We start from the raw sequence: 65556 nt of genomic DNA, 5'->3' as shown, positions 1-65556 counted from the left end.
GTAGTACCTTTATATATTTTTATTCAATATCTTTATTATAAGAGGTTTCACATGTAATATTACATATATTTTCTTACCTACTAGTAAGGTTATAATTCCCTAAAAATAAATTAGAACATAATATATAATTGATTTAATTACTTGTTATATTCACAATAACCGAATAATATATAGGAACATCATTTTAAATAATTATAGTTACAGTGAATGTGTAATAAGCCAATAATATGAGGTTATGTCATATATAAAATAACATAAAATAGACAAATAAAATGGTATAACATAATAAGTGATAAATATGTCCTCCTCCCTTATTGAAATGATAATAAAAAATAAAATTTGAAAATTTTAGAAAAAATTAATATCAACTCAATTTTTTTCAACTGCCTCACTGTTCTCACCATTTCTTTCTCCAAATTTTCTTTGTTGCGTTTAGGGTCATGATTTCTTTTGGTTAAATTCTAATTGATTCGTAACCTATATTTTTTCCCTTTATAATTGATTTTGAATGCTTCATCGAAAATTTATAAAATTTGGGGTATTTGATAAGGTTTGAGAGAGATAGGTTCTGCACAGTACATGAACTGCACCCTTATCTCTTCTATATCACTCTAATAGTTATTGGATATTGTTTCATTTATATGATATATTAGAAAGTTCAAAATAATAAAATATTTACATTACCTAATAATAATAATGTAATTAAAACATTGGAGGAAAAAATATTGTACCGTGAGGAATGTAACAAATCTTCATTTGTTACAGAAATTTTGCCCTAATTTTTTTTGAGATTTTTTTTTTCTTATATCACTATATTCATTTGATGTTGTTTCACCTATATGATGACATGAAAAAGTTCAAAATAATAAACTATGAGAAAATATTATACCCTAAGTTTGGGATGTTACACCCAAGGTTTTGAATTTTGAGGAGTTTTGATAAGCTTGTTTGTGATTTGGGTACGTATAGGGGTGTGGGAATTGGTATACATAAATGTGCTCTTCATTTATAAAGAGTAGATTGGTAGGGATGAGTTGTTTGATATAAATTTATTTAGCAGCCACAGAAAATACTTAGTGTATTAGTCAAAAAAATATTTTGTGTATTAGAAAAAAAAATACTTTGTCTTAGTTAATAATGACTTAATTTCAAACAATACTCAATTGATTCATTATGAATAACTGATGTCTAAACAATATTTAGGTTTTTAGTTATGAATGAATGTGTTTCAAGTAATATTTGAAGTTTTTAATTAGCAGTAGCTACATGCACAAATAATAGTTTAAGTTTTAGGTACGAGTGACTTAATTTTTGGTTTGTAACTTTGTTGTGGTAGTCTGCCAGGAAAACTCAATTGATTGAGAATAGGACGCAATATGTATTATTAGACAAACCAATGTAAAAATAACACCGTAAATCTTACTCTCCTTTGTATTTGTTCATTACATATTATCACATTGCACTAACTAAAAGAAGACCTATCGACAAATTGTCAAGTAAAATCATTGTTTGATTGTGTATCATTAGACAATACTTTACAAAAGTTTCAAAAAGTCTTAAAACACAATTCAACATTACATTATTGTATTTTGCCATATTTTTCACAAAGTGCAATCCATTTTCTAACACATCAACACCTTCATAATACCATAACCCTTATATTGAAAGGTATCTCATATCTCTCAAATTCCTAATATTTCAAAATATCTCTATATTTGGGTCACAAACGAAGTGGATGTGTAATGAGAAAAGGGAAGAAGAACTGTTTTGATATTTAATTCAAGTAAGAATATTGATTTCACACTAGAAATAGATGAAAATATGAGTGATAAGTCATGAAATTGATTGTCATAATTTACCTTGGTAAAACCAAAATTGGACTCTAATTCAACTTTATAAAACTATCACATAAAAAACTCACTTTTCTTTCAAAATTTATATAGTTCTCCCTTGCATTACAAGTAAATAATTTTATATGATAAATTATATATCACTTTAGAGAATCATAAGACCCACTAAATTAATTCTCATAAAAAAAATTCAAAATCACAATTAGATAATATCACTATATCACCATCATATTCTAATTTATAACTATTAATAAACTTCACCGTCATATTCTAATTTATCATTATTAAGAAACTTCACCATAATGACCACAATATAAAAAAACTCATACATAATCTATAATAACTGGAAACCTGATACAAACCAAGTAGCTATGAAGATGACTAAGGAAGCAAAAAACAAAGCAAAGGGCGAGCAATATCTCAGCAAACAATTCAAGACCCCACCAAGGATCTCATGGACCTGATCAGAGGAGATCGACATAAACCAGAGAACCAACTGTTCTTTCTTATGGTCTTCTTAAGAGATAAAATATGTTGTAAATAATTTAGGGTTGCCTTTAGCATAATAGGGGGTGTAAGTATCATTTTAGCTTGTTCCTAGCCCTTTAGGAAGACAATTTGACCTAGTTTCTAGAAGAATAAACCTAGGGTGCGGGGTTGACTTAGTCAACCCCTAAGGTTGTGTTTGGATTGAGGAGAGGATTTGAGAGTGTGGATTTGGAGTGATTTGAGAAGAAAGTGTAAAGAAACTGAGGTTGTTTGGATTAGGGTATATTAGAGTGGATTTGTGAGAAAAGTTTATTGAAATTTGTGAGTGATATGATGGTTGTAAGAAGATTTTTATTTATTTTTAAATGTATAAAATGTAAGTTTACAAATTTACCCTTTCTTTAAAAAATATTTAAATAATAAAATATCAGACTTTTTGTATAAATTTTAGTTAATTAAAATATCAAATAAAAATAAAAATTAATTTTTATTATTGTTAATATTATTATTTAATAAATTTATTTTAATTATTATTAAGTATGTAATTTATATTTATTTTTTATAATTTATTATCATTATAATATATATATATATATATATATTTATATATATATATATATATTTATTTTGTTATTTTATATGTATAAAAGGTCAAGGGTAATTTTGACTTTCTCGTAATATTATGTAAAACTTTTTTGGTTTCTTTGCTTTTCTTCACTGCAGATAGAAGATTGCTTTTACTACTTTCTCGCAAGTCATTGCTTTTCTTTCCTCACAAATGAACAGATACAAATGCACATTTTGGTCGCTTTTCAATCCGAGTGAATAGTATTCACTCGGATGCAAACAAAGCATAAGGCTGCCCATTTTTTTCCTTTTCCCATCCTACCCCTCTTGCTTGTTTTTCAGTCTCCTTCACCTATAAATAGGAGGCCTACCCATTGTATTTTAGAAGTTGAATTTGAATGAAGTAAAGAAACTATGCACAAATTGTGTGAGCTCTTAGTGAGACTTATGTCTTCTTAGGTTTGGAAGTTCTCAAGTAGCGCCCAACACACTCATCTTGGAGCACATCACCCTCCAATTGGGGTGACATTTCTCACCCACCATAAGTTTTCTCATTCCATTTTCCCTTCCATTTCTCCATTCCATTTATGTTTTTGTCTCTTTGTTTCTCTTCTTTGTTGCTCTTGGGTTTCACTCATAATCATGAGTATGGTGCATCATTTGGGAGGCCATGACCACCATTGATGTTACCTTGTGCCTTTTTTTTTTCAATTCCGCAATTGCATCTCATTCTCAACATATTTTGTTTTTCATCTTTGTCTCTGTGAAGTGCGCACCTTCACACTTAACCACTCGGTTAAGTTCGTGTCCAGTGGGAATCTTCCTTATATCCTCACCATTAATTGTTAAAAAATCTCAATCTTAAGTAAAGGTGTCACCATAAATGAAAATATCTACAAATCAACTCACATAAAAACCCTATCCAAATATATAAATACACAAATAATTTCAAGCAATATAAAACATAAAATATGCTATATTGGAGGTAATGAGGTCTATTAACCATAGACACAAAGAGAAATGCAAGTGGTAGGCCACAAAAACCTAATAGAAACGCATAAGTGAAAAGTTCAAGCAATAAATTCATACCAAAACAATTCTTTAATCACAACACCAACAAAATGAAAGCATTAAAGTCCAACACTAACAAGCTTTTCTATTCATCACAACGTTTACATTGACCTTATAATGAAATTAGAGAACCCAAAAGAATACTCTGACTCATGTCACCACGAAGTCACGCACAATTCAAACACCAAAAACATGGACCATCCAAATTGTCTACAATGTAGTATTCTTACAATCCCAAAATCAACTATTCACGTTTTTTTTAGCATTCCAAAATGAGAATGATTTTCAAAAAGAATTTATCAAGAATTGAATTTTAAATTTAATTCAACTTTATAAATCGATTTAAATTAGATTTTAAGTTTAATTCAACTTTATAAATTTGCTCATAAATCGATGTGGGATGTCCAATACACTCTCCTTAAATTAAGACATGAAACTTGACAACTTGTGTGAGACTATATATTTATGGGTGATTTGATGGCGGATGATTTGATAAGATCAACAAACGCTCGTTAAAATAAATTCTAGATGACTCTAATACTATCTTAAGGAATGAAATTTTAAGTTTAATTTAACTTTACAAAATTGAATATGAGATTTGTACTCAGTTATATAATATGAGATGTCTTATTTCTATTCGAAGAGATTGAATTTCCAATATTTAAAAAAATAATAAAATATGAATATCTATCTTCATAATTATATCACTTTTGCGTCATCCATTTATTTTCTGTAATTAATTTCGTTATGATTATAATTTGATGGAAGATGCCACATTAGAACATTTAACAAAAAAGTCTCCATTGAAATTTTTGAAAATAGTGAAATAAAATTGAAATCAGTCCTACAATAGCTGATTACTACAATAAATTAGTATATCAAACTTTGTTTTATAACTAATTAATATGTAGTGTACTGGTAAGCTAAAACCGAGAGGTTTAGGCCGAGAACAACATTGAGTAAACAAGGGAAAAAGGTTGAAACCGAGAGGTTTAAACCGAGAATGAAAAAGATATATGTTAAAGAATAAAATAAAATATAAATGTTACTATAAAAATGAAACCCAATTAAGTTTAAAACCCACAGGAGGAGTGTGTAAATAATAAAAAGGTGTAAAGAGAAAGTCCAACAGAAAAGGAGAAAAGCCCATTAAGGAAATCCTATAAATAGAAGTTCAGAGTAAGAAAAAAGGTAAGAGTGATTTTATCTGATGAACGTTAAACCTTTTCTGACTTTGGCATCGGAGCGACTTGCAGGTACCCCCCACCTGTTGTGAGGAGAAGCCGAGAGCACCAGCCGTGAGGAGAAGCCGAGAGCACCAACCGAGAGGAGAAGCCGAGAGCACCAGCCGAGAGGAGAAGCCGAGAGCACCAGCCGAGAGGAGAAGCCAAGAGTTTCCATCAAGGAGAGAAGTACCCGGCCCAAGATAGTATTCAGCCCAAGATTGAAGGATTAGTCTTGATTAACCCATTTCAAGTGTTCTTGGTCCTTGTTGTAAGAACATTTTGGCGCCCACCGTGGGGCCGAGGGTCAATTGAGAAGGGTTAAAGACAAGATGAGTCAAGGAGGAGAACAAGGTGGAGATCGGGAAGACAATGTTAACATGCCAATGGCAATGTTGGTCCAATTACAAAAAGAATTCGAGATGTTAAAAAAGAATAATGAAGAAGAATTGAGTATGTTAAGAGCCGAAAACGCACACATGAGGAGAAAGTTACAAGAGGAAACAGTTTTGAATTCATCTTTCGAAACTGTCCAACCGGGGATACAAGTGAACGAGAGGATATATAATGAAAATTCTCAAACCAGAAGAAGATGGCTTGAAAACTCTGGGGTTCGTGCAGGAACGTCTTCCAGAAAACATCCGTTTTATGATGTTATAGTCGATACTCTGTTGCCTGACAATTGGAAGAACTTAACCATTGACAAATATGATGGAAGTACGGATCCTGATGAGCATATTGCAATATATACTACTCAAATCAGCTTGTATACATGGAATGATGCTGTTATGTGCAGAGTATTTCCTACAACTCTGAAAGGGGCAGCATTGAGCTGGTTTACACGCCTCCCACCTTTGAGTATAGATTGTTTTGATACGTTGATAGAAAAGTTCGGTGCTCAATTTGCAACTAGTCGTCCCCATCATTTAACGTCAATCGCCTTAGTGAACATAAGACAAGAGAAAGGAGAGTCTTTAAGAATGTTCATGGAACGTTTTGGAAAGGTTGCTTTGGGAATCCGAAATCTTAGTCCAGAGGTCACCATGCATCATATGATAACGACATTAAAACCGGGACCATTTGCCGATAGTCTTTGCAAGAAACCTGCGATAAATCTGGATGAACTAAGGCAACGGGCATCAAAATTTATGCAAATGGAAGAATTAAGGGAGTTTCGAAACCAAGTAAGGGCTGATGGAGGCGAGAAGAGGGTGACAGAAAGAGAACACCCGCCTGTTGCAAGAAGAGCCCGAGAAGAATTCAGAGCTCGAAAGTTCCAGCAATACACACCTCTAAATACGAACAGAGCAAGAATTTTACAGGAAGCCATGGCAGCCGAAATAATACCATCACCAAGAAAAGCAAGAACACCAGAAAGGGCAGACCGCACCAAACATTGTGAATATCATAAAAATCATGGTCATCATACAGAAGAATGTATTGGGTTGAAAGATAAAATAGAAGAGTTGATTCATGCCGGACAGTTAAAACGTTTTGTTCAAAGGGGAAATCCAAGAGTATGGTTGAGTCCAGAGAGAGATACGAGGGGGCGAGAGCTGGGTGAAAGAAGGGTTGAAAGGTTGGAAAGGAGAGAAAAACAAGTGGAAAAAAGAGACGAAAGAAGGGTTGGAAGGCCAGACGAAAGAAGAGATAGAATCTATCAAAACACTCAATCAGTAAGACGAAGCAGAGAGCGAAGTTTGGGAAGACCGGTTAGGGGGTTTATAAATACGATCTCAGGAGGTTTTTCTGGGAAGGAATCCTCATCCGCACGAAAGCAACATTGGAGAAATATCAGGTCTGTTAATCATGTTTTCAAAAGAAGAACTTTACCACCAATGCTTTTCACAGACGAAGACTTCCAAGAAATTGATCCAGATCATGATGATCCTATGGTAATCACGGTTGAAATAGCCGAATATGCTGTCATGAAGACCCTGGTTGATCAAGGGAGTTCGGTCGATATCTTGTTCTGGGATACGTTCAAAAGGTTACATTTGAGAGAAGAAGACATAGTGCCTTTTCGAGAACAAATCATTGGCTTTTCAGGCGAAAGAGTTAACACAAAGGGATATGTTGATTTGGTGACAACATTTGGAAGAGGTAGCAAAGTTAGAAAAATTAAAATCCGATATCTGGTGGTGGATGCATCCACCTCATACAATGTGTTGCTAGGACGATCTTCCTTAAATAAGTTAGGAGCAATCGTGTCAACACCACATTTGGCCATGAAATTCCCAACAGAAAAAGGAGAGATAGCTACAGTTTATGTCAATCAAAGAGATGCTCGAGAATGTTATGCAGCAGGTTTAAAAATGAATTTGAAGGTGGATAAAGAGGTTGAAAAAATAGTAGCCATGGTGGACTTGGATCCCAGATTGAATGAGGAAAGGCTGGAACCGAAAGAAGAAACGACAGCAGTACTGTTAGGCCAAGACGACAGACAATGCACTTATGTAAGTGGAAGTATGCCTGATGAATTGCTTAGCAAACTTATCACACTGTTGCGTAGCAATAAGGATTTATTTGCCTGGCGGCCGTCTGATATCCCTGGAATTGATCCAGAGGTAATGTGTCACAAATTATCTGTTTGCCGGGAAGCAAAGCCAGTATCTCAAAAACGAAGAAAGTTAGGAGAAGAACGACGACAGGCAGCAATTGAAGAAACTCAAAAGTTAATACAAGCTGGTTTTATCCAAGAAGCTAAGTATACCACGTGGTTGTCTAATGTGGTACTCGTCAAAAAACCAAGTGGACAATGGAGAATGTGTACAGATTACACCGATTTGAACAAAGCTTGTCCGAAAGACACATATCCATTTCCTAACATAGACCGGCTAGTTGATGGGGCATCTGGCCAAGAGATGATGAGTTTCCTTGATGCTTATTCGGGGTATAATCAAATACAGATGTATGCACCTGATATCCCGAAAACAGCTTTCACCACTGATGTTGCAAATTATTGTTATAAAGTCATGCCTTTCGGCTTGAAGAATGCTGGGGCAACATACCAAAGGTTGATGGACAAAGTGTTTAAAGAACAAATTGGAAAGAACCTAGAAGTGTATGTTGATGACATGGTTGTTAAATCAAATGAGATACAGAAACACCTGGAAGACCTTGAAGAAGTGTTTGCTCAAATAAGGAAATACAATATTCGACTTAATCCAGAAAAATGCGTTTTCGGCGTCAGAGGAGGAAAATTTTTAGGATTTATGTTGACAAACAGAGGAATTGAAGCTAATCCTGACAAATGTGAGGCAATCATGCAGATGGGAAGACCAAAAAACTTAAAAGAAGTGCAAAAGCTAGTAGGGAAGTTGAATTCACTATCAAGATTTCTGCCAATATTGGCTGAGAAAACTAAACCGATTATAAATTTGTTGAAAAAATCTGAAAATTTTGTGTGGAGTGAACAATGTGAGCAAGCTTTATCTCAAATAAAGAGCATGGTGGCTGAACCTCCAATTTTAGTAAAACCTGTACCCAATCAACCCATCATAGTCTACTTAGCTACTTCAAATGAAGCAATAGGAGCCGCTTTAATCCAAGAAAACCCAGAGCAGAAACCGATATATTTTGTGAGTAGAACCCTACAAAATGCCGAAACCAGATATCCCAAAGTTGAGAGAGTTGCCCTAACATTAGTGTATGCTGCAAGACGCCTTCGACCATACTTTCAGAATCATCAGGTAATAGTGAGAATAGATTTTCCAATATCTAAAATTTTAAAAAAACCAGAGCTTGCAGGTCGAATGGTGACATGGTCAATGGAGCTTTCGGAATATGGAATCAAATACGAACCAAGAGGACCAATCAAAGCCCAATCTCTTGCAGATTTTATCATTCAGATGCCAACATCAGCACAACAGGACCAGTGGACTTTGTATGTAGATGGCGCGTCAAGCAAAAGAGGAAGCGGAGCAGGAATAGTACTTGAAGGACCCGATAACTTCCAAGTCGAAATGGCGCTCAAATTCGAGTTCAAAACATCCAACAATCAGGCCGAATATGAAGCTCTTGTTGCAGGATTGTTATTAGCCAGAGACATGGGAGTGGAAAATGTCCTTTGCAAAACGGATTCACAGTTGTCGGTGGGACAAGTGCACGGGGAGTATCAGGTAAAAGACCCTTTGTTAATGAAATATTATCATAAAGTCTTAAATATTATGCAATGTTTTAACAAGGCCGAGATGAAATACATTCCACGAGAATTAAATATGAAAGCAGATTCATTGTCTAAGTTAGCAAGCCAACAAAGACAAGTGCAACACAATTCCATCATACAACAAACCCTCAGTCATCCGACAGTTAGTCTCGACGAATGCTTCAATATTGTAACAACCAAAGATGACTGGATAAACACATACATCGAAATCATAAAGACCCAGGAGCAAGGTGTTCAGCCGGATGTCAAAATAGCAAAGAAAGTCGCTAATTTCATTCTAATCGGTGATGAGCTATATAAAAGGGGATACTCTATGCCCTTGTTAAAATGTTTGACCAAAGAACAAGCAGAATATGTGGTCAAAGAACTTCATGAAGGAATTTGTGGACTGCATTGTGGAGCTCGAACAATGGCAACAAAGGTTTGTAGAGCTGATTATTATTGGCCAACAATCCGAGAGGACTGTGAAGTTTATGTCAAAACATGTAGAAAATGCCAAGAGTTTGGGAGCTTAAATCATATCCCAGCGCAGGAGTTGCAAGAAATCATATCTCCATGGCCATTTGCAAAATGGGGAATTGATATACTTGGCCCATTCCCACTTGGACGAGGCCAAACAAAATTCATGATAGTAGCTGTAGACTACTTTACAAAATGGATAGAAGCAGAAGCATTGACAAAGATAACGGCACAACAAGTCCAAACGTTTATATGGAAAAATATAATATGTCGATTCGGAATCCCACATACTATTGTAAGTGACAATGGCCGACAATTCATTGACAAAAAACTTATGGAATTTTATGCAGATTTGGGAATCAAGCCCACAACCACTTCGGTCGAACATCCACAAACGAATGGACAAGCTGAAGCCGCAAACAAGGTTATTCTTGGACAATTAAAAAAGAGGTTGGGGACTGCTAAAGGATTATGGGCAGAGAAATTACCGGAGATTTTATGGGCATATCGTTGCACACCGCAAACATCAACTGGAGAAACGCCGTTCAATCTCACTTATGGAACAGACGCAATGTTACCGGTAGAAGTTAATGAACCCACATTAAGAAGACAAATGGAAGACTGGAATATCAACAATGAGTGTTTGAGAACCGATCTTGATCTTATTGAAGAACTTAGAGAAAAAGCAAAAATAAAAGAGACTGCAGTCAAACGAAGAGCAATGAAGAGATTTAATGCAAAAGTCAGATTTAGGGCTTTTAAAGAAGGGGATCTGGTGTGGAGAATGCGAACTGATGCTCGAAAGGATCCACGACATGGAAAATTGGCATCCAATTGGGAAGGACCTTTTAGAGTGCTAGAAAACTTACAAAATGGAGCTTATAGGTTAGAAACTTTGGAAGAGAAAATGATACCGAGAACCTGGAATGCAAGTCATCTAAAATTTTATTTCAGTTAGAATAGATGTAAATTACTTATCATATAATGAAGAGGAATTCTCAAGAAACAATCCGTTTTGTTATCTTCCATTATGTACATATACATTCTTCGTCTCTCGGCCTTGGATGCTTTCACTTCAGGTGAAATCCCACCCGAGAATAGATTTACATAAACTCTCGGCTTTGGATGCTTTCACTTCAGGTGAAATCCCACCCGAGAATAGATTTACATAGTTTTTTTTGGGTTTGGATGCTTTCATTCCAGGTGAAATCCCACCCGAGAATCGATTTACATAACTTTTTCGGGCTTGGATGCTTTCATTTCAGGTGAAATCCCTCCCGAACAAACAAATATAATTCTCATTCTTGAAAATCTTCAAAACACACGAAAACCGAAAGATCAGAATTAGCTTTCGTTTTTTGAAAATCCCTGCTATCAGAATCTTCCTTTAAAATTTGTCAATCTTAAACATTTTATCTCAAACGAAAACCGAAAGATCAGAGCTAAAACATAATTCCAAAAACCGAAAGTCACTCGTACAACTTACATTACTAAACCGACAGTTGCATATTCCAGTCAATAATATATCAATTACGAATCAACCTTAATAAATTAAAGGTTTTTGATTAATAATTTTATACTTCACAATTTTTTGACAAATATAAAAAAAAAACACCGAAAGGTCCAAGTCATAACAGTTAATATCTTCATGCTCCAACAAAATGTCGTCTTTAAACTAATAATAGAAACCGAGAGGTCAACTCAAATAATTCTAACATTTCTAACGCCTTTCAACAAAAGAACCGAAAACTAGCAAGCCTCAACGATTATAACAGAATTATCAGAACATAACAGGATAAAATTACGATGATAACCACAAAAGCTTAAACATTTATATTAACAAAAGTTCCCAAAAAAAGGAATTACATCACGAATGCAAATATCCAACAAGCTTAACATTCCAAAACAATTATACTTCTCCACAAGTAACCGAGAAGTATCCGACAAACTAAACCTTAAAACCCTATACCTAATTTTCAATATTAATATCTTCAGCATCATTATCTGGAATCTCATTAGCAGGAACTAGCTCACCATTATAAAAGTTCTTCTTAACTTCAAAATTACCTTCATCAATAAGAATTTTATAAAAGTATTTTGCTTGTTGAAGAGCCTTCTCAAAGCCAAGTTTGTGTTGTTCAAATATAAAACTTTCGGCTTCAAAAACATTGGTCTTTAGCTGATTAATCTCCTCATCCATAAGTTTGATGGTGTTCTTGTCAGATTCATTAGCAGAAGATAGCGCCGATACCTTCTCGGTCAAAAGTTGATTCTCCTTGCACAATTGAGCATTCTCCGTAATACATTTCAGGTTTTCATTCTTCAAATCAGAAATTTCTTTTCCAAGACCTTCATTTTCGATTTCTTGTTGTTCTTTCTGTTCTGCCACTTTCTCTAACTCTAATGATAAAGAGTTCATTCTATCCTTATACTCAGCAAGATCATTCTTTAGCTTCTCAAATTCGGACAACGACACGCAGTTTCCATTATTCTCTTTCATCATTTTTCCAATCAAAAGATTTCTACTTGATAATTCAATAACAGAATCCGCTAATGAAGCAGCATCCATATTCTTCAGCATATTGTAAGTTGATTCACTAAAAGATGTTTGAACGAATTTTGCATATTTATTCGTAGCACTAAAAATCGTTTCGGGAAGAGGTTCACATGAAACATTTCCACTATGGTGATGGCGCCGAGAAGATGAATGTGACTTCTTGCTGCTCCTATCCCGTTTCTTTGATTTCTTCGAAGGACCAGCAACATCAACATTACTTGTCGGTTCCACCACGTCAACATTAGCAACTGGCTCCACGTTTTCTACTTCCACAACAGGATTCACCACATTCTCGCGTCGGGGAGTAACATCACCCACTTTGTTAAGCAGTTTCGAAAAGTAAGATCGAGCTTTCGGATTAGTACTTGCCATCAGAGCTGAAAATCAATAAAAAATTTAGCAAAGTTAAAAAACTTATCCTAAAAAGCAAGAAAATGCGGAATAACCACGTACCAGTAAGATCTTCTCGAGGATGTGATGAAGTATACAACTGAAGCAAAGCACGAGTGGGAACTTGATACGAGAAACGACTAAAAACTTCAATAACATGACGATCGGCCACACCCATCGAATGAAAGGATATTGAGTTAAACTTCACAGGATCTTTCGTCCAATACAGAGGAAATTTTGGAGAATTTCCATTAAAGAAATATTCTCTTCCTATTGGCTCTATTAGAATTTTGAAAAAACTTCCTTTAAAATCCTTATACGACGACGTAAAAGGCTTAAGAAAACACACATTGGACTTGCTAATAAGGGATAGCCACCCTGGCCGTTTACCAGGCCGAGAACTATAATAGTATAGAAACGCAGAAGGACTAGGAGAAAGTGACAATAATTTACACAAAATACTGAATGCTTGCATCGCAGCCCAACCATTAGGATGAAGCTGAGTAGGAGCAACATTAAGAAAATTAAGAACGCCCATTTGAAAATTGTTCAAAGGCAATCGAATATGAAGATCTCTGAAAAAGCAAGCATAAAAATAAAAAAATTCATAGCTATCACCTTCTCGGCCATGACACACATTATCAACATCACCAACACGCCGAAATGAAATGATATCATTTTCAATATCAGAATAATAAATTTGAGAACGGGAAAGAAAACTCCGAAGTTCGTTAGCAGAACGATACTTCGAGAAATACTCTCGGACTTTAGGATTGACCCATTGATAACCAGGACGAAGGTTTTTCTGGGGTACGATAAATTCAAATTCTTGAGGAACATCAACAGCAGGAGCTCCACTTGAATCATTCATACAAGATGGAGTAGCAGAAGAAGATTTTGACTCAGGAGGAACTTCTTCTCAAACCACTCGGCCAGTTGATTCACCACCCGCGCTTGAAAATTCATCAGTAGCAGAAGAACTTGAAAGAGACATTACCTTCGCAAGAATTGAACGAAGATTGACAATATGCTTCCTTCTAAACAGCAGCAAAGCTCACACAATCATAAAAAACCCAATGGCAAACCTATTTATAGCCCAGACAAAACCCTAGAATTTCAAACGATATAAACAATGTGGCACCATTCAAAAATATGTCATCTAACGGTCAAAATAGCAAGTTCCTGTCAAGTCATGAAAACTGAGCAAAATAAAGCGCAGAAATCAAAGCGTTCCATATCAAATCAAATCAAACGTCAAACATTATTATATTATATTAAGACACAAATATTTCTTTAAACTTGAAATAAAAATATTTTTGTCTCGGGGGCTAGTGTACTGGTAGGCTAAAACCGAGAGGTTTAGGCCGAGAACAACATTGAGTAAACAAGGGAAAAAGGTTGAAACCGAGAGGATTAAACCGAGAATGAAAAAGATATATGTTAAAGAATAAAATAAAATATAAATGTTACTATAAAAATGAAACCCAATTAAGTTTAAAACCCACAGGAGGAGTGTGTAAATAATAAAAAGGTGTAAAGAGAAAGTCCAACAGAAAAGGAGAAAAGCCCATTAAGGAAATCCTATAAATAGAAGTTCAGAGTAAGAAAAAAGGTAAGAGTGATTTTATCTGATGAACGTTAAACCTTTTCTGACTTTGGCATCGGAGTGACTTGCAGGTACCCCCCACCTGTTGTGAGGAGAAGCCGAGAGCACCACCCGTGGGGAGAAGCCGAGAGCACCAACCGAGAGGAGAAGCCGAGAGCACCAGCCGAGAGGAGAAGCCGAGAGCACCAGCCGAGAGGAGAAGCCGAGAGCACCAGCCGAGAGGAGAAGCCAAGAGTTTCCATCAAGGAGAGAAGTACCCGGCCCAAGATAGTATTCAGCCCAAGATTGAAGGATTAGTCTTGATTAACCCATTTCAAGTGTTCTTGGTCCTTGTTGTAAGAACATGTAGAATATAAATTCAAATGGTTAAAATACTACTTAATTTCGATTTTTTGGTGAAAATAAATTTTCTCATGTTTTACTTATATCCTTGCTAAACCATATTAGTCCGAATAATTTTTTGGAATTGTGCATAGAAAAATTCACTGCCTTTTACACGTATTATTACAATTACTATTACTTTATTTTTTTTAAATTATTCGTATAAAATAAATAAAGCCGAAGACAGAGAAACGAGAAGGAAGAACAAAAATGGATTTAGGAACTTCCGAAATTGATGCCACCAAAACAAAAGCTGACTTCTTCTTTCTTTCGCTACTTCTCTCTCTTCCCTCTTCTCTCTTCGCCATTGCATCATTTTTCACACGTGCCACAATAACTATCTTCCTCAACTTCCATTGAAAAAACTTTCTTTTCCCTTTTCATTTTCCTTAATCACAACACACCAATACACAGGGAAAAATTGCAAGAGAATTTATATACACATTCATATATATATCGTTAAGAAAAAAGAAGAAGAAAAAGTTGGCGAAGTCTGAAGAAGAATGTCATGGGTAAGATCGGCGGTGAACAAGGCGGTGGAAGGTGGCAATATCCGACGTGCCGTTCGCACTTACACCGACACCGTCGTGCTCCATGCAAGCAACGCTGTCGCCGGCGGCGCCAGAATCATTCAGGACCGCATTGTAACTACCCCTTTTCCTGAAACTTTCAAACTTCATTTGCCCTTTTGGTTTTTAATTCTGGGTTCGGGAGAAGGTTTCACCTTGCTAAATGGTACCTTGCAGTGTAAGAAATCTCTGGGCTGGGCCTTAAAAGGGTCATGTTTTGCGGTTTTTATTTAGTTGTTTTTGGGGTCTTTTTCTCTTGAATAAATAATACATGCACAGCCATCTCAATCACAAATGGTATTAACTTTTACAATAATAATTATCATAAAATTCAAAATCAAATTAAGGATGATTTTTGTTGATTGAAAGTTTTTTCACTCATAGTGCATGCCTGTTACGCTCTTTCCCAGGACAAAATTGAGATAAATCACCAAGTGTTGTTTGTGTGCTCTTTTTCTATCGGAGTTGAAGTACAATAGAAGTTTACCTTAAAGGATTATGCAAATTATATAAATAAAACTTCAATTCTGATAGAAGAATAGTAAAAACATCACCAAAATCAGTGTATTTAGGTTTTCTCCTTTTCCTTAAATGTGTGTCTGAAATATGAATGGTTATAATGAAAAGGTGACTCGGAACATGCAAAGCTTCAGGCACACTGTAAAACGGTTAGAGGAAGTTTCTATTTCGTGTAGAGGGATAGAGAGAGTTCAGTTGCTACGAAGGTGGCTGGTTGCGCTAAAAGAAGTTGAGAGACTTACTGCTACCTATGAAAAAGATGTAGACACCAATGAAAAAGATGCAGACTCCCAGTTTCTTCATGATGAATTCAAGGATTCACCTACACAGCAACCTACTTTGGTTTGTGAAACTCTTGCTGTTTTTATTATTTCTGTTTATTTTGCTTTTACAATTTTGGCTTCACTATGTTAAGCTAGGTCACTTCTTTGCATTTGCCTCAGCATTTCACAAAAACAAAGTTTTTGTTACTTTTGTTGTTATTTATTCTTTACCTTTTAGTAATTCATGCTCATAGTATATAACTATGGACAGATTTACTATGTAGACCCTGATGATGTGGATGAACTGAAAAATTTCCGGGATGTCTTTCTTTCCAGTCTTGCTCTTGAGGGCATAACATTGTCAATGGTGAGTTGAGAAATGCAATCTATAATTACTACAATGCAAGTTTTGGATTAGTATTACTAGAGGATTTCTATGTTCCATGGGTTAGGTTTGACAGTGTATACTTGTATGAAATTGCAATCAAATTGAGAGCTTGCTTGTACTTCCCAAATGAAAATAAAAATGTATATTACTTAGTTTTAATTGAAGGCTATTGAATGGGAGATTCCTAATATATCTTAATCTTCAAACTACTATTTTTTTCTTGTGAAAAAGTTATGGTGTTGTGAGTTATGATACAGTTCTTTATAAATTGTCTGTTTTCAGTGATATTATATAAGAGGCTGAGCTTTATATTTGCTGATTTATGGAACTTAACCGCAGGTTACCTCTTTTGTGTAACTCAGATTCTTGATGCACCGAATGAGGAAGAAGTTTCACTAATTTCAGAGCTATATGGGTAATTTTGACTCTGTCTCTACAATTTATTTTCTTAAACTGATATATCTGAAGCTAAATATTGGTAGAACACAGTTGCTTGTTGACATAATAGAAATAGCCTGCTTAAAAAACTGCTTCTGTTTTGGCATGGCTATACTTGTACAGACTCTGTATTAAAGGAGGAAAGGAAGAACATACTGCCTTGTTATCCAGTGTACAGGATTTGGCAAAAGCATTTTCTAGATATGAAGATGAAGTTCTGGTAATGATTTTAGAATTGGTTTTGTCTTGTATATTTATTTGTTTATGGTTTATATATACTGTTGGACATCCATATCTCTTAGACCACAGGATACAAATAGGACATTAAAAGTGTATTATAGCAAAAGGGATAAAAATAGGAGTTAAACCTTCTTTTATCCTTTGACCTATTAGTTAGATTTTTGTAATAGTTAGTTAGTTGGCCTAGTTGTTTGCATTTGCCTTCCATAAATAAGGCCTCTCTTAGGAAGGCATGCAGATTTTGGTTAGATACAAACTGGACAATTTCCAGTGTGAAAGGAGTAGACTCCTTTGTATACTCGTTTTCTTTTGAAATTCAATGAACTCAGGGATGAATAAAGCCTTTTTCTTTCTGTCATTACAGAAAACCTAACAATATCAACTATGACCAAGTTATAATATGTAAGTGGGTGTAACTTTACCTTGCAACCTGATTTTGTGAGGTTGAATTAGGTTTAAAATCCATTTTCTAATATAGTATCAAAGCCTATTTGTTGGACTTATCGTACCATCTGTCATCAGGTTGCTATCAAACCACTCTTAAATATGCAGTCCCATGTTTGAGATGCCCAGTTCTTGGTGCGAGGGGATGTGTAGGAGTTCTCCCATCGATTAGAAATATGAGCAAATTATAATATATAAGTAGGTGTAAATTTACATCGCAAGTCAATTTGTTTTGTTAAATTTGACACTCATTATCATTGATACATCATATCAAATGTGACTAGAAAAACTTTTCTTGGTTCTATCTTGATCATATTATCTATTAATCGGTGTGAAGCTCAAAATTATTGAGATGTATTGAAATTATGGAGTTTTAAGTATATGAAGGAAGAGTGAGAAAAGGAATGAAACACTAATTGGTATTAATGAAGATGTATTACAATTTATTGATGTGTTGTTGTATGATGTCTCTTCCTTATTTAAGAATAACGACAAAGATCTTGTTAATTTTGTTGCCTGAAGTTGTCTTCTGACTTATCTTGATTTATTGCATGCAATATGTGCTCTAGTCACAACCTTTGAATTTGCAAAAGTATTGAACTTCTACACATTTTTGAAGAATTCTACTGGATTTATATGCTGTTATTTTGTACCATATACCTTTTCCCTATCTGCCTTACATTTTAACAGGCCAAGCGAGAAGAGTTGCTTCAATATGTACAAAGTGCAATTTCAGGGCTGAAAGTAAATGCTGATCTTATGAGGTTGTTGCTAAGCATATATAACTTTAGTGGTGCTTGTTTGAACTTGCGTTTTGTTTTATATAATAGTGGATGTACTGTTAAATATATGATTTAAAAAGATGAAACATACTGAAGATTAATTGTAACTTTGACATGGAGAAAGTCATGTTCGGGAAATATCTAATAGCTTTGTAATTATTTACTCTATAAGTTCTAGTAACAAATTGACTCATGCTAAGAGATCTTGAGTTGGTGACATTTTTAACAACAAACTTGTCTCATATGATACATATGCTCCAACTTGAGCGAGAGTGTTAAATATATAATTTGATTATGTTGGTTGGACATATGATTTGATTCCATCAAATAGAGATATGATATGATTTGATAGAAAAAATCTTAGAAAATAATTCTCACTCTTGATTGTTAATCTTGTTTTTTTTATTATTGTATATTTTATTCATTAATCAAAGTTAGATAATTTTTGTACATGGGCTTGGGCCCATCCATATGTAATGCTTTGTATGTATATAGGCTCCTTAGTTGTGCTAATTGAAATAAAAGAGAACTATATGTATACCATTTTGTGCTTGTCATCGTCGTCTATTGTTGTCCGCTACTGCAGGCGTTACCATTTCCAATTGACGACCCCAAAAATATTTTATGCCCATGAAACATATTAGGGTTTGGGAACATGTTTGATTGTTGCACACCAATGATACTCAACGCCTTTATGGCATTTTGTTAAAATCTCTTGAGTATCATCACTCCTAAACGTATTGATGGCTCCGTGGCTGAGTACATAGGCAAAGTTCATGGTTTCCTACATGAGTTCAACGAACTGTTGCCTCTTATTGCCGCTCATGCCAAGGGCATCACTATTAATCTTAGCATTCCAACTAGGTTGACATCCCCAAGGTTTAATAATCATATGCCATTACATGGAAAGATGTATAAAAGAGGAAAAAAATGGATACACAAAACATGGGGGAACTAAACCAAACCCATGTAAAGAAACAATAACAACCCTCCCAAAGAAAAAAGCTATAAAATCTAAAGTCTAGGAGTTGATACTTATTACGAAAAAGCATATAAACTAAGGATAGAAGGTAAAATATCAAATCAATTAAAGTCTAATCTATTTTAGTTCCAATGTTGGCAAGATTATCAACATGACGATTGCCTTCACAGTATTTTTGAGAGGCCATAAAGGCTATATCATCACAACTTTTAAGACATTTTAGTCATTTATCTCTAAAAACTCAATAGACAGTTTGAACAACTCCAAACCTTCTTTATCTTCCTAACGAGTTTTCATCAATTCGTGATCAAATTTGAGTTCTTCTACTGTACGCATATTAAATTCTGCTTGGTCCACTCTATTGCATGTGTTGGGCTTGTTACCTACTAACATACCTTCAGTGATCCCTCATAGTGATTCCTAGGATTTTGTATCTCAACATGATGATCGTAATCACTCTCGCAAGCCTAGCAAAGGTAATCTCAAGTGTGACCACTGCCACAAGCTCAATTGCACAATTAACCGATCTTATGCATTGCATGTTGTTCCCTGAACAACTCCATTTGTTCCCCCTTCTTTTGGTGACACCTCATCTAATGCTTTTGGATATCTGACTCTTTTCCACAACTTCCTCAAATGTATGAGGAAGGTCAAATCTCTAGTTCCACTACCTTTTTTGTATGCACACAACCAATTCATTTGTTGGTCTCACTCACTCCTCCTCCCTTGAGCCTTAGGTCCTTGACTCCAGTGCCACTGATTATATGTTTGGTAACAAGTCTCTTCTCTTTTCTCTTTCCTCATCTTTTATTTATCTTTTGTCACTATGGTGTTGGTACTGTTCACCTTCTCCCTTCTTTATTATTGGGACTCCATTTAACTTATTATCCCTTAGTCGTCTTACTCGTTCCTTTGATTGTATTATCTCTTTTACTAAAAACTCTGCTCTCTTGTAGGATCGAAGTTTAGGTTGGATGATTGACATCTAATGTGAGTCTCATGGTCTCTATCATCTTCCAGACTTCTTCTCATGTTGACTTGATGGTTGATTCTCATTCTCTCATCTATGCTTAATTAGGTTATCCTAGCCTTGCCAAGCTACAACATTTTGTAGTGTGTCTGTCTAAGTTTTCTACCTTGTCATATGACTCATGTCAATTAGACAAACATAGTTGTAGCTCTTTTTCCTAGGAGTGTCCCAAATAGAGCTTTTTCTTCTTTTGCTTTAGATCACTTGGGTATTTCGGGCATAAGTCATGTTACATCCACTTTAGGATTCAATATTTTGTAACATTCATTGATAATTATTCTCAATGTACTTGATTATTCTTAATGAAACATTGTTTGAATTGTTTTTCATATTTTATTCTTTTTATAATTGTTTCGGGTAAAGAGTGGAATAAGAATTCTCTTCCCAGATCAATGAAAGTTTTTTCCATAATTTCTCTGTTTAAATAAAAAATTTGTTCATTTTTCTTAACTATGTCCTTTTTTATAGTCGATTCACACCTTGCCAAGAGAATTTCATAACAACAAGCCAAATCCGCGCAACAGAAAACGAATACCTATCAGTTGAGGGTTTTAGGGGTCAGTTGAGGGTTTTTGCGAAAATCTCAGTAATAAGATATTACACTGCGAATATAGTCGAGATTGATGGGCATTCGCCCATAGGGCGATCTCTAGCAAAACGGTCATCAAGAGCCGATCCATCAATTAACACTGATCGTCTAGGGCCAAGTCACCGTCTATTGGGGACATCGCCAAAAGGGTGGCTAGAAGGGCATGATCGTCTAATGCTTGATCATAGAATCTCTAACGACACAATAATGAAGTTAAAAATCAGTTTGGTATTTTTATTTGTACTTTTTGTAGTGATAACACTCGTGAATACCTCTCCCATTCTTTTCAGGAATTCACGGTTTTGATATTCTTCATCAAACCTTATGTGCATATACCCCTCAACAAAATGGGTTGACAAAGTGCAAGAATAGACACCTCATTGAAACAAATTAACCCTTTTACTTCACGGTTGTGTTCGTCAACAATTTTGGGGTGATGTTGTTTTAACGGCGTGCTATCTTATCAATCACATGCCATGTTCCGTTCTCAACAATCAAATACCTCACTGTATTTGGTTTCCTCATTAATATCTCCACCGTTTAACTCCTCGTGTCTTCGGATCGACTTATTTTGTTCACAATCTTAGTCTTGGTTTTGATAAACTGTTGTCCATATCTCATAAGTGTCTCTTCTTAGGCTACCCTTGGTCTAGAAAATGATATAAGTGTTTCTCACCCTCCCTTCGTTGTTATTTGATTTCAAATGATGTTACCTTCTTCGAGTCTTCTCCCTACTCTGTGTCAATTTCCTTCCCTTTTAAGACTTCCCAAACCACCATTTTTCCCCTCTTATCTTTAATCCCACAAACATATCGGTGTAGCTCCAGATAGTCAAAAAATGTGCTCGCGTGGACATACCAGGATCTGAAAAGAGACCCTTTTCAATTCAACCCATGATAACTGATCCACCATCTCAGCCTCATTACCAGGTTTATCATTATAGGAAACATTCACGCCTTCTTATTAGGACAACTACCGACTATACTCTGATGCCACCTCCTCTGATCTTTCCTCCTGAGCATGATCTTTCTATTGCCCTTCGTAAAGGTACACACTCTATTCAAAATCCTTCTCCTCGTTGTGTCACTTTGAGTTATCGTTGGTTGTATTCCTCCCATTACACTTGTCTCTTCCATTTCCTCTATGTCTATTTCTAAAACTATAGGTGATGCCTTAGCTCACTTTGGTGGAAACAAGTCATGCTTGATGAATTGTATTCTCTTTAGAACATTGTACTTGGAATCTTGTTCTTTTACCTCTTGGGAAGTCAGTTGTTAATGCGTCAAAGTTAGCCCTAATGGCATTGTTGATCGACTCAAAGTTTTCTTGGTAGAAAAAGGTTATAATTAGATATTCGGGTTAGACTTTGTTAGATTATTCTTAACCATGGATGCTTTTCAACGTTGACCCATCTACCAGTTGGATGTGAAAAATGCCTTCCTACGTGGTGATTTGTAGGAGGAAATATATATGGAGCAACCACTTAGGTTTGTTGCTCAAAGGGAGTCTTCTTGTTTAGTATGTCTTCTCCGCAAATCTTTGTATGGTCTTAAGCAGTCTCCCAAGACATGGTTTAGTAGATTCAGTGCAACAGTTTGGTATGACTCGAAGCGAAGCTGAACATTTTGTGTTTTATCTTCATTCAATTGGTGGGTGTATCTACCTAATAACGTATGTTGATGACGTTGTTTTTACAGGTAGTGATTACCATGTCATCTCACCAAATAAAACAACAACTTTGTCATCATTTTCAGACAAAAGATCTCAACAGACTGAGGTACTTCTTGGGGATTGAAGTAATTATTTCCCATGGGAAATATGCATTGGATATTTAGATGAGATTGGGCTAATGAATTCCAAACCCATTGACACACCTATGGATCCCAATGCTAAAGTTTTACTGGGTTGGGTGAGTCACTTTCAAATCGTAAGAGATACATAAGACTGGTTGAAAAATTGAACTACCTCACAATCACTTGTCCTGACATCTCATTTGTGATCACTATGGTGAGTTAGTTTCTTAATTCTCCATGTGTAGGACATTGGAATAAATTCATTTGTATTTTAAAGTACATTAAAGGGGTCCCAAAAAAACTTTTTGCTTTATGGACTTAATAATCTTACTCAAGTTGTGGGATACTCAGGAGAAGCATTTCTGAATATTGTTTTTATATGAGTAATAATGATCTCTTGAGAAAACAAGAAGCATAGTGTGGTGGCAAGATCTAGTGTAGCAGCAGAGTATAAAGCGATGCTTCTAATCTTTTGAGCTTATTTGACTCAAACCATTGCTTAAAGAACTGAGATCTGAAAGTTATACGGATGTCTCATTTGTGATAACCATGTTGCTATTCAAATTGCCTCAAATCCAGTATTTCACGAGAGGACCGCACATATTAAAATAGATTGCCACTTCATTCAAGAAAAAGATTTTATCCTGGAGACATTATCACTCAGTTTGTTAATTCCAATGATCAGTGAACATATATCTTCACTAAAAGCCCTAAGATTGATTGTATATGTAAGAAACTTGGTGCATATCATACTCTTTTGTACATGGGTTTGGGGTCATCCCTGTAATGCTTTGTATGTATATACATTCCTTAGGTGTAATTGAAATAAGGATTATATCACATAAATGTATACCATTCTTTCTTCAATAAGAATACTCATGTGTATATGCGAACTTTTCTGATGTATGAGTTATTGCATACCGATACTTACAGCCATTGTTAACCTTGCAGGTAGGGTCATCAACAGCATTTCCTTATAAATATTTGTTCTGTTCATGTTTGATCAATTGGAGCATCCCTTGTTGTTTTAATACACGAATAATAGTTTTTACTGTGATGTATACACTGGTCAATGTGTCTGAAATACAACACTGTTTAAATAACAAATTCAAGGCTTCTTTTATTTACCTAATTAGTATTTGTTTGCCTTTATGTGCTTACCGAGCCATAGAAATTAACCAATGCTCCTTGAATATACTTTGCTATTTAATATTTAATCAAACATTTAAAGGAATTCTAAATCTAGAATAAATTACGGGATTCTGAAACTTTCAACCAATGCCATGTTTTTTTAAAAGATTTTACCCAGCTCCATAGACGCTGTGTAATCTTCCTCATCTAGAATGTTTCACACCATTTTTATGACTCAAGTATAATTAGTCTTTTCTCCTACTGTATGTGATACATTCTCCTTTCTCAGAATAGAAGTTGAAGCGTGTAAGTTGAAGGAAAACATTGAGAATATGAAGGCAGGGAACCAAGGTGGAAATTTTGAAAATGCACCTGAAGAGACAACTGCTGCAAAAATAGAGGTGAGCTTCCTTTTCTTGTACCCTTCGATGCAATGGCAGAACTGCATTCTCATCCACTTGCTCATGGGCACTCTTATTGTTGTCATGTATATCTTATGATTTGTGATGGTGGTGCATGGGGATATTTTATATCAGAGTGTTTCTAGGTTGATTTATCATAAACTTCAAAGCTTTCCTAATTTAATGAATGCTTTTTTTACACTTAATTTCTCTTTCGGTCCCTTTAGATTGAACTATGCATGAGCTTCATATATGGTTTATGAGGATATTTTAGGCAACTTTTAAAAGATTTAAGATTGTGCATTTATTTGTATATTTATACATTAGTGACAATTAAGCATTTTGGTTTAATTTCAGGTTGTTGATGAGGATATGGTAAAAGTTATTCAAATGTGTTCTAAGTTGGAGGAACTCTTACTGGAAAAGAAATACTTTAGCTATGGTGATTCTCCACAGCTTCATACTGAAAAGGTCCTTCACAAGTGATTTTCTGTAGTTTTTGTTTAGTTAATCTCTTTTACTGTTGCAGCATCATATCCTTGCTAGTAATTGTTTCTCCAAGCTTCATTGAAAAGAATGTATAAACCATTCAAATTTGATATTGTATTATGCAAAATTGTTCATTCTATTCATTGTTCAAGGGGCTTTGAAATCTAATAGTGGTTGCTTGAGATAATATTGAACTTTGACCCTAGGAAAACTTCACATACAATGTTAGGGATCTGAATCTTGTAATCACGATTCAATGTAACCACTTGGCATTAATCTCACACCTAAGCCTGCGAGATACCTAGTCAAAGACTGAAAAAAGAGGGCTTGTCTAAGATCTATTACTTTAATTCAAGAATGCTCAGAATATGTATGCTTAATTTTTATCAACTCTTTACTATAAGCTGGGAATTTTAAGATCAGAATATGATAGGTATCAGGAAATCAGTGCCAAGCAACACTTATTTTTGTATTATAGTAAGTCTGAGTGGCTCGTATCAACAACCAGAGATTGTATTAATATTTAGTTTATACAATATGGCAATAAAAGAGGAACAATACCCGCTAAGTACTTCGAGAATTCTTATTAGGTAGTGAAATTTAAGCTTAACTTAACTTCATTAAACCGGTTCAATAAGGTGAAGTTTGGATCCACTTATATATTGTAAATTAGTCTTATCTCTAGCTGATATAAGATCCTCAACACACCTCCTCACACCGAGGACATCGTGCATTTGCGCCAAGAGCATCGAGTGTGGGAATCAAGGGGGCCCGATAGCGGGTGACACAATAGGTTCAAATCTGGACTGGGATAGACTCTGATACCATATTATGAATGAATCTGATACCAATTAAGATAGTGAGTTTAAACCTAACTCATCATCATAGGATGGACTCAATAATGAAGTTTGCCCCCACTTATAAATGACTATCTTAATATGGTATCAAAGTCATTCATGATATGGTATCTGGGCCATTAAGAATTTATCTTGGTCTAGATTTGGGCCTATCATACCACTCGTTATTGGGTCCCCCTCGATTCACACGCTTGATGTTCTCGGCATGAACACATGAAGTCCTCAACATGAGGAGGTCCCACATTAACTAAACATAAGATGAAATTATAGTATATAAGTGTGGGGAAATCTTATGTCACTGAGCTTGTTTAGCAAGGTTGAGTTAGGCATAAATTCAACATTCTCTATAGTTCCAGAATGATGTGAACAAACTCACATGAGTCACACCCTATCTTTTTCTAGAATGATGTGATTATTTCTTAGTTCTAATTGGGTGCATTGGCATTGTACTACCTCATCTTCCTCCTCTTATAGATAAGTTTTATCATCAAATTTGTAATATGGACCGTATCAGAATACATTAATGTTTTCTTCATGATGTATTGTATTTTTCATCATTAATACTCACAGCTTATGCAATTAAAAAGAGTCTTTTTTATTTCCAGTGCAGTGATGCGTAGTTTCCTGCATTTGGTGTGACATTTTTTTGCTGTTGTCGATGTATGATTGAATCACTTGCAGGTTGAAAAATTGAAAGTTTTATCTGAGTCTCTTGCAAATTCTACCACAAAAGCAGAGACCCGCATCTCAGAAAACAGGTCAAAGAAACAGTTATTATGAAAAAAAAGTTTCTTTCTTATATGTTTTGTGCTTGCACATACACTTGCACCGTTGTTGAGTATCATATAAAGGTATTGGCATACTTTCAGCTCATTTTCATGGATATGCCTTTTGTAACTCTATAACACGTTGATACTCATGTATGCTGTTAGGCTAGTTCAGAGTTAATACCAAACAGATATTAATTGATTTCTTCTCTTAAATTTTGTTTCATACTTTGTTCTCAACCAGATCTCAAAAAGAAGAAGCACTTCACTTTCGGGTAACTAAATCTGACGAGGTTAGCCTAGTTGAGAAGGTACATTCTCGTCAATAGCAAGCGATAGTTTTATCTTATTGTAGATATAGTACATGTTTGGTTAAGTTTTTTCATAAACACTTTTAGAATAGGAAAGTATAAAGAAAAAATGAAATACACTCTCCATATTCTAAAATTAGTTTATGCATTCTTTAAAATAAACTCTTCTTAAAACTAATGAGAGAAATTCTACAATTAGTTTATGGATAAACTAATTTTAACTTAAAGGAAAACTTGTTTAATTTCTCCTTTTTTCTCTCTTAAAAGTGTGCTTATGGAGAAGTATACCTACACAAACCTCTTGACACTAGGCAAGAACAGGATTAAATCTCTATTTGATCCTTTGAAATATTTCTCTTAATAATTTGATTGTGTAGTTGATTTGTTTTCCTATATAGCTAGTAATTATACCATTTTATGTATGATTACTCTTACTATTTTAGTTTAGCTTATTTTAGGTAATTCATTTTTTTCATTTTCCTTCCTTTTTAGGATTTAGTTTCCTTCTTTCACCCGATGTAATTCTCCACTATAAAAAAGGAGGAAACCCTACATGATTAGTCATCAATAATATTCATATTTTCAACTTGGTATCAGAGCACAATCTTTGTGCCTCTGATTTGTAGCCATGCCCATGGCTGATAGTTCCTCATCCATAAGCAGTGATCAAATTCCAGAGCTCCAAAACTAGAGTAGAGGGTCCTTTTCGGTGATTCTCATTTTGTGCAAATGAGGCAAAAAACGTCTGTGTAAGGAAAAACTTGAGGAACTCATGAGGTTGTTAAACTCTATTTCATTGTTTAGTATTCCTAGTGGTTCTCTGGCACAAATAGGTAAGTTTAGTGCCTCCAACTCTCTTAACTGCACCAATATGTGTGTACCATGGATCTTTAATTCAACTGCTTTTGATCTCATGAGTGACCTTTCCTCTTTAGTTAAAACTTATTATCCTTATTCTAGAAATAAAAAGATTAAGATTGCAAATGGTAGTTTCTCTGGAATTGCAGGAGAAAGGAGTATTAAATTATCTAAACACATTGACTTATCTTAAACCCTATCCCTAAAGTTGGATACATACAGAAGAAATAATAAGAAAATAACATTACATTTCAACAAAAATAAAACATGATATTCAATCTCAAAATCTTTGGTCAGCTTTCAATCAACATCTCTGGTAAAAAGCCTATCTTTTTGTCGTCGTGGTTTACCAAATTGCTCAGATAAAGCTCACTATGTAGAACACTGATTCTGATGTTGTGAGGGTTGGGTGCATTGTGGTGAGATATTGATTCCATGTTGGTCTTCAAAATTGAAACAACGGAGAAGGTTGCATACTAGCAAGAGGTTGGAGCTGCTAATGTCGATGATAGCATGTAAAGTTTATATGATCAATTTTAAAGAAAACTTGAGATTGAACTTTGTTACGGCCTCACGACCACATCATCAACCACGAAAATCATTATAATTATTTCAACTAGAATTCTGTTCAAAAGCAGAAAATGTTTATTCAACATCATTCTGCATAGGTTGAGAAACAAAATAAGCAAACACTGAATTTGAAGACACCTTTTTTCAGTACCTTTTGCAAATGCAACTCCGAAGCAAGAATGAGACCTTTATCTTCCTCAATAGTGATATCCTCTTCATGAATATCAATGAGAGCAATAACAAAATTAAAAATAAAGTAATAGAAGCCTTTGAAGAGAAAGATTCTACAAAAGCTACTGCAAATTTGCTTCTAGATAGGAACTATACATAATACATTCCATGCTAGCAAACAAAGGTCTTCAAAACTAAATTGGTCCAAAAAATCGAACATCCATCAAAACCATTACTTCCAAGTTGCTTGCTTCTTCCTGCACCTCCATACATTCTTGCGGCACCCCATACTAAATGTGAAAATACCTTTTTGTCCTTTAGCAAAAAAATAAATTAACCTTTAAAATCTCACACACCTTTTTCACCTTCTTTCTTCTTCCATTTTATCTTACCCCGACACCCTCAAGGACCTCCACTCTTTTCTTGCATTGGTTTGAGTGTCCTTCGTTTTTTTCACTTTTTAAAAACATTTAGGATTATATAATCTGGAAGATATTTTCGGATTCAGAAGTGTTCTCCAGATTTATAGAATCCAGAAGCAATTTAAAAATAAATAAATTTCAGATTACATAATCTGGAAGCTAATCTCGATTTGGAAATAGATTTTGGATTATGTTATCCAGAATATATTAAAAAAAATGGTATTTCAGATTACATAATCTGGAACGAAAGTTAATCTCATATCCAGAAAAGAATTCTAGATCATGTAATTCGGAAGCTAATCCCAAATCTGAAAAAAGCTTATAGATTACATAATTCGGAAGCTAATCCAGAATATAAACTACACCACACCATAAACTTCATATATTTTAACTTTTTTTTTACAGAAGGACCATTTTGGAATACAACTTATGAGGGTGGCACAAGAATGTATGGAGGTGCAGGCAGAAGCGGCCTTACTTCCATCACCTTATCAAATTTGAATTGACACCCAATTTTAATGTGAAATGATAAAAATACCCATAAAATAAAAGGGAGATATAAAAATACATTTCTGACTTCCTTTTCCAGAATATTTTTCTGCAATTTTTTTTTGCATTCCAGAATTGCTTTTCCAGAATGAGATTTTGATTTTTGAATTCTTTTTTGGATTTTTATTTTCAGAACACAATAATCTATACCAGATTTACTTTTCCAAAATGTATTTTTTTCAATTTTGAATTTTCATTTGCAAAATGAAGGATATTTTTAGAAATTTAAAAGTATGTAGGGTGGAGGTTCAAAAAGGTTGGGTGTAAGAAGAATTTGTCCTCTTTTTTACTTTTAGATACATTTTTCTCAACGAGACAGTTTGGTTCAGATTTTGAATGGAAAATCAAGAACCAAACTAAACTACTTATTGTATTTAGAAGTATAATATTATATATTTAGAGTTAATTAACAACTAAGAATATAAATGAAAATAAAGAACCAAACTAAACTACTTATTGCATTTAGATACAATGTTATATATTTAGAGTTAATTAACAACTAACAATATAAATGAGCATGTCTATTGAAGGTTTTTTTACTGTTTAATTATATTTTACATGCAATGCAATATATTTATAGAAAAACATAATAATAAATTTATATTGAACTTTAAAAAACAAAATTATGTAATTTATTTCTAAATTTGAGAAAGTTAAAATTATAAATATATTGCATTGGTTCGAGTAATTGGTTCGAGTGACTATTTAATAAAAAAACCAAACTAATCCGATTAGCCAATATCTCTATTAATTAGCAAATTACAATTATATGAATTGTTGTATGCGTTAAACTTGCTCAGCACAATTTTTTTATTTGTGAAATAAATTTAATTCATAATGATCGAAGTACAAATTAATAAAGTCATACTCAAATGTATTTTATTCTCTCATGAGTCATGTTAATGTACAATTTTTTAATTTTTGGACAATTTTTTTAGTTGTAGGAGTTTGAATGATGATGTCTCCAAAGAAATTTGGAGGAATCCACATACTTCTGAAACATACTTATTTTTGAAATAGATATACAATGGCCATTTTGCAGGAATTATCCATAGAGATTGAAGAACTTGAGAGGCAGAAAAACGAGCTTGAAGACAAACTGAAAAAGGTTTTAGTCTTCATTATGATCTGTTGGTGTCATCCTTTGCTTGCCTTATATTAGCTTGGAATATTTGTGCAGGTCAACACCTTGTTGACATCTGCACGTATACGCCTGCATAATGCAAAAGAAGAAAAAGAGCAATTTGATGAAGCAAGCAATGAAATTATTGCACTTCTAAAAACAAAGGTACAAGTTTATTTCATGCCCTAGGCTCACATCTTCATGAAAACAAATAAATATTCACGTTTAGAGGGCTATATTAAAATTAAGGCTCAATTGTGTATTTAATCCTTGATTCTTTTATGATAAATTTATTAGCAGTTAAAAACCGACACAAAGCAATATATATATATATATATATATATTTATATATATATTTATATTTGTGTGTAATTAACACAGTGATGGTTTTGAACCACCACTACATGAAAATCCCTCCTCTTTGTCTAGAGTCACCTCTTCCCTTTCTTTTCTTATCGTGAGACAGTTTCGAAAGGCACAAGTTTGTAATTATAGATACAGTGGACCACCTTGTTACTTTTATTTTATAAAACCCATGTTAAGCATCATAATAAAACCTGACATTTCAGTTAGATGACAGTCCATGTTTCAACTATCATATGCTATCACATGAAAAATAACATAAAAAAAAATACAAACAAATATTGAAGGACTAGGCCAAAACCTATGGTGAAAAACAAGAAACTCCCAAAAACTATATAAAGCGAAACATGGAGAGTTTGAACCTGCCATGAAAGAACTTGTTACTTATTGTTAGAAAAACTTATCTATTTTATTTTAACTCAATTTACGAATTAAAACAAAATAGATAAGTTTTTTTTAACAATCCCTCCCATGGAAGATCCCACATTAACTAGGGAAATGGCCAAATCATAATATATATATATATATATATATATATCTTATAAGTTGGTTTTGTGAAGCTGAGTTATGTATAAACTCACTTACTAAGCTGATATCATAGTTATTTAGAGCCTATCTTAGTTAAGTTCATTGGAGTTGTTGTGCCACTCACTATTGGATGAACTAACACCATGCTCGAAATGTTCATTCATCAACTTTGAAAGCCTTGGTGAGTATATCAATATTTGATAAAGTAATACTGACTATGAAATAGTGTCTGTTCCTATTAAGAATATTTGCTTGATATCTTTTATTTAAATTAGTTTTTAGGAAATTTTTCAATTTAAATATTGTTTAGATAAAGATAAAAATAATTATTATTTAAATTTAGAAATTTAGGATTGAGATATTGTTAGTTTTTGATATTCTATTACATTTTTTGCTTTGTATACATAGAGTACATGAATAAATATCTCTTATATTTTCCAAAAACACAAAAAGTTAGTAAGTGGTATCTAGAGTCATTGTTCTTATTAGACCTATAGAATGGAAGGAGAAGGAAATTTCTCAAGGTCACTATTCACTCTTCGATGGTGAAAATTACGATCTATGAGTTGTAAGAATGAACACCTATCTAGAGGGGTTTGATTTATGGGAAGTTGTGGAAGAGGATTATATTGTTGATCTGCTACTTAAAAATCCCACCATGGCCTATCAAAAGTCAAAATGAAAGAAAAACAAAGAAGGCAAAGGTGAAGTCATGTTTGTTTGTTGGTGTTTCAGAAATGATCCTCACTAGAATCATGACCCTAAAGTCCTCCAAAGAAATTTGGGACTGTTTGAAAGAAGAATATGAAGGAAATGAGACATGAAAGTGCTAAATTTAATAAGAGTCCGAGACCGTTAAAGAATACTCAAAATAATTGTTGGGTGTTTAAAATTATTGGATAAGGAGTTTCCGGATTCTAAACTAATTTAGAAAATTTTGGTAACTATGTTAGAGAGATACGAAACATCTATTACTTCGTTGAAAAATACAAAAGATCTGTCAAAAATTACTTTGGCAGAAGTGATACATGCCTTTCAAGCACAATAAGAACAAGATTAATGAGAGAAGATCATGTTGTTGAAGGTACTTTACTTAATATTATCAAAGGTGTTTTACTTGTCAAGAACTACAAAAGAAGCAAATAGATCCAAAACAACAAAAATAATCATATTTTTCTGTCTTGTCCCTATTGTAAGAAAAATAGTGGAAAGAAATAGATGAAATATATTTCTGAGATATCTTACAAATGTGATTACAGTCTCTATTTATAGACTGTTTTACAACCTAATTAAGGAAAGAAATAATAGGCAATGAAAGCCAGAAATAATGAGTGTTTAAAGCTGTACAAATCAAATAAAATCAAATCACTAACAAATCTATCCTAATAAATATAAAATGGAATCTGCACTTAATTATAACATAATTCTCCTGATTATGCAACACTTCCGCTCAAGTTGGTGAATGTATATCTATCATTCCCAACTTGCAAGTAAGATCTTCAAATTGTTTTGTGGGAAGTCCCTTAGTAAACATATTTGCCAATTGGAGTCTTGAAGGGATGTACTCAGTGGCTATAAGACCATCATCCAACTTCTCTTTAATAAAGTGTCGATCTATCTCTACGTGCTTTGTTCGATCATGTTGAACCGGATTGTGTGCAATACTGATAGCGGACTTATTATCACACGCCAAGCCCATAGGAGCTTCATATTTTATTTTTAGGTCATCAAGTATGATCTTCATCCATAAGAGTTCACACACCCCTTGAGCCATGGCTCTAAATTTTGCTTCTGTACTTGATCTTGCAACTACATTTTGCTTCTTGCTCCTCCATGTTACAGATTTCCACCCAAGAACATGCAGTAGCCTGTGGTGGATCTCCTATCAACAATCGATCCTGCATAGTCAGTATCAGTATATACTTTCATGGATAAGTTTTCCCCCTTTTTGAATAGCAATCCTTTTCCTGGAGAGGCTTTTAAGTACTGAATAATAATTTTATTTACAGCCTGCAAGTGTCTTTCTCTTAGATCATGCATAAATTGGCTAACCACACTAACTGCATAGGCTATGTCTGGCCTAGTGTGTGATAGATAAATGAGTTTTCCCACAAGTCTTTGATATTGTGTCTTCTCCACTTTTGGGTTTTCCTCATCATTCCCAATCCTATGATTTTGCTCTATTGGCACTCCAGTGGGCTTACAACCCAACTTACCAGTCTCTTTGAGAAGATCAAGGATGTATTTCCTTTGAGAAATAAAGATGCCCTGTCTCGAGTAAGCAACCTCTATCCCAAGGAAGTACTTCAGCTTCCCAAGATCCTTCATTTCAAATTGAGCAGCTAGTCTCTCCCTCAAATTTGTTTTTCAATCTCATCATCACCTGTAATAATCATATCATCTACATAGACCAAAAGTAGAGTGAGTTTACCATTATGAGAATGTTTTATAAATAGAGTATGGTCACCTTGGCTTTGTCGGTACCCCAAAGATACCATAGCTTGAGTAAACCTTCCAAACCAAGCACGGGATGATTGTTTAAGACCATATAGGGCCTTCTTAAGTCTGCACGCCTTATTCCCTTCATTAACAACACCATAACCAGGTGGAATCTCCATGTATACTTCTTCCTCCAAGCTTCCATGCAAGAAGGCATTTTTAACATCAAATTGATGCATTGCCCAACCAAAGTGTGCTGCCAGGGAGAGAATAATCCTGACTGTATTCATTTTTGCCACTGGAGCTAAAGTCTCCTCATAATCGATCCCATAGGTTTGAGTGTACCCTTTTGCAACCAACCTTGCTTTATACCGATCCAGTGTGCCATCAGACTTATACTTAACTGTGTATATCCACCTACAACCCACTGCTTTCTTATCTTTTGGTCTCTCTACAATCTCCCAAGTCTCATTCCTTTCTAATGCGCTCATTTCTTCATTCATGGCTCGAATCCAGTTCTCATCCTTTAAGGCTTCTTGTACCGATGTAGGGATTCTGATAGAATCAATAGCTGAAAGAAAACTCTGGTGCTGCATAGAAAGTTTTTCTGTAGACACAAATTGGGATATAGGATATTTGGCACAAGATCTTTTTTCTATTCTCAAGGCAATAGGTAAATCGTCTAGGTTAGTTTCATTTAAGGTGTCCTCAAAAGTCTCATAGGTATGAGTTCTTACCTCCGGTTCGGACAATTGAAGTTGCTGTTCGACCAGGACGGGTTCTTGTTGCCTTCGTTGATATTGTTTCCCAAAGTATTTGTCCTCATTATTCTTCTCTGGCAATGATGTTGGCATAGGGTCTTTGTCATTCTCCCTAAGAACAAAATCCTGCAACAAAGGAAAAGGTGGCAACTCAAGGTCCTCAGCTTCTTGAATACTCTCCCCCTGAAGCTGAGAATTGGGAAACAAAGACTCTGTTTCATGGAAGGTGACATCTTTGGAAATATAAACTTTACGACTTTGAGGATGATAACATTTGTACCCCTTTTTGTTGGGGGCATAACCGATGAAGACACATTTGATGGCGCGAGGATTTAACTTACCCCGATAAGGACTATGAACATGGACAAAAGCAGGACAACCAAAGACACGATTCTGAAGACTATTCAACATGGGAATAGAAAGATAGAATGTGGTCATAACCTGAATAGGAGTAACACCCTCTAGAACCCGAGAGGGTAATCTATTAATCAAATAAGTGGCAGTTAGGACTGCTTCCCCCCAGTAAGATCTAGGAACAGATGTTTGGAAAAGTAAAGCTCGAGTAACTTCAAGGAGATGACGATTTTTCCTTTCAGCAACCCCATTTTGTTGAGGAGTGTCCACACAGGTTAATTCATGAACAAATCCATTTTCTTGAAGGAACTTGGAAAGGTTTTGGTTCACATATTCTCTTCCATTATCAGAACGCAATCTCTTAATTGGACTTTCAAATTGTGTTTGAATCATTCTGTAAAACTTTACAAATAAGTGAAAAACTTCAAACTTATCTTTCATGAGGAATATCCAAGTAACCCGAGTACAATCATCAATAAATGAAACAAACCATTTTGCACCCGAGATATTAGGAATAGGTGAAGGTCCCCATACATCTGAATGAATAAGATCAAAAGGTTTAGAACTTTTATTACCATTGGGAGGAAAAGTTGTCCGATGGTGTTTAGCAAACTAACAAACATCACAATGAAATGACTCAGCAGACACTTTTGTAAATACAACAGGAAATAAGGACTTTAGGGTACTAAATGGAGGATGACCAAGACGTCTGGGTTGAAGCCATATCTGAGAGGATGACCAAGATTCACGACCTTGCTGAAGATTAGAAGTGTGTGCCTGTAGTCTAGCACACTTTTTACTTTCTTCATGCTGTAAATAATATAACCCGCCCTGCTCTTTAGCAATTCCAATAGTCTTCCCCGTGGCAAGATCCTAAAAAACACAATGGGAGGGGAAAAATACCACTGCACAATTTAAATCTTGGGTAATCTTTTGAATAGACAAGAGGTTATTGGATAGTTTGGGAACATGAAGCACATTTTTTAAAGGAAATGAAGGTTGAAGGTGAATGTTACCACGACCATTAATGGGGGTAGTGAAACCATTAGCAACAGTAATATATGGGTTACCAGATAAAGCAGTGTAGGATGAAAAAGAAGAGGAATGAGGTGTCATATGATCAGTAGCACCAGAGTCTATAATCCAGATATTTTCAGTACTAGAAGCATTAAAGGATAAAAAACTAGAAGTCTTACCACTCATAGTAAAGGAACAATAGCTAGATGGCTTACTAAGGGAGTCCATGAGAGCTCAAAACCAATTGAGTTTTTCAGATTGGCAAAATTTTATCTTGTTCACAAAAAAAAAATCTGCCGGAAAAATTTTCCGATGGCGGTTTCCGGCGAACAGTTGCAGTTCCGGCGAGCGGTGCAGTTTCCGGCGAGCGACGGCGGTGGTGGTGGTCAGCGGCGGTCAATGGTGGTGGCAGTAACGGTCAATGGTGCAAGGTGATGGTGGTGGTCAATGGAGAAAAGATAAGGAAAATAGAAAGTTGCAGCAATGAAGGCTGTCCAAAAATAAATAAAATTGCAGCAATGAAAGCTGCCAAGGAAAATGATTACAGCAATGAAGGCTGTCAAGGAAAATGATTACAGCAATGAAGGCGGCTAAAAATAAAATAAAATTGCAGAAGCAGAGTCTCCCAGATCAGGAGCTCTGATACCAAGTGGAAAGAAATAGATGAAATATATTTCTGAGATATCTTACAAATGTGATTACAGTCTCTATTTATAGACTATTTTGCAACCTAATTAAGGAAAGAAATAATAGGCAATGAAAGTCAGAAATAATGAGTGTTTAAAGCTGTACAAATCAAATAAAATCAAATCACTAACAAATCTGTCCTAATAAATATAAAATGGAATCTGCACTTAATTATAACATAATTCTCCTGATTATGCAACAAAAATAATCATCAACACAACAAGTGTTGGTGAAGGCCAAATGTAAAATGTCAGAAATATGGTCAAATGGGACATATAGAAAAGATATGCAAATCCCAACATCTCCAAGAAGTTGTCAAGATTGTTGATGACGAATCAGAAAAGGAACTACTTCTTGCAACATCATGTTTTACAACCAACAAATCTACAATGGTTGCTTATTGATTGTGGTTGTACAAACCGCGAGTTATGATCAAGAACTTTTTAAAGATTTCAACAAATATGATATTTCTAAAGTAAGAGTAGGGAATGGTGAACAAATTGTTGTGAAAAGTAGAGGAACAATTGCAATTAAAATTCATTCAGGTGTTAAATTAATTTTTGATGTCTTGTATGTTTTTGAGATTAATCAAAATTTGTAAAGTATTGCTCAACTATTAAAGAAATGTTATAAGGTGGTGTCTTTTGAAAACAAACTTTGTGTGATTAAATATGCAAACAACCTAGAAATATTCAAATTTATATGCAAGACAAAAGTTTTACTTCAGATTTGACGAAAGAGGAGTTGACTAAATGAAAAAAATATAAAAGAAGGATTAAAACAAAAGAATATGTATATCTGTTGAAGAAGTTTAATGTCTAAGAGAAGAAAGTAGATGAAGAACACATTCTAAGATTATTGAAGTTCAATTTGTGTCTTCTCCTATGATATCTCATTGCAAACTTTCAAAAGGTTGCTAAAATTTTTTCAACAATCTTACTCTTTATAGATTAGTTGCTGGTGCTCCAATATGTTACCATTACACGACCAAAGTAGAGTTATGCTGTGAATAAAGTTTGTCAATTTATGACAAATACTATGAATTCTCATTGGATGGTTGTTAAGCATATTTTGACACACTTAAAAGGGTTTTGTGCATCATTCTTACATTTCAAGTTGCTCCTTCTTCACAACCATTTTCCACTAAAACTCTTTCTAATGCTGTTTGGGCCTCTGTTTGATGATTGCCTCTGCACCAGGTGTAATGATTTATTTTTGTGCAAACCTAGTAACCTCTTGGTGGTTCAAGAAACAAACCGTCGTAGTTAGATCGTCCACGGAAGCTGAATATCGTTGTCTTGCTCACGCTACTGCTGAAGTTACCTACCTAGATTCAAACACTTTTAATTGAATTATCAATTTCCTCTCTCATTCCAGCACTGTGCAGTTATAATCAAAGTGTTGTAGTAGCTACTCATAATCTAGTTCTTCAAAACTAAACATATGGAAATTGATATATTCTTTGTTAAAGAGAAAGTTTTAGCTAAGAAGCTTTAAGTTTATCATATCCCTATTGTAGATAAGAACCTGTTTCTAATTTTCAGCCAATTGAGTTGAAGGGGGTTATTAGTGTATAGGACATTTGTTAAATTGTGGACAGCTATAAGTTTTAGTCAACTGTCACTTTTTCATATCAATAACCTTTATGTGAAAAACTACTTGTACTTCTTGTGAAGTAAGTTTCTCATAATTGAAAACTGTTTCTTTCATCTCTCATTTAGCCTAGAATCAATAATATGATATAATGCATTTTGTTATTTGTCTTATTGTCATAAAGTTTTCTGATATCAGGAAGATGAGATGGTGCGAGCCATTGGTTCTTATACAGTAGAAGCGACGGTTGTTGATAGATGGATCAAGTTTCTAGAGAGCACATGGGTCTTCCAAGTTTCAGAAATAAAGAGAAAGGATGAGGAGGTCAAGTATGTTTTGTAGTTTAATCGCATTGGCAAACAAATAGTATCAAATAAATGTGGAGATATAACAAATTTCAAAGTTATTATGCAAATTGCTTTGCAAAGTGCATGTTTTCATTTATTAATATTCGTATTGTCTATTTTCTTATTGCACATAAAAGTGCTGAACTGGAGAGATATGGTTATCATTTTGTGGATTTGGTGGTTCCTCTTCTGCATTCTTACAAGGTAACAAATCACCCTAGATTGATCATTATCTTTATCATACTGCATTTTCCGAATCTTCTGATCACCGGCTTGCTTATATGTCAGGAAAAATTGGCTTCGTCTGTTACTCAAATAAGAATACTTGTGGAGAATTTAAGATTCAGACCAGGGTATGGTGTCATGCCTCTCTGAATTGTCTATTGGGTAAAAACCATGCTTCCAACCATTGATTTTTATATCAGGTTACCGGTGTCATCAATAGTAGACAATGAAGGTTTGAAATTAGCAAATCCAAGGAAAAAGCTTGAAGACGAATACTTGGATATTGAATCCAAGGTATCTTTCTTTTCAATGTTGATTTATATCACTATATGTGAAGTGAACATGTATCAGGCCTCTCTTAGAAGATAATTTTATTTGTGAGATGACATGATAGGGCTAAATTCAGTCAAACTGTTGTGCCAGATTTTGTGGTCTTATACAAATGCTTATTTCTTATTCTACTTGTTAGTTTTTAGCCACTCTGAATATAGTGGACACCATTAACAAGCAATATCACATTCAAAAGGAAGGCATTTTCAGGTATGTTGTGTCTTTCTCTCTTTCTTCCCTGGCCTCTTGTCTTTTTCTTTTTCCATATTAACATACATATATAAATGTTTCTTCCCTTTAACATTTACAATTTTGATATAGAAAAGACAGCGACAAGGTGACACAACTGTTTGATGCCATTGAGAAAATAAAAGACGAATTTGAATCTATTGAGAGGCCAAAAATGGAACTTGAGATTCCAACTGAAAGGTCAGAAACACCATCAAGTCAAATAGTCTCCAGAACTCCTTCTCCTCCCTCGGCTAAAAAACACAAGCAAGATGTAGTGAGAAAAAACTCTTTCTCAATAATGCCTGGAAGATCAGAAATAGAAATAGAACTTGATAAATTAAGTGAAGATGACTCAGCAGAAGAGATAAGTGAATGGGAGTTTGATGATCTTGACAAAGATCGTCACACCAGGAGTTGAATAAAAAAAATATTAACCACTGATATTGTAAAAAGAATGAAATTGAAAAGGCAACACTGTGCTGTGTCTTGGGAAGGCTGTGATTTTGGCTTACTCCAATACTCAGATAACTGACTACTTCGCTCAACAGATGTACATGAAACAGCTTTGGTACACCCATAGTCGTATTTTGTATCATATTCATCATTGATGAAATGTAGATAGATATATTCAACCATGTAACTTGCTTAGATAAGCCTTGTTTGTGTAACATTTTTGTCACTGAGAAAAATCGTTTTTATAACATAACTGACTAGAGTAACAAGCTGTTTTGTACCTAGTCCTTGATGGTTTTGATGATTTTGGGTCATGTACAATACAAATACGGCTCGAATTACCTATTCAATTCAAGTAAGATTTCTTGTAATAAAACCTGAGATAATTTCTTTTGGGTAGAAATAGCTCGTTATACATAGGATTCAAATCAAAACCATTAGTAAGCTGGAATAACCTCACACAGTTAATCCAATTAGTGAGTTAATTTACATATTCAGTGATAAAAAAAAAGTGATAAAACCAAATGGAATAAAATATATATTGAAGTTTATGTAATATACTAAACATTGGACTAATGTACTAGTAAAGTAATATGCATTAATGCGACCACATATTAAGCTAGGTAGACATAATTTTTGTATTGGTTTTCATAGGGCTTAAATTGATTTGACTGGTTTCCATGACCCTATTTCTATTACTGATAAGTTTGGGTTTTGACTTGAATGATTGTTGATTCAAAGTGTAGGGGACATTTGTTGTGGTAGAATTGTACTAAAATTTCTTTCCCTCCTTCCAAGGGGACGGACATCAGTGGTAGTAGTACTATTGTTTACTTACCCTCCAAACGAATAACTTGCATGCATTTCTGGGCATCATGAGAGCCAATTATGAAAAGTAAAATAACCTTTTGATGGATTAAAAGTAAAAGGAAAAAGATAAGGTTGATACCATTTGGGCTCACCTGGAAGGGTGGAAGATAGAAGGAAAGACCCTTTATCTCTGCGATGACACTCTCCACTCAATCCGGCTGCTGCCACTCTTGTTATGGATGGCCCATTATTTCTCTCACAATTAGCCAATGAGCTTTAAAATAAAAGGGCCATTCTGGAAAAGTGATCATGTGAACGTAGTCTCATAAGAAGCACGTGATGTGTGGCACTGACATTTTTCTAGTCCTTTAGTGATGACTAAAGAAAAAAGTCTGAAACCAGCAGGCTTTTCTTTTTCCTTCCCTTAAATTTGCTATAAATTGCACTTGGTATTTACCTTCATGGTATAAATTGTGTTTTGCTTTTGTAAAGGCCTTAACTTTCATTATTAATTGATAAATTCTTACATGGGGTGGAAGAAACTTTCCATTACAACATCACTAACAATCATATGATGTCATGAGCTTTTAACTTCTATTGTTTTTGTGGGCCTTGTTGAACAACTCATCATATCAGACTAGTAAAAAATAGGTCTTGAAAACAGAATGAAAGCAACATTCTTTCTTTGTGAGTTTTACTTAAACTCAACTTGGGTTGGGGAATCTGCTTGAGACTGAGAACTCGACAAAGGGAGACAGAAACAACTGCCCTCGAGCATTGTTAGTGGCTTTTTCCCCTCTCAATCTCGAAACCAACGCTAGTCCTTTTGGCTTTGGAGAGAGGGTTATGATTATCAACTTATGCTTCACCATTTCGTTAGTACTATGCTATAGGCTATAGGATCCTACTTGTCACTTCCCAATGCATTCATTTTTGTATTTGTTTGAGGTCAAATCTCAAAGTTTGAATCCCTATATCAGTAATATAACACATGCAAAGAGCCAAAGTTGAAAGATTAAAAATATCTTACCTTTTGACCTGGTCAAATGAGCACATATCACTTACCATGAAGGTGAATTATTGGCCATAAGCCAATTGAGAAAGAAAGATGGATGGGGCCTTCCGGAAGGATGAATAATGTAGAATTGGTCAGTTTATAGATTATGCATGAAAAGGTAAATTAGAAAAACAAATTCCCTTCATAATTTTTTTTTATCCTTATCGAATGTGCAAACTGAAGAACACTTCTAGAAAAAAAATTGACAAACCATGTTTCATTTACCTTTCAAGTCACCATTTAACTTAACCATTACAAAGTTCAATCATTTTTTAGTGTCTTACTGAACAATTATGCATTAAGGCCTCTCTCATACACGTATTGTGCTGGCCAAGTACCCTTAATCATGTATAAGAAGATAAGGATCAGTGGGCTAGACAGGGATGTAGATACTAGATTCATTTCATTGAGACCTCCCTATGTACCTGCTTCCTCACTAGATATCAATCTAGTATATAAATCATCCCATTCATACTTTCTTTGTCATGGAACGAATTGGAAGGTTTAGTGTGTTACATTGAAACTTTCAATAAAAACAAGGTCAGTGTCAACATCTTCCTTTGAGTTGCAGATTCTCTTCTTGTACTTTGACGTATCAAACTCATATGGAACAGGACAATAGAAGAATGAAAGTGTTCATCTAACACATGGCATGGCCCAATTATGTTAACCACTAATTACGAATTATTCATAGGGACTGGACTTCAATGCTCATGTGCAGCTTAAGTAGAACTTGCCTTAGCTATCCATTGTAAAAGTTACTGTTGGTACTCAATAAACCAAATCTATCATGGGAAGGGTAAGAATTAGATCATAGATTGAACTTGTGCACAAAGGAGAAATGGCAGAAAAGGGGAAAGAAAAAGAATAATGAAAGCAACCAGGGTACTTTCAAGGTTCATCATTGCTCTCTTTTATTACTACTTTGACAGATATTGGTGCAGATAGCAGCATCTCTTTCTACAGTGCATTCCCAGTGCCTTGAGTTATATACATAACGGGAGAAAAAAGAGATTAAAAAAAATAATGAGGAAATAGTTTATGCACTGATCAAAGACATCTAATACAAAATGGTTATGCATGGAAAATTAATTGGTTTTTATAGAATTTACTTTCAAGTCATATTTATTAATGATTTATAGAATTTATTGGAAAAACACAACTATTAAACTTGAAGAAAAAAAAAATATAAAAATGAAACCCCTCACCCATGACTACTCACTCACTGACTAACAATATCTCTGCATAACATAGGACCACAAATTTTGAATCCCCTTTAAGCTTTTTCGAATATTCTGGATGATTCACAGTTATGCATGTTCTGGGAGCCAATATTTTTTTATACACTTGGATAAACAAAAAGGGTGGAATAATAAATAAATAATAGTAAGGCAAGATAAAATAATGGGTTTATTTCATGCTTGAAAAGTAGCGTGCATACATAAGTTAAAGCACAGAGTTTTTTGTATTAACGTAGATGTATTTATTTGACACGGTAGAAGAGTAAAGTGAAGACAAAGGTGATAAGATTAAAATCTTAATAAACGCAATAAATAAATGAATAAAATATGTTTTGTATTTTAGCAACATCAGCACTTTTTATAGAATACCCTGCCCTCTTTCCTTGAGGAAGCTCAATTTCCCATAGGCATCTATCTCCATACTCTGACAGACACCAATAGAGAAAACCATCATCACAAGAGAGTCACATGAAATGGCCACAAAACAAGTTACTTTGGTTCATGTAGATGATGACTACATTGACATGGAACTGTGTTCCTCCCCCAACTTCTTCTCATACTCCCTTAGTTCTCCACCATCCAATAGAGAGTTTGAATTCCAGATGAGTGAGAAAGAGTCGTCAACTTCTCCTGCAGATGACCTCTTCTACAAGGGAAAACTCCTTCCTCTTCACCTTCCCCCTCGTTTGCAAATGGTTCAAAAGCTCATAGAAAACTCCAATGCCAACTTTGAGTATGTGAAAACAGCCTCATCGTTGGAACACAGAACTTTTCCCTTCACTGAATCCAATATCTCACCTTCGGAATCACACTTAGTTGGCAGTGATGTGATCCCAACTGAATATCCACTTGGGTTGTTTTCTGACATGAACAACCTCATTGATGATCTTCCCAAGAAGTCTTGGCCCAAGAAACTGATGCAGATGAAGCAGTTCTTGCTTGGTAAGAGACTCAAGGCCTCAAGAGCTTATCTCAAAACTTTGTTCAACAAATCTGGTTGCTCAGACAAGTTCTGTGCCAGTGCTGCAAGCAACATGGGAGCAGAGAAAACACCGTTCAAGTGCAAAGAGTGTCAGAACAAGTACATGAAGGTTGCTAGGAGAAGCCCATTTGAGAGTTTTTATGATAACAAGCAGCACCAAGTAACTTGTGCTGTGATGAAGACCCTTAAAAGAGAGATGCTTGAAGTTGAAGATGATTTCTGTGACCACAGGAGATCTTTCTCTGGGGTTGGTCATCGACATTGTGCCACCAAGGCTTCATCTTTGTCCACATCTTCATCCGGGTCCTCTTCTTCATCTTCATCTTTTTCTCTCAGCTCAGCTGGGTACTATGATTTGCAACTTTTCAAGAGAAGCATCAGCGCAAATTATGAGTTGGAAGGTTCAATTGAGGGAGCCATTGCTCATTGCAAACAGTCTCAGCAGCACTGTAGTTCAAAGAATGGTTCAGATGATAGCCGGATTTGTTCTCAATTCGCTACAAAAATGCACTTGGTGGGAGTTAAAGAATAGCTATAATAGCCACCCCAAGAGTGTTGAGAAAACCTTGTAAGAGAAGAAATAGGCATTTTCATTTTGAAATGCTGTTGCATTTTGGTGGAGTTTACTGTTTGAATTAATAGAGTGGGTTTTCCAGCATTAAATTGTTAAAAAATAAAATAATATTCTACACCTCTCTCTCTTATTCTTGTACTTGTTGCATATACTTTACCCAGGTGTAGTAGAAGTGAACACTTAGCAGCTTCACTATTATTATAATTATTATTAATACTATACTATTATTGTTTATCTCAGAGGAGTAATTCCTTTGGCCAAAAGTAACTTTCAATTTTTCTCAAAAGAACTATGCTTATCACTAACGAGCAAGAATCCACCATGACAAAATTTCTCCAATAGGCATTTGCAAGAGTCTTCTCATTTTTACAAAAGAAAATACTGATGGTACAGAATTTACTGGATCGCATTTCAGGTTCTTTTTAAGATAATGTTCTGTAATTATAATGTTAAAAGTGATAAACTATACGTGAATTACCTGCATACTCTCATACCTGTAACACGTATTTGGTATCCATGAATCATCTACCTCATCCTCATCTTTGTTGTGAGATGGATTTGGATGGTAGAAAAAGAGAGATAGAAATGTAATAGGCAATATAATAAAAAAGAAAGTAAGGGATTTGAAGAAAACAAGGTATAAATGAGGTGGAGGTGGAGGTGGAAGTGTATATATTTTTATAATCCTATTTTAGAAGTTGGTCCAAACTTATGATTGACATGTGTGCTCTATGGTGAATTTTGTGGATTTGGGACTTCAACATACAAAAAGAAAACCTTTACTTATAAAACTCAATTATTTGCTGTTAATTGACCATATTTTTTGTTTGTTCTATAATTCACTGTAAAAAGTAAGTCCTCTTGTTCTGAAACTGACCCTTTTTCCCAAGATAGATTCCCAATGACTGCTTAAGATTATGTGCCATTATTCTTTCAGTGTTCAACAGATAACAAACAGATAGACTATAGTACTGTATAATTAAAAGTGATGAACGACATATTTTATTCTCCCACCCTTCCTTTGTAATATATTTTGCAGTCTTCTCTATGAAGTTGAAAAAGTAAAAGTGTCCATCTTAAAATGTCAATGAAAACTGACCTTGTAACCAACCAAAAGAGCAAAGATTACAATCAGAAACAACCCTTTGATGGGGAGATAAGCTTAAACACAAATGGAATAGCCTTATTTTAAAAATGTGGAAATCATGTCACATATGGTACCTGAAAGTTGTTGTTTGGCCACTATATATATACTTTATTGAGAACAGTCATGATTAGTAATAGTGAATTCCCAGCAAAGCAGCATGGTTGACTGAAGATCAAAGCACAACTAGCTAGTGCAATTATGTATCCTTGTTGCAATTACCAAAGTACAACAGTAACAGAAAATGATTATGATCATATCCATAATTTTAAAAGGAGCACTAATAATAATAATTATTCTGATTTTCATTCTGCAATGTAATGGTCCCACCCTAAGCTAGGCTTGCATATATATATATATATATATATATATATATATATATGTATTCTTAAAGCTCATGATCGTATGTATATATAGGTGATTTGGGTAGTTCAAAATCTGTATTCTATAAGTGATATAAAAAACAAAACCCAGTGTACAGCTTTACAGACAGACATTAATCCTCACTAGGCGTGCATTTCTTCCTTTCACTTGATTTTGACTAAACATTAAAATACGCGTACATAGTTCAGAGGGCGAATCACATGCCCAAAATTTTGAAGTTGCAAGTATAAGTGGATGCTGTTGTGCACCAATTATACAAACACATAGAACAAGCACAAAGAACAACCAATTCTTTTCCCCACCACCAATTTGTCCTAATCAAGCCATAAAGCAACTGTACTTTTCTCTCTTCTGTCCATATCTCTAACTTGTCAAAGTTTACCTCATGTAATTTATCAACCAACAAGTTTAAAACCTTATCAGAATTCCTAGTCTGGTTTGTACATGCATGAAGTGAAGTGGTAAAGTGGTAACATAGAAATCTGATGAAGGTTATAAGTTGAGGAAGAAATGTGATAAACCAGTTAGTTTGATTAGTACATGCATCCTGAAATATTGAAATGCAAGCATGAAGTTGCTCCTACATGTGCATGAGGGATGGTTTGATCGTTTTGTGAAAGGCATTGTGAGTTATTTATGAGAATCCAACGAATGAAGACGGGGTGTTTGGGGCACATGCAAAAGACACATTGATATGGAATGTTGCAGAAGAGTGAACATATCTAGAGTAACCCTATGAATAAGACTCGACCCTTAGGAAAAGAGGTGATAGATGTTAATGTTGTAGGGGCCTGTGGTAGGATATGTACCCTCTTCTTGGACTATTCTACACTACTTGTTACTCCTTCTAAGTAATGTTAATCTATTTGGAGCATTGTAGAATCATCTCAAGGTAAAATATATCTCAACTTTGGAAAGATGCTTCTTTTTTATAAAAGTCATATTTGATATTACTATCAAACATGATAGATACCCAAAGTTCAGTAATCAGGGACCTTTATATGAAAGATACCATAGATTCAGTACCATTATATGAAAGACACCATAAATTCAGTACCATTATATGAAAGATACTATAAAGTAAAGATGAAAAATATCAAAGAAAGAGGGACTAAACCAAACTCATGAAAAAATCTAAAAATATCTCAAAATTAACTTAATTAAGAGTTTATAACTGTTGTGAAAATAATATAAATAAAGACTAAAAGACAAATACCCTACTCTGTAAAAGTGTTTTCTGAAATTAGTTTTAGATCTTACACAACGTAAAAGAAAATAGTAGCTTTTTAGTCTTGTATTTCCTTAAAATGGTGGGTTTTGTGTTCAGTTAAAATAAAAGTAAAACCAGACATTTAAAAAAGGGAAAAAACATAATCAATAATATTGTGATAATCTCTTTTTTTTTTAAATTTTGATATTATATATATATATATATATATATATATATATATATATATTATCTGAATCTTGGACCTGTTAAGTCTATTATTCTATTCAAGGGTAAGTAGTCGTTTGTTTAAAAACTTAAAAGAAAAAAAAATAACTTAAATATGATTTCAGGCTTAACCTTGAGAAAAGGAGTCTGAATATGTCTAATTTTCCTAGAGTAAATTACGTCGTATTCTTGAAATTTTTTCAAATTACTCAATTTTTACATAATTTTTTATTTTAAAATATTAAATTTTTCTAATTTTTTTAACCCATATCTCTTAAATTTTATAAACATTTAAAATCATGAAATAAAAACCAATTTTTAGAAACCAAAATAATTAGTTGCAATAGTAACTAAATTAGAGAACATTTTAAAAACTAAAAAAAAAAATTAGTTTATGAATTAGTTTCTATTTTTGTTAAATTACCAATTATTTAGTTTCTAAATTTGGTAGCAAAATTTTTTGTTGTTAATTAGATACCAATTTAGAAACTATTTTACAATAATATAAACTAATTTAAAAACCAATTTTATTTTTAGTTTCTAGAATGGTCTCTAATTTAGTTACTATTGTAACTAATTATTTTGATCGGTTTTTATTTTATGATTTTTTTTAGTGATTATATTTATAATTTCTAATAAAAAAATCATTATAATAGTGAAAAAAAATATAAATGTAATTTAAGAATATATACCACTTTTTATTATATTACTATATGCTAAAATTCATTAGTTTACTACTGATTAGTTTTTGCTAGAAAATCTAGATAGTTAGTTTTAATACAGTTTTTTTTAATTATGACTGTTATAAATAAATTTGAATTCGAGATATAGATAATCTAAACACATATATCTCACTATTAACGTAAATTATTTTAAAATGTGTGAAAGGTTACAGACAATTATTACATCTAGCTTAAAACATATTAGTAATTATATATATATATATATATATATATATATAGTGAATACTGTTGAATATATATTAAGTATTTAATTTAACATAAAAGTTATTTAAATATGAATTTAATGTATGTCTGTATGTGGCTGAAGCTAAATGAAAAAAAAGAGTTTCTCCTAAAATACTTCTATTTTCAACAAAACTAAAACAAACAAAAAAAGTAAAAAATATGATAGATGATGGAGATGAATATGTGAAAAAAAAATAGTGAAAGAGATGATTGTGAAGAGTTTATATAAAAAAATGAGTGAGAAAAATTGTAATCGAAAACATTTATCACTTTTAAGTTTGAGTTTTTGAATTAAAAAAAAATTCCAATTAATTTTTATTTGTTCTCACAAAAATATACAAATTCATAACATATATGTGTACATAGATTTGATACTAACACAAATATTTGTTCTCATTAAACAAAATTATATTTGTTCTCATTAAACAAAATTAAAAATAGTTAGCTGCCACATTGAGTCGAATAAGCTAACTATATTAGTGTTCAAGAGGAAGTGAACTTTATTAATGTCGATGTTAATTCAACACTAACACATATTTTTATTTATTAAATAACTAACGTCAAATTAATCAATATTTATGTTTTACATATATATAATACTTTTTAACTTCAAAAAAAATTAACCTTTTTTTCTTTAGAGTCAAGCCAACTATTTTCGCCAACCTTATGATTTGAAAACTAATTTGATGTTTTCCTATAGTGAAAATATATTATAATATAAAAAAATCTTATATTATTATTTTTTAGAAGCCTGCTTATTTATCGTGTAAGTTATAGAATAATTTTTTTTTGCATTCTAAATACGATTATAGCGGTAACATCCAATAAGTACACAACATGAAAGGGTAAGTTAATGAAAATAACACATAGCGTCATATAATATTAGCATAGAAATTATTTTATCATTATATTTTGATTACGGTTTTAATTCGTAGTAATTTTTTTATGAAGAAATAATAAATAAATATGGATCATTTAATGGGTGACTCAACTCTTATACAAAATAAGAAAAATAAAAAGAGGTCAAATCTCACACCCTTATCTATCTCAAACTCCACACTAAATACCTCATGTTATGTCTCTAAAAGACCAACAAATAAACACATAAAGCCCTTAATCCAAAAACAAAACTATCAACATATACCACCCTTAACAGAAGTCAAATAGATAATACACATCAAATTTCACAAAATCTAAAGAACCATCAAAACCCCATCAAACAGGATAGATCTTTAAAAAACTCCATTAGTTAAATCAATATGAATACACCAACATACTCAAACATACACAAGTACCCATTTGTCACAATACTCTTATCATTAGCAGACCCTCCAACAAAATCGGTCCCGCTTTAGACCCTAATCGTCCATAAATCCTCTTTGTTCTAATGTAGGAACTACTAGTACAAAACAACCCCTTACTCTACTTATAGACCAATTCAAATAAGACACTTCTATTTAATATATTTGATGCAAACCAATAGTTCCATGCACCATTCATAATAAGTAAACTCTGCATGTTTTAATTCATAGTATGAATATATAAGAAATATTAGACAATGTATCATCAACCTGGTGTATCATTGAATGGTCTAATGATTGTTCGGCTAGCACAAAACACACATTAGAATGCTCAAATAATAAATACTTATTAAACAAATAAATCACATAGTGTTTGTTGGTTCAATAGTGTCAAAGTTCAAGAGGGGATGAATTGACCTTTTAAAAGTTTCGCGCAGTACACAGAAAATAAATCGATTTATTTGGCAATGAACAAATTTATTTTAACACTGTTTATGTTTAAAAACGTTTATATCAGCCAAGTTATTCTTGAGGTTATGCAGATTAATTTGCAAGCCACACACTGATTTTAAAGAGAAACTTCAAATTTTTAAGCAAGTGATAAAGGTTCAATTATTAGCTTGTCAACCAATTGGGTAACCTATCACAATCAAACCATTTCAGTTGTAATTACCAGGCCCAGAAAGAACAGATTTATTTTTGATTGAACAGATTCAATTTTAAACAGATTGACAGATAAGCAAGAATTCGAGTGTCGGGATGAAGAGAAATGAACACACAACAATTATATTGATTCACTCAAATGAGCTACATCTAGTTTAATCCAGGTGAAATCCACTAAACAAAACGTACCAAACACACTTAGACCAGTAGCAACACCTCTAACCAAGCCTTAGAGCCAACCAAGAACAAGCACACTTTTGATTTGTAAAATCTTTCAAGAACACATGCTAATTCTCTGTAAATCCTTTCTTTTTATAGAAAAACAACTTATAACATATTTTCAAAAAACAGTTAAAGCTGTTATAAAAAGAACAAATTTATTTTCAAAAGCAGTTAGAGAATCTGTTATGTGAAGGAGACTTAGTCAAACACTCTGGTGCAAGGATAAAACGAAAAAACTTTTAAGGTAAACATAGCACCAGACTAAAAAGATTCTATTTATTTACAGATGAACAGATTTATTTTTCAAAACGATAACAGACAATTCTTAACATGTAAAACACAGTCGTTTTGATGGAATGAAGACTTAGTCAAAATACATGATGCATAAAACCAGATTTTCAAAAGGACTTAATCAATGCATCAGATTAAAAAAGAATCTATTCATTTAGAAAAGAACAGATTTATTTTTTATGCCGTAAGGATGTTTTTGCAAAACATGTGAAAAACAGTTTCAGAAAATTTGTGCTTACTCTTATCACATGGTCGGAGGTTAAGAGGTGAGTTACCTAGCAAAAAACTTACCCTAAATAACCTCTAAACTATATCTAAGACATTCTTAAAACAAATATAAATACAAATGAAATTTACACAAATGGCTTAATCAAACACATATCTTTAAGGGGCACCAACCATCTTCAAGAGTGTTTACTATCATCAAAACTCATAGGTGATATGTCAGTATTAAACTGTCTATAATACTTTTATGGATTAAATTGTCTAAGGTCTCAACATGAAATTATTGATTTTCTTCGCTTGAACGTTACAAAATGATGTTCGAACAACAAGAATTACCAAAGTTATTGACTTTTATTGCTTTCCATGGCTTTAAAAAAAAAAGAATAATCTTAACATTTCTTTGCCCAAATCTCAAACCATAACGTCTTTGCTTAAATAATAATAAAACTTTTATATATACTTGTCACCACTTAAACGATTGATGCTCAAAACTTAAAAATTTAATCTAAAATATAATAAAAAAGCTTTTGTAAAGTTAACAAAATCAATTCGTATTCTATAACGTTTCTAGTGTACTTTTTCATTGTTTATGCACCTAACATGCACCGAATAGTTTATTAAACCAACTCTGTGCATTCTTACATATTAAAAACAGAAAATCTCAAAATAATTATTTTTCTGAATTATATTCGTGTTTTCTCTAAGTCGGTTAATCATCAATCTTCTACTGATTCGTATTGTGTTTGATAATTTGGGAATCACCTTTTAATCATAACATTAATATAAAAAAAATAGGAACTAAATAAATAAAAATGAATATAAGTAGGAATCATTATTATTAAAAAAAAGTTAAATTGTTAAAATTGCGTCAATAATCACATAATATTGAGTTTTTAAATATTTTTTTGGGTAAATCAGTTACCACCTAGCGATCATTTTATCCTTTGCCTGATCGAGGTTGAAGAAACATGTTTATTAGGACCGAAACAGCTATGATAAAGAAAATCAAATATTTATTTATTTTAAAATATATATATATATATATATATATATATATATATATATATATATATATATAAAATGTGTGTTGAGTCTCAAAAGAAAAGAACAAAAATAGAAGTATATAGAATGTAGCATTAGATATTTTGCATAAAGTACAACATAAGAAGAAACCAATAAAAGTGTCTCATATCCAACCAGAAAGATATTCTTCATCAACAACAAACAACAAAGGAACAAATAATAAAAAGTATATCTGACATGATATGACATTAATTTTCTATAAGCTAACAGTGAATTTCATTAAAAGATACCAGTATTAACTAATTTACCAAAATCATAAATACATTGTAAGTATCAAAGAAAACAAAAACAACATCTTCAATGTCTCACTTCCATTATTCTTTTATCTCCTCCCACAAACTCACATCTTTTTGTTACACTCACTTAAAAAGAACTTATCTTCTAAATTAGTCAATATTGAGTCGTAATTGGTTGTAAGCAGACTCTCTTGGATGGATTAAGAGAATATTTTTGCAATAAAAGCATTTGTTTCTTACATTTGAATAATGTGACTCTTTGGTGGAATAATTGTGTCGTGTAAAGGTTATGTACGTTTTATGTAGTTGTTGTGTTCGTAGTATGTTAAGGTGTTATGTTTTATGTAAAGGGGTTAAAAAAATGTCGTTTACTTTTGGATGTTAATGTTCGGTGAACTGATTATATTTGTATGTATTTTGGAGTTTGACATGACGATATATTTTGGTTGGTGTTAAAGGTGGACTTTTTTTATTGTTTTTTGGGATAATGATTTGTTGGTAGTTTTTGTTGGGAGTTTGGGATAGACAGGGGAGTGAGGTCCTATATTTTTCTTCTTATTTTCTGTGTGAATGATAAGTCACTCCTTAAATGATTCATATTTATTTATTGTTTCTTGTTGATAAAAAAATATCTTAATTCATCTATTTCGTAGAAAAAGAATAAGAAAATTCTTCTATCAACTATTCATGTCTAGAAATTGTATATAAATTATATTGTCCCTTATCACCACCCTTTTTACTATTTTGTGTCCCTAAAAGATTTATAATCTTCTATAAATTTCAAACTTTGCTATACGATTGTACTTATTACGACATGCATGGCATTAATTAATTTTAAACTGTGATAATGAGAGGTATTTGCTGTATAATTTGATTTAGTTTTTTTTAATATGCAGTTGAATCAAATTTAAAATTTATATATAACTTTATTTGATTTAGTTTAAAAATAAAAACACATTTGAACCAAACAGAAAATTTATTTATGAACCAAAAAATTATGATTTGGTTTAAATAATTTTTCAGTTTTTAATTCGTAATTTTTTTAAGATGTATAATAGTTTTTCTTTTACATATTTAGAAAAATATATTAGTGTGATACAAATAATCTAATAATTAAGATATAAACGAGTTACTTATTAATAACAATATCATGCTATAATAATTAATTGAGAACTCAAGTTAAGAGAGACTTCAAAATTCATTTTAATCATAAACATGGAGTTTTTTACTGTTTTGTTCAGAACACATATTTCTTTTTGCCCGTTTTTATTTACGTTTTTCACTCTCTTGAATCAGGATTATATTGTGAATTAATTTAGAGGGATTTCGAAGTATAATCTAGAGTGATTTTGTAGTGATGTTTTTTTTTTAATCAGTATATATATTACTTGTATTTGGCTAACTTCGTCCAAATCAATTAAAATTTTCAATTAGATTAATTACAAATGTAGGGAAAGAAAAAAAATAGGATTAAGTTAATAGGCAAACTAGAACACAAATTGCAGCTTTTAGTAGTATGAGCTAGCCTTGAGTGCATTAAGAACATTTTTATAGAACATTTTTCTCTTAAATATGAATTATATATATAATTCATGTTTGTATTAAAAATTTAGTTTTGTAAATTTTTTTTTTAAGATCTCAAATAAGAACATATTATAACATAAATAAATACAAACCTAATCTTATAAATTGATTTTTCATTTATTTATCAAAATGATTTAACAAAAGTTTGTTCAATCTATATCGACCCTAAAATTTTGATGTGAAAGAGATAAATAAGATTAACTTATTCTTTTAAATATTTTTCTTAATAAATATTGATAATTAAGGATTGAATCTTCCTATCACAAAAGCCAAACCATGTTATCTCTAATAAAAAGTGCCTTTTAGTAAATATCTGAATATGGCTCTTCTTGATACGTTTATGTTGTAAAAACGTATATATAATTTTTCATAGACACTTTTTGGAGTTGTAAAATATCTATATTCTTAGGATATTGGTGTTTTAGTAGATGCGATATGCTAAAAGTGAATTTTGGTTGTGATATGAAGGTGAAAAGTGGTGTTTTATAGAATAATATCGTTTTCAAAATAGATAAGATTCGGTGAATATAGAAGCAGGAACAGGGACAAACGTGATTAATACTAATGTCTGCGGGGATTTGGATGTTTTGGACTGAAATTTTCTAACATTTTCACAGCTCTCCCACCATCTTTAGGGTTGCATTGCATGTCTTTGCTTAAGAACCCTAAAATCCAAACACAATACTCACAAAACTACTTCTTACCCCACTCGCCTGCAACTTGCTGCAACTTGTCGGAACCTAAAGTGCACATTTCATTATGAGAAAGGAAAAGTGCATCAAGAGTTGTTTTCATTAATTTAAATCTGTTTTTCTAACAAGCTTTTTCGGTTCATGTCTACAATTTTAATTCTAGATATTATTTTGAAAATAAATTATTTTTTTAAAATAAATCTAATTTTTTTTATTCAATAGTCTTAAATCACTTATTGAGACGTTTTTTATGTACAGAATAACTCAATTAAATTTGATGATTGATAACACGATATTATCTCTCAATAAATTTAAATTTGAAATAAACTGAATACATAAAATATATAATATCATAAAAAAGAAACCCAATTAGAGCACGTTGTAATTGGGAATTGTACTGGTAGGCACCGGACGAACGCACTTGGCCGACCGGCCTTATACACTAAATGGAAACGAACGCACGTGGCCGACCGGCCGTATACACAATAAATGTAAGGGCATTTATGTGACAAGCTAAGGTGGTTAAGATACACCTCCGAAGAATAAGGAATATGCGTTTAGAGAAGATATGTTCCCCGGGTATTCCGGAGCACGACTGACAAGACATATCCATAACCACCCTGAGCCCAAGGGATAGAAAGCCCATTAGGCAATCCTATAAATACTGTGCTCAAGCCAGAGAAAGGTACGTTTTCATTCACTTACGAAACTGCGCTTAGAATCTCATACTTACTTGAGCGTCGGATTGCCTTCGCAGGTACCCTCCCCCGCCCGACCGAAGTTGATAGCACGAAGGGACGACCGACCAAAGGAGACAGCAAGAAAGGACAGTCGACCAGAGGAGAAGAAGGTCAACACGTCAGCAATTGCACCACGTCAACCGACCGTGCCTGGGCCCCATCTCTCCACTCAGGTACAATTGGCGCCCACCGTGGGGCCAAGGCAAATCTTCAATTTTTGAAGCTATAATGGTTGCGACAAGAAACAACAACGACGCTATGGCAGAACAGATGACTATGATTCAAATCCTCCAAGCTCAGATGGAGGAACTGCGACAAAAGGGGATGGAAGACCATCGTCAACATGAAGAAGATAGACGCCTCCAAGAAGAAGATAGACGCCGCCAAGAAGAAGAAATCGCCTTATTAAGAGAGCAGAATGCACGACTCCAACAACAGGTCGATAATCCCGAACGAGAAGGCCAATCCCATATGGCCGACCGAACCGCCTCTCGCATACCTACACCTGCCAATACCAATCCTGCTTCCAGAGCTGAAACAGTCGAAAGAAAGTCAAGGAAAAGGGGTCATCCTTTTACAGACGAAATTATCACCACTCCACTTCCTGACAAATGGAGAGGCCTCGTCATTAAACTCTATGACGGCTCGACCGACCCGGACGAACACTTAAATGTCTACAAGACGCAAATGACTTTGTATACCACAGATAACAATGTGTGGTGTAAAGTATTTCCCACGTCGCTCCAGGGAGAACCTCTTACCTGGTTCACAGAGCTGCCTCCAAACTCCATTAACGATTTTGACACCCTAGCCGCAAAATTCTCCACTCAATATGCCACTAGCCGACCGCATCACATGTCCTCCATGTCTCTCCTAGCGGTACAACAAGAAAAAGGTGAATCTCTTAGAACCTTTCTAGATAGGTTCAACAAAGCATGCATGAACATCCGAGGGCTCAAACAAGAGGTTGCATTGCACCATTTGGTCTCGGCCATCCGACCGAGCCGTTTCACTGAAAGTCTCATCAAGAAACCACCTCAAGACATGGAGGACCTTCGAACTCGAGCAACCAAATTCATGCAAATCGAAGAACACATTGATTACCATCAACGGTTCAAAGCTGTCGGATTCGGAGCCCTTAAAGACCAAACCCAAAGTAAAGAAAGAGAAGTCGAAACCGAACGAACCGTCCGAACCTCTCTGAGGTCCGACCGGAATAGGGGAGGCCGAATCCCCAGGTTTAACAGTTACACCCCTTTAACTGTGCCGAGGGGACGAGCCCTAGATGAAGCACTACAAACGGACCTAATCCCGACATTGAAGCAGTATCAAACACCACCGAATGCAGATACTGCTAAGCGTTGTCAATACCATCAGAATTTCGGTCACACGACCGAAGGATGTCAAGCTTTGAAGGATAAAATTGAAGAACTCATCCAAGCTGGCCATTTACGGCAGTTCGTCAAGAGAACAAGGAGTTCAAGATCCCCACCACGGAATACTGACCGTCCTTCCCGTGGTGTCGACCGGTCGTACCGTAACGATTACAAACGCCACACTGACCGTAGCCAGACTTCGCGAAAACGCAGCGAAAGCCCCGTTCGGCGTACACGCCCCCGTAGCACAAGTCCCGACCGAAACGCCCGACCTCGCCAACGAGTCCGCGAAGTCATCAACATGATTGCTGGACCCGTTAACTTGGGCGAACCGAACCACGAAACAAATTATATAGCTGGAGGATTTGCCGGTGGCGGGTGCTCAAATTCCGCCCGAAAGAAACATCTTCGTGACATCCAGTCCGCTCATGCTACCACGAGGAAGCGTCCACATATACCTCCGATTACTTTCACTGACGAAGACTTTACAGCCATAGATCCAGCCCAGGACGACCCCATGGTCATCACTGTAGAAATTGACAAGTTCGCAATTGCCAAGACTTTGGTAGATCAGGGTAGCTCGGTCGACATATTGTATTGGGACATTTTCAAGAAAATGCGCATCCTAGAAGCACATATTCAGCCCTATAACGAACAAATTGTAGGGTTCTCAGGTGAACGGGTCGATACTAAGGGGTACATAGACTTGTACACAACCTTTGGTGAGGAAGACGGCCTCCATAAAACAATAAACGTACGATACCTCCTGGTTAACGCACAAACTTCCTACAACATCCTGCTCGGTCGTCCGTCCATTAACAGATTAAAAGCCATTGTGTCCACTCCACACTTAGCCATGAAATTCCCCTCGGCTAACCACGACATTGCAACCATCCATGTCGATCAAAAAACCGCTAGGGAATGCTATGTAGCAAGTTTGAAAAGTGAGCCAACTCGACGACTCTATACAACCAATACGGACGACCGAGTCCCGCAAAAACGAGGACGTTCCCCCACACGGCGTTCCGGACGACACATGTCCCGTCGTCAAATGATAGCCCTTGTTGACCTCGACCCTCGCATGGACGATCCCCGTATGGAAGCAGGAGAAGACTTGCATCCATTCCCGCTTCGCGATGATCGCCACACTACGCACATCGGTACTTCGCTGAAACCGGACGACCGAATGGCCGTCGGGACGACACTTGTTAAAAATTCCGATCTTTTCGCCTGGACAGCCGCTGATATGCCTGGCGTAGACCCACAGGTTATCACTCACCGATTATCACTGTATAGAGAAGCTAAACCAATAGCTCAAAAGAAAAGACATATAGGCGAGGAACGACGTCAAGCCGCACGTGAGGAAGCAGACAAATTGTTACAGGCTGGATTCATTCGGCAGGCCCATTACACCACATGGCTAGCCAACGTGGTTATGGTGAAGAAAGCGAACGGAAAATGGCGTATGTGTGTTGACTACACAGACCTCAATAAAGCTTGCCCAAAAGACTCGTATCCTCTGCCTACCATTGATCGTCTCGTCGACGGTGCAGCCGGGCATCACATCCTCAGCTTCCTTGATGCCTACTCTGGCTATAATCAAATCCAAATGCACCCGGCCGACCGGAAGAAGACGGCCTTCATGACTGATTCCGGCAATTTCTACTATGAAGTAATGCCCTTCGGACTCAAAAATGCCGGAGCCACTTATCAAAGACTAATGGACCACGTATTCCACGACATGATTGGTAGGAATGTTGAAGTCTATGTCGATGACATCGTCGTCAAGTCCGACTCATGCAAACAACATATTGCCGACCTAAAAGAAGTTTTTCAGGCCCTCCGCCAACACCAGATGCGACTCAATCCGGACAAGTGTGCGTTCGGCGTCGAAGGGGGGAAGTTCTTAGGTTTTATGCTAACTCATAGAGGCATAGAAGCTAACCCCGAGAAGTGCAAAGCTATCTCCGAAATGCGAAGTCCCAACTCCATTCAGGAAATTCAGAGACTTATCGGCCGACTCACCGCACTATCCAGATTTGTTCCTAAACTCGCCGAACGAACGAGGCCAATCGTCCGACTACTGAAAAAAGCATTCCGCTTCGAGTGGTCGACCGAATGTGAGGAAATTTTCCTCGATTTGAAAACTTTTTTATCAACCCCGCCGGTCATCCAGAAACCGGACGCACGAGAACCCATCATAGTCTACCTCGCCGTTTCACACGAAGCCGTCAGCTCAGTCTTAGTGCAAGAAATTAATTTTGAAGAACGGCCGGTTTACTTCGTCAGCCGCGCCCTTCATGGCGCCGAAATCCGATACCAGACGATCGAAAAGGTAGCCATGGCCCTCATCATTACCGCCCGACGAATGCGTATGTATTTTCAGAATCATCGGATTATTGTTCGGACAAATTACCCTATTGTAAAGATCCTCACTAAACCAGATTTAGCCGGACGAATGATCGGTTGGACGATCGAACTATCCGAATTCCATATTCAGTACCAACCACGCGGAGCGATCAAGTCGCAAGCTCTCGCCGACTTCGCAGCTGAACTCACTACTTCTTCAGCCGAGACCGAACATTCATCATGGATCTTATATGTTGATGGCTCCTCGAACGAGAGGTCGTGCGGCGCTGGAGTTGTTTTGGAAAGCCCCGGCGAGATTGTCATCGAGCAAGCCCTCAAATTCGACTTCAAAGCTTCAAACAACCAGGCCGAATATGAAGCCATATTAGCCGGTCTACGTCTCGCTCAAGAATTAGAAATCCCTAAGTTAATTTGCAAAAGTGATTCCCGGCTTGTCATCGGTCAGCTTAACGACGAATATGAAGTCCGAGAAAGCTTTTTACAGCGATACTATCACTTAGTCAAACAGTCGATGAGCACCTTTTCTGAAATTTCTATGCAGCACGTTCGACGCGATCACAATACCCGCGCGGACGCCTTGTCCCGGTTAGCAACCACGAAGTGTAAAGGAATGCATCGGTCGGTCATCCATGTTACGCTTGCACGCCCAAGCATCGACCTACAGGAATGCCTGACGACCGACACGGAATCTACTTGGATTACCCCAATCAAGCAATATTTACTCGACGGCACATGTAGTCCTCTCGGCGAAAAAACCATGAAGCTGCAGGCCGCCCGTTTTGTCTTAATCGGCGACGACCTTTATCGCCGAGGTTATACCCAACCACTCCTTAAATGTTTGACACCAGACCAAGCTTCCTATGTCATCCAAGAGTTGCACGAAGGAATTTGCGGAACTCACTCCGGCGCACGGACAATGGCTGCCAAAGTATTCTGGGCTGGATACTACTGGCCGACCGTCCAAGGTGACTGCACCAATTTCGTACAAAAATGTCTTAAATGCCAAGAGTTTGGCACTTTGTCCCATCAAAAGCCTGAGGAACTCCATTTTATGTTATCACCTTGGCCGTTCGTCCAATGGGGTATGGACATCATTGGTCCTTTCGCCCCCGGTAAAGGCCAGTGTAAATTCTTACTAGTCGGAATTGATTACTTCACCAAGTGGATCGAAGCCGAGCCCCTGACTGCAATCACCGCCCGCAATGTTCAAAATTTCGTATGGAAAAATATCGTTTGCCGCTTCGGGCTTCCACAAATCATCATCACCGATAACGGTCGGCAATTCACCGACCGAACGTTAGCTGAATTTTACGAGAAGCTCCACATCAAACACATCGCTAGTTCAGTCGAACATCCGCAAACAAACGGACAGGCAGAAGCTGGAAACAAAGTTATTTTGAACGAACTGAAGAAACGTCTCGGCCCAGCAAAGGGCAACTGGACTGAAGAACTCTTAGAAGTATTATGGGCATATCGCTGTACTCCTCAGACGACTACACAAGAAACGCCGTACAGCCTAACGTATGGCACCGAAGCTATGATCCCCGTCGAAATTGGCGAACCCTCTCTCCGCCGGCAAACCCTTGATCTTGATCTAAACAAGGAAAGCCTCTCGGTCGGTCTCGATCTCATCAACGAACTCCGGGACAAGTGTAGAATTAGAGAAGAAGCATGCAAAATTCGGGCGGCCAGACGATACAACTCCAAAGTTAAACCAAGATTGTTCCACAAAGGCGACTTAGTATGGCGAATGCGGAGCAGCGCACGGAAGGAAGGAGGCAAGTTCTCCAACAATTGGGAAGGACCTTTCCGCATAGCTGATACGGCAGCCGGTGGAGCCTATTATTTAGAATATTTATCTGGGAAGGAAATACCGAGAACGTGGAATGCCACACATCTCAAATTTTATTACAGTTGAACTCTTTCCTCGCTCAGTCGGTTTTTCCCTAAGGAGGGTTTACGACCGGGAAGGTTTTAACGAGGCACTAAATTAAAATCCAAATCTCCTAGTCCTTTACTCAATCTTATGCCTCGTTCGACATCTGAATTATTACCTTAACGTAATCAGAATTATTATGCCACGTTCGGCATCCGAATTATTTACTCAATCTTATGCCTCGTTCGGCATCTGAATTATTACCTTAACGTAATCAGACTTTTTTATGCCACGTTCGGCATCAGAATTATTCACTTATTTATGCCTCGTTCGGCATCAGAATTATATTATTACCTCAACGTAATCATAATTATTATGCCACGTTCGGCATCCGAATTATTTACTCAATCTTATGCCTCGTTCGGCATCTGAATTATTACCTTAACGTAATCAGACTTTTTTATGCCACGTTCGGCATCAGAATTATTCACTTATTTATGCCTCGTTCGGCATCAGAATTATTCACTTATTTATGCCTCGTTCGGCATCAGAATTATATTATTACCTCAACGTAATCATAATTATTATGCCACGTTCGGCATCCGAATTATTTACTCAATCTTATGCCTCATTCGACATCTGAATTATTACCTTAACGTAATCAGAATTATTATGCCACGTTCGGCATCCGAATTATTTACTCAATCTTATGCCTCGTTCGGCATCTGAATTATTACCTTAACGTAATCAGACTTTTTTATGCCACGTTCGGCATCAGAATTATTCATTTATTTATGCCTCGTTCGGCATCAGAATTATTCACTTATTTATGCCTTGTTCGGCATCAGAATTATATTATTACCTCAACGTAATCATAATTATTTATGCCACGTTAGGCATCAGAATTATTTACTCAATCTTATGCCTCATTCGACATCTGAATTATTACCTTAACGTAATCAGAATTATTATGCCACGTTCGGCATCCGAATTATTTACTCAATCTTATGCCTCGTTCGGCATCTGAATTATTACCTTAACGTAATCAGACTTTTTTATGCCACGTTCGGCATCAGAATTATTCATTTATTTATGCCTCGTTCGGCATCGGAATTAGTCACTTATTTATGCCTCGTTCGTCATCAGAATTATATTATTACCTCAACGTAATCATAATTATTTATGCCACGTTCGGCATCAGAATTATTTACTCAATCTTATGTCTCGTTCGACATCTGAATTATTACCTTAACGTAATCAGAATTATTATGCCACGTTCGGCATCCGAATTATTTACTCAATCTTATGCCTCGTTCGGCATCTGAATTATTACCTTAACGTAATCAGACTTTTTTATGCCACGTTCGGCATCAGAATTATTCACTTATTTATGCCTCGTTCGGCATTAGAATTATTCACTTATTTATGCCTCGTTCGGCATCAGAATTATCTTATTACTAATGTAATCAGAATTATTTATGCCTCGTCCGGCATCAGAATTATCTTATTACTTTAATGTAATCAGAATTATTTATGCAAGTGTGCATTGCCCACATGTCGGATCCAGCAATTTTCTATGCCACATTGTTCATTAACTCTTCAAAAGAGGCGTCAGGCTGTGGGCCAGGGGTCTCCCCCTCGGCCTCCTCATTTAAATTATCATCGGGGTTGATCGGCACCAGCTTTCCATCAACTATTATTTTCTCTGTCGTACTGGTCGTCCTCCAGGGGTGCTCCATGCAGGCAGGCCGCTTGTCCAATGCCTAACCGAAAATATTCTTCGCTAATGCGAACGTCCCGCCATTCCGTTAAGTTTAATGTCTGACAACTCGAAAGGCACAACAATTATTACGACTCTTCGGCTTTTATTCACCTCGAGCCTGGGGGGCAAGTGTACTGGTAGGCACCGGACGAACGCACGTGGCCGACCGGCCTTATACACTAAATGGAAACGAACGCACGTGGCCGACCGGCCGTATACACAATAAATGTAAGGGCATTTATGTGACAAGCTAAGGTGGTTAAGATACACCTCCGAAGAATAAGGAATATGCGTTTAGAGAAGATATGTTCCCCGGGTATTCCGGAGCACGACTGACAAGACATATCCATAACCACCCTGAGCCCAAGGGATAGAAAGCCCATTAGGCAATCCTATAAATACTGTGCTCAAGCCAGAGAAAGGTACGTTTTCATTCACTTACGAAACTGCGCTTAGAATCTCATACTTACTTGAGCGTCGGATTGCCTTCGCAGGTACCCTCCCCCGCCCGACCGAAGTTGATAGCACGAAGGGACGACCGACCAAAGGAGACAGCAAGAAAGGACAGTCGACCAGAGGAGAAGAAGGTCAACACGTCAGCAATTGCACCACGTCAACCGACCGTGCCTGGGCCCCATCTCTCCACTCAGGTACAGGAATATCATTATAAAACAACATACAACATCCTATCCAATGACAAAAAGATGAAAAAGAAAGCTTATATATATCTTGAGATATTCTTCTCTTTAATTTTTCTCTTCTTCCTCTTTGTTTTTTTTCTTTCTCTTTATGTGTTTTCCTTTCTACGTACCCTTTTCTGAGAGTCTTCCCCCTCTCACGCACTTGTGTCCTGATCCGCATATGTAAGAACAAAGTTAAAAAAACATTAAGAAAAAAGAAAGAAAATAGATGGTTACATATTTTTTTGTATATATTTTTACTAATAAATCTTCTTTTCTGAAAATAAATATATCTATTTTAAATTATGGATATTATTTTATATTTTACTTTTTACTTTTAAATACACTAAAGAAAAAATAAATTATAAAATCTTATTCAATATTTGGAGTTTTTTTCAAAATAAATAAAAAAAACATATTTTTACTGTGGAAGGATATTTTTCCTATTCTTCAGTTTACTTTTTTTAATATATTTTATTATCTTTTAAATTTTAGTATTTTTTCTTAAATAAATTATACTTTATTTTTTAATTATCCGGGAACAAAATTGAGTCTTGACAGGATTCATGTATCCAAAAATATCTATCCTAATTTGTGGACTATAATTAAAGCTAACTTCTCATAGTTAAAAGGAAATAAGTCTCTTGTAAAGAATGTATAGGAAGATTGATTCTAAGTGGGACAACAAAAGCAAAGGCTTTTAAGAGTAGAATAAGGAATGAGTAGCTGATTTTGCCATAGCATTTTGGTCTCTTCTTCCTATCCAAGAATGGGATAAGTTTTTTCCATTAACAACAAGTGAGGTTAAAGAGTAACATTTTTTTTAGTTGAGAGGAAGAGGTGTTGGTCATTGGTAACAAGAAAACGTTCAAGATTTTTTTTTATTAATAAAAAATACAAATAGATAAAAATTAAACATCTAAAAAATGTTCCAATCCATATAAAAAAATAGTATTAACATTATATTTTAACTTAGAAAATAATCAAAATCAAAAGGTTTGCGATAACGCGGTTAATACAAAATTGAGATGAAGAAACGCCTTGTGGGAGATGGTAGAATGTGTGGTGGCTTCAGTCACTGTGTAGAAGACAAAGGAACTTGCACTTTGGAGCAAATGGGGCACTGTAATTCTATCACCGTAAAAGAAATCAGAAAGAGTAGAAAAGGGGTTGAGCTTGCTGTTGCTATGCTGTTTTAGTTTAGTTATGGGGTAGTTTGAGTGTTGTAATCCACCCCTTGATTAAATCTAAAGCATAGGCATTCTCAATCTTTGTGAAAGAAAAATGTTTTTCAAACTAAGTTAAAACAACCGATTATTTTGTCAAAACAACCGATTGTTTATACTTAGATGTTTTGAGAAAAGATTGAAAACTGTTTTGATACATGTTATAGTCTATTTCTGAAGACAAATAGGGGGAGAATTAATTGGTTCTTGTATATCTTTATCTGATACTGTATAATCTGTTAAAATCTTTGATATAAAAGTGTTTTCTGCTGCTGCTGATAAAAACAACCAATTGTTTCGTGTAAACAACCGATTGTTTATCAGGTTTTATGCTTTGAATGTATAAAAATCTAACCTGCTGCGGTAAGAAACATTGGATAGTATAAATGCTATTTTTGCAGGTACTGCTTTAGATTCAATCAGATCAAACACAAGCATCAGGGATTTGTCTTCATCAAATAGGGGGAGATTGTTGAACCAAGTGATGTTCAAGCTTTGAAGAATCCAAACCCTTTGAAGGATGTTCAAGCCTTGGCTGAGCTTGCTGTTGCTGTGCTGTTTTAGTTTAGTTTTGGGGTAGTTTGAGTGTTGTAATCCACCCCTTGATTAAATCTAAAGCATAGGCATTCTCAATCTTTGTGAAAGAAAAATGTTTTTCAAACTAAGTTAAAACAACCGATTGTTTTGTCGAAACAACCGATTGTTTATACTTAGATGTTTTGAGAAAAAAATTGAAAACTGTTTTTCAAATGGTTGAGCTGTTAAAATCAAAACAACCGATTGATTCGAGGAAACAACCGATTGTTTATTTTGGGACCATAACAGAAAAACTGTTTTATCTTTGACTGAGCTTTAAATG

The 65556-nt window shown here is 34.8% G+C and overlaps 2 protein-coding genes and 1 long non-coding RNA gene across 3 annotated transcripts; 2 read left to right on the top strand and 1 right to left on the bottom strand.

Annotated features, from left to right (window-relative positions):
* The first annotated feature begins 14995 nt into the window (after positions 1 to 14995).
* Positions 14996 to 39862, top strand: LOC137829730 (uncharacterized). The gene is made up of 18 exons (XM_068636617.2): positions 14996 to 15405; positions 15958 to 16191; positions 16384 to 16479; positions 16863 to 16915; positions 17062 to 17158; positions 18313 to 18386; positions 24219 to 24330; positions 24688 to 24801; positions 26358 to 26434; positions 26688 to 26754; positions 30367 to 30432; positions 30505 to 30612; positions 38388 to 38518; positions 38674 to 38740; positions 38825 to 38889; positions 38962 to 39055; positions 39231 to 39301; positions 39413 to 39862. Exons 1-18 carry the CDS (start codon positions 15265 to 15267, stop codon positions 39738 to 39740), a joined length of 1995 nt encoding a protein of 664 aa, XP_068492718.1. The 5' UTR covers positions 14996 to 15264; the 3' UTR covers positions 39741 to 39862.
* LOC137829731 (uncharacterized) lies at positions 39277 to 40852 on the bottom strand. Its single transcript, XR_011084065.2, has 2 exons — positions 40725 to 40852; positions 39277 to 39573 (listed from the first exon to the last, which is right to left on the bottom strand). It is a non-coding gene; the product is annotated as an uncharacterized LOC137829731 (long non-coding RNA).
* Positions 40853 to 43272: 2420 nt separating this feature from the next.
* LOC137829631 (putative membrane-associated kinase regulator 4) lies at positions 43273 to 44556 on the top strand. The gene has a single exon (XM_068636480.2). The coding sequence runs from the start codon at positions 43357 to 43359 to the stop codon at positions 44395 to 44397; it is 1041 nt and encodes a 346-aa protein (XP_068492581.1). The 5' UTR covers positions 43273 to 43356; the 3' UTR covers positions 44398 to 44556.
* Positions 44557 to 65556: the final 21000 nt, after the last annotated feature.

The sequence above is a fragment of the Phaseolus vulgaris genome, chromosome 7 (genome assembly GCF_051622355.1).
Source record: "Phaseolus vulgaris cultivar YP4 chromosome 7, ASM5162235v1, whole genome shotgun sequence".
NCBI lineage: Eukaryota > Viridiplantae > Streptophyta > Magnoliopsida > Fabales > Fabaceae > Phaseolus > Phaseolus vulgaris.
This window is presented reverse-complemented; position numbering and strand designations above follow the sequence as displayed.

What these genes read in the sequence shown, in the direction of transcription:
- LOC137829730 (XM_068636617.2), top strand. Translation starts at nt 15,265, where the DNA reads ATGTCATGGGTAAGATCGGCGGTGAACAAGGCGGTGGAAGGTGGCAAT. An exon ending in GTAAATGCTGATCTTATGAG is followed by an intron (nt 18,387 to 24,218) that starts GTTGTTGCTAAG and finishes CTCCTTTCTCAG; the next exon opens with AATAGAAGTTGAAGCGTGTA. An exon ending in ACTTGGATATTGAATCCAAG is followed by an intron (nt 39,056 to 39,230) that starts GTATCTTTCTTT and finishes TCTACTTGTTAG; the next exon opens with TTTTTAGCCACTCTGAATAT.
- LOC137829631 (XM_068636480.2), top strand. Translation starts at nt 43,357, where the DNA reads ATGGCCACAAAACAAGTTACTTTGGTTCATGTAGATGATGACTACATT.